The 72,089-nt window shown below is 35.6% G+C and overlaps 1 protein-coding gene across 1 annotated transcript; it reads right to left on the bottom strand.

The window, feature by feature from the left end:
- Nucleotides 1-14,900: 14,900 nt before the first annotated feature.
- Nucleotides 14,901-65,491, bottom strand: SP3 (Sp3 transcription factor). The gene is made up of 7 exons (XM_031960439.1): nucleotides 65,347-65,491; nucleotides 64,603-64,739; nucleotides 64,028-64,141; nucleotides 54,906-56,280; nucleotides 22,858-23,050; nucleotides 19,182-19,378; nucleotides 14,901-16,712 (listed from the first exon to the last, which is right to left on the bottom strand). The coding sequence occupies exons 1-7, from the start codon at nucleotides 65,351-65,353 to the stop codon at nucleotides 16,396-16,398; spliced, it is 2,340 nt and encodes a 779-aa protein (XP_031816299.1). The 5' UTR covers nucleotides 65,354-65,491; the 3' UTR covers nucleotides 14,901-16,395.
- Nucleotides 65,492-72,089: the final 6,598 nt, after the last annotated feature.

The raw sequence follows: 72,089 nt of genomic DNA, 5'->3' as shown, positions 1-72,089 counted from the left end.
CAAGAGCTGGGAGGACAACTTTAGCTTCTTCTTAAGTTGGGATTCTTCTGATTCAGTTTCCCAGTTCTGTTTCTTTGTTTCCTACCTGATTATTCCCAAGTCTGGCTCCGAGGTGTAACTGTTACTGCATGACTGGTTGTCAAACAGATATAAGGAAGCTTTATCCCGTCATGTATATGCTGAAGCCTGAAGGACCTGTTTTGACACTATCATAATCATGTCCCTGCTTTTTCCTCTTTTGTCAAGTTTTTATAATCAGAGCAAATGCTTAGTAGAAGCCATGAGCCCAATACAAATATCCCAGGGGACACAATGGTTTTCTACCTTAGACTTTAAAGATTCTTTCTTTTGCATACTATTGCATAAAAGTTCACAATTTCTTTTTGCCCTTGAAGGGGCAAATCCAGGGGAACATAACCCCCCATCAATTAACATGAGCAGTCATGTTCATAACATGGAGGCAGCTCAGGGCTTCCATGACAGCTCCCACATATTTGAACAGGCACTGGCTATCCAGTACATAGATGATATCTTCATCTGCAGCCCTACCCAGGGGGCTTCTCTAGCTACAGCCATTCCTCAAAGAAACAGCTGTGCACTTTCCTGGGCACGGCTGGATTTCATACCTAACTTTAGTTCTTGCCAAGCCCCTCTATGATTCTATTCAAGGCCCTGACACAATTTCCCTCGAATGAGGCCCTAATCAGGCCAAGGTTTTTAAGACCCTGAAGGCTAAACCAATCTTTTGCCCTGGCCCCAGTCCTGCCTAAAAGCTTTTATTCTGTACATTGATAGAAGGCAGAGCTAGGTCCTAGGGGTCTCGACTCAGTCTCTGGATTCCTACTCTAGACCTCTTACTTAATTTCTCTCTTTTTTTTAATTGAAGTTTTTTTATTTTCAAAACATATGCAAGGAAAATGTTTCATCACTGATTCTTGCAAAACCTTGTGTCCAATTTCCCCCCTTCCCCTCACCCCTTCTCCTAGATGGCAAGAAATCCAATATATGTTAAACATGGTAAAAACATATGTAAATCAGCCAAAGATTCTGATAAAAGCCTCATTTCCAAAATACATAGAGAATTGACTCTTAATTTATAAGAAATCAAGCCATTCTCCAAATGATAAATGGTCAAAGGATATGAACAGATAATTTTCAGATGAAGAAATTGAAACTATTTCTAATCATATGAAATCATATGAAATCATATGAAAAGATGCTCCAAGTCATTATTAATTAGAGAAATGCAAATTAAGACAACTTTGAGATACCACTACACACCTGTCAGATTGGCTAGAATGACAGGGAAAGATAATGCGGAATGTTGGAGGGGATGTGGGAAAACAGGGACACTAATACATTGTTGGTGGAATTGTGAACACATCCAACCATTCTGGAGAGTGATTTGGAACTATGCTCAAAAAGTTATCAAACTTTGATCCAGCAGTGTTACTACTGGGCTTATATCCCAAAGAGACACTAAAGAAGGGAAAGGGACCCCATATGTGCAAAAATGTTTGTGGCAGCCCTGTTTGTAGTGGCCAGAAACTGGAAACTGAGTGGATACCCATCAATTGGAGACTGGCTGAATAAATTGTGGTATATGAATGTTATGGAATATTATTGTTCCTTAAGAAATGACCAGTAGGATGATTTCAGAAAGGCCTGGAGAGACTTACACGAACTGATGCTGAGTGAAATGAGCAGGACCAGAAGATCATTATATACTTCAACAACAATACTATATGATGACCAGTTCTGATGGACCAGGCCATCCTCAGCAACGAGATCAACCAAATCATTTCCAGTGGAGCAGTAATGAACTGAACCAGCTACGCCCAGAGAAAGAACTCTGGGAGATGACTAAAAACCATTACATTGAATTCCCAATCCCTATATTTTTGCCCAGCTGCATTTTGGATTTCTTCACAGGCTAATTGTACAATATTTCAGAGTCCGATTCTTTTTGTACAGCAAAATAACTGTTTGGTCATGTATACTTATTGTGTATCTAATTTATATTTTAATATATTTAACATCTACTAGTCATCCTGCCATCTGGGGGAGGGGGTTGGGGGGAAGGAGGGGAAAAATTGGAACAAGAGGTTTGGCAATTGTTAATGCTGTAAAGTTACCCATACATATAATCCGTAAATAAAAGGCTATTAAAAAATAAATAATAAATTTTAAAAAAAACTATATAAATCCAATATGGGCATACGTATTTATACAATTATCCTGCTGCATAAGAAGAATTAGATCAAAAATGAAAAAAATGAGAAGGAAAATAAAATTCAATCAAATCACAACAAAAAGTAAAAATGCTATGTTGCGATCCACCCTCGGTTCCCACAATCCTCTCTCTCGGTACAGATTTTCATCTTCATCATAAGATCATTGAACTGGCCTCAATCCTCTCAATGTTGGAAAGAGCCTAATAATCACATAATCTTGTTGCTGTGTACAATGATCTCCTGGTTTTATTCATTTCACTCAGCATCAGTTTGTGTAAGTCTCTCCAGGCCTTTCTGAAATCATCCTGCTGGTCATTTCTTACAGAACAATAATATTCCATAACATTCATATACCACAATTTATTCAGCCATTCTCCAATTGATGGGCATCCACTCAGTGTCTAGTTTCTTGCCATTACAAAAAGACCTGCCACAAACATTTTTGCCCTTGCTTACTTCTCAAAGAAACTTGATGTCCTTGAGGTGATCCCTCTGCCTTAGAGCTAACTGCCATAGCCCTTCTAATTGGGGAAGCCTCTTAGCTCAACCATTGGAGGTTCTAACTCCCCACCAGGTTGAGAGCACTTTTGCGCTCAGACTTTTAGAATGGAGGAAAGGAATGAGAGTGAACATCTATACTGATTCCAACATATTTTGCATGCTTATGGGGCTATATGGAAAGAAAGGGGATTTTTGACAGCGAAACAATTATGGCAAGCTGTCCGTGGAACTAAAGAGTTTCTTTTGTGTTTTGTGAAGGACAGAAGGGCAAGGGAAACAGGCTTAGACATTTAGCTGCTCATGCTGCTGCCCGTTTGCCCCTGACCATGGCACCCAACTCCAACACTCTTTCAGAGCTCCCAGGAACAAGCCCTTGACAAAGAAAGGGGGTACACCCTTTCTCCTCCTGGGTGATTTCAAACACCTTCAGGCCAACTTCTAACCCCGGAGGCCGCCAGTGGAAACTTCTCTATAGCCTACACCAACCTCCTTACAGAAGAAAAAATGCTCTCCAATACCTTGTGAAACTTATTTTCACTGGTCACAAGTTAGGAGAACCAATTAAACAGGTCTGTCAGTCCTGCCCAGTTTGTGCCCAAGAAAATCCTGAAAGGGCTGTTAAACCCCCCATCCTGAAGCCCACCCAGAGGAGGGTTACACACCTGGGTACACTCTCATAGATCCAGAATAGCAAAATGAGCATCCCTCACTTTGCCACACAGCTTGGTGCCTTCCAGAAGGCCCATCCAGAAGGATGCAAACGAACATCTCCCTAAACTCACAGATACTTATGGTCAGAGTGTCACCCCTGCAAATCCAGGGGACATGGTATACTTAAAATTTTGGAAGGCTCAAGGTGCTGACCCTCTGGGTATAAAGTAGAAAAGACCATATAAGGTCATTCTGACTACTCCAACTTCAGTCAACCTCAAAGATTTCCCCAGCTGGACCCATATTTCTAGAATTAAAAGCGCTACTTCTGTTACTTCTTCTCCCTCAGCATTCCTGAATATTCCTATGAACCCAGAGAGGACCTGAAACTATTCTTCCACAAAACTCCTGGAAACACTGGAAACATACTGGATAGAAAAGACTGGAATTGCCTATGTCCTTCTCTCCCTCACTGTGACTTTCTTTCTTTCTTGTTATTTTCCACTTTTTCCAGGTGTACCTTTAACAATAGTCTGAGGATGAGAGCTTTGCTCCTAGTACTTTCTCTCGGTGGTACTCCGTGGGCCCCTGCCAGCGGGGAGATAACTCCTTAGTCAAGCTAGGGAACTCCATGGGCAATGGGGACATTCAGGATTGTTGGGTTGCCCTCAACATCCTCAAGGTAGCCACATGTGACTTGATGCATTATTTGCAAAAGCTCACACCCCCAGCCTGGATGCCACCCCATTTGTACTAGCCACCCCCAGGGAAATAACGCTAACTTGACTATCCCCGTTTTCTTGCTGAAAAAGATCTCTTACCCACATATCTCAACAGCTATATCACAGGTATAGAAATTGTCCCTGTGGCCTATAATGGCCATGTTTACATCCCAGATGCTAGGACAATGATTTGTGCCATTGATACTGTTTGGAGCAAGTGAGTGCAACCCCGCTCACACCTGCCGCAATTTCACCTTAGCAAGCTGTACTAGCTGTACAGGTGGGTCAGAACTCGCTGTATCTATAACTATGGACCATCCCTAGATGGGTAGGGTATCCACCCCAAACTTATTCTGGCAAACTCACTCATAATGCATCTACACAACCTTTCTTGAAGCTTCTTCATAACCTCCTGAGAACTAACCTTCCTATTGGTATAATGTAATTATAATTGTCCTTGGGGACAACTAACTAGGAAGCTGCTACAGAACTTGACCTCAGGTACCATCTGTGCACCGAAGGGATGTGCTTTTCTCTGTAAAATGGGTTCTCCATACTACTTGGAGGTCTCTAAGGGACCTGTTAAAAGGAATGCCTCTGACTGGAACCCTCCTCAACCTGTCATCCTCTCTACCCAGTGCTTAACGCCTTTTAAACGTTATGGTGCTTGCCCCCTAGACCAGCTGAGTGCTCCTTTCACTGTGTATAGCACTGCTCTGAACACTGGCCCCACCCCTTCAAGGAGACAAAAGCAGGGATTTGGAGGAACCATTCTTTAGTATTTAAGGAAAGGCACAGTGATGCTGGTTCCCTGGGTAGGACACTTGGAACATGAGAATATCCTCTCCAACCCTGCTACAATCAACCAGCTGGTCAATGAAACTGCACCCTCTCTGAGACATCCAAGAATCTCTGGACTCTGTTGCTAACATAGTTTTAGACAGCAAGCTGGCTTTGGATTATCTTCTTGCCTGCAGTGGTAGGGTCTGGCCCTTGCCAATACCTCCTACTGCATGTACATCAACAGCTCAGGGAAGGTTGAGCTTTGTGTGAGAGGATCCTAGAGAAAGCTGGCTGGTCACAAGACATTCATGAGTCTCATCTCACCTGCCAGCTCTTCTCTGGGTGGGGTTCCTAGCTATTCCTACTAACTTCACTTTTAATTAAATTTTTTTTGCCCCTACATTTTTAACCTACTTATAAGATTTGCTTCCCCCAGGCTCCAAGCTATGAACTTCCAACTATTCATTCAACCTGAATACCATCGGCTGTTTCTGATACTCAACATGCCTTAGATGCTGCTGTTGCCATCTGCAAGTCATGTGCCTCCCCTCCCCAGTTTGGACCCCACTAGGCAGGAACATCTCTGCACCCCTCATCAGCATGAAGCAGCTCCAGAAGATGAGATCTCTGTCTCTTTGTCCCAAATGAATTTGGGAGTTCAAACTGCGTGAGAGGGGAAATGAAGGAGTATACCTTCTAAGGAGACACCACTAGGGAGGTCCCCCTGACTTTGAGGGGCTTCTGTCCCAACAATCTGTCAGTGATTCTAAAGTTTTCTGGCTTTGTAATCTGTGAGCCTGAGGTCTCCCCCAACTCCAACCTTGGATGCTATTTTGCTAACAATCTGTCCATCAATGATTATAAAAGTCTTCTGGCCTGGGAATGTATTTCTTCCTCTAGACTTCAGGGAAGATATAGTAGAGAACCTGAGACTCTCTAACCTTAGGATGCTATTGTTCTGACAATGTCAATATCAATGATTCTAAAGTCTCCTGGCTTTAGGTTACTCCTAGATCTACTGGTGGGTGATAGATAATTAAATTCCTCAGACTTCTCAATTCAATCTCTAGCTCAGAAAATTAGCACAGCAATGACATGAAGAATTGGATAAATGTGTCTCCCTGCTCCAAGTTCTTTGAAATCCTTTTGAAATTTAGCCCACTTCAAAGGATGTTACAATCCCAATAAACTTTGCCCCTTGACTTGGATATGGGTTCAAGCCTGCAAATTCTTTTAAGACATCTCGTGACATCAGACTGTGATACTCAACTTTTGGAGATCCCTTCCCAACCTCAACAGGAAGACTTGGAGTGACAGTAAATAGCAATTGTTTGTTTGGGGGAGAAACCCTGAGGGTCTTCCCTTCCCAGACTGATTTTCTTTCTTTCTTTTCCTGCTTTACTTCTTCCCTCTCTTCCTCCCTCCTTGCTTTCTCTAGGCAAAACAGGCCATTCTTTGACTTGGTTTCTAAAAAAGACCAAATCCTCCCACTGCATCCAGGGTCATCTTCAGTAGTCCCAACCAATACCTTGCTACTGGACCCAGATGGCTCAGGAGGAGATTGGTGATTTTGCATAGCCCTGCCCCATTTAAGAATAATTCACTTGCAAGTCATGAAATTGAGGTTGGGAAGGGATCCCAAAATGTTGGGGGGTCACAGACCATTGTACAAGGGCATTTCAAAAAATTTGCAGAAAAATGTTTGTGACAGCCCTTTTTGTAGTGGCAAGAAACTGGAAACTGGATGCCCATCAATTAGAGAATGGTTGGGTAAATTATGGTATATGAACATTATGGAATATTATTGTTCTGTAAGAAATGACCAACAGGATGATTTCAGAGAGGCCTGGAGAAACTTATATGAACTGATGCTAAGTGAAATGAGCAGAACCAGGAAATCATTATACACGATGATCAATTCTGATGGACAGGCTCTCATCAATAATGAGATGATTCAGATCAGTTCCAATTGTTCAATGATGAAGAGAATCATCTACACCCAGAGAAAGGACTGTGGGAACTGAGTGTGGATCGCAGCATAGTATTTTCACTCTTTTTGCTGTTTGCTTTTATTTTGTTTTCTTCCTCATTTTTTTCTTTTTTGATCTGATTTTTCTTGTGCATGATATTTATGGAAATATGCATCAAAAAATTGCATATGTATAACATATATTGGATCATGTGCCCACTGGGGGAAAGGGTGGGGAGAAGGGAGGGGAAAAAAATTAGAACATAGGGTTTTATAGGAGTGAATGTCTAAAATTATCCATGTATACATTCTGAAAATAAAAAGCTTTAATTTTTAAAAAATTGCAGGCTTGAACCCATAACCAAGTCAAAGGGCAAAGTTTATTGGAATTGTAACATCATTTGAAGAGGGCTAAGTTCCAAAAGAATTTAGCAAAGAACCAAGAGAAAGGAGACTGACTCACCCAGTTTTTCATGCCATTGATATAATTTTATGACCTAGAGGTAGAACTGAGGAATGGTCTCAGGAATTTGGTTATCACTGATCAACAGATTTAGGACTATCCCAAGGCTAGAAGACTTTAGACATTGACAGAGGGCCTCAGAAGCCCTAATATTATTTTCCCTAAAATCTAAGGTAAAAAATATATTCCTAGGTCAGAGGACCTTCACAATCATTGACAGACAGATTGTTAATACAAAAGAACTCTAAGATGGAGGGACCTCGGGGATCACAGATTTTAAAGCCAGATTTTAGAATCATTGACACATTATTAGAACAGAAGCACTCTAAGGCCAGGAGGCCTTAGTGCGGTCTCCCCCAGAAGCTATATTCCATCAATGACATCTCCTTACTGATACTGTGGTCCCCTTTGAGAACGAAGAACAAACAGGTGGTTCAGTACATACAATACTGGACTTGAAGTCAGATCACCTGAGTTCAAATCCCACTTCGGACAATTTAATTTCTGCCTCAATTTCTACAACTGAAAAATGATAATTACCTTCTTGATGTTACTGGTGTGAAAAATGGATGGATATTTTGGGTTTCCAGTTATGAAAAATGGAGAAATAAAACTTAAATTAGAAAACTGAAACCCACAAAGACATCAAGGAATAATCAAGAATGGAGTTTATCTTCCCCTAAAAGAATGTAATCCTGTAACATCCAATTAATGAGGGGAGGGACTTGTGCTTCCAAGGATAAGAAATAAAATGCTGCCTTTGGAGTTTCAAAAGAGTTTCAAAGGTATGTCTATTCAGTTAGGCACCCATTCTTGCAAGAATGTGAAATAAATCTTTCCTACATTTATCAGTGAGTCAGTGAAGTTCTTGGTAAGATATTTTGCTTCTTACGCTGGTACTCTTGGAGAATAAAGGACAAATAAGTGCCAGGAATTGGAGAGGATCAAATGAGCTGTTTGTAAAGGGCTTAATACAGTGCTTGACAGATAGCAGGTGCTTAAATTTACTTCCTTCATGTAGATTGTCTCCTAATTGGCCTCTCTACTTATACTCTCTCTCCCTCTACAGAAATAATCTTTTTAAAAGTATAAATCTGATCCTATCCTTCTCTTAGTCAAGAAGCTTTCATGGCTCCCCTATACCTCTAAGATAAAATACATCAGCCTGGCCTTAAAGCCTTTCTTTTCTGTTTGACTGCAGCCTTTCATTCATACCCATATGTTGAGACTACCATCTCCCACAAAAACAATTCCCAATTCTAGATCTCCAGTCAGAAACCTTTTAAGCTCCTGAAAAGCATCTCCAACTACCTGTAGGAATTCTTTTGATAAAATACAAGTATCCTCAATCTAAAATCAATTCAATATAGAAGAGAATAAACATTTATATAGTGCCTTCTATGTGCCAGGCAATATACTAAAGTGCTTCACAATAATCTTGGGAAGTAGATACTATCATTATCCCCATTATACAGTTAAATGACCTGCCCAGGGTCACACAAAGTGTCTTGGATGCTTCCTCAGCCCCTTTCCCTAACTCCAAACCTTTCCTCTTGACTATACTGTCAGTGGCACCAGTGTTCAGTCTTCCATATCAAAACCTCTTTCTTGTCACCTTAATCTCTCAAATCTTTTCAACTACCAAACTATTGATACTATCTGTAATCTCTTATCATTCTACTTTAATTCCCATCATGTTACAGGTCCCCATCATCATAGCCCACAACTGCAAAGATTTCCTAATAATTTCCTCTTCCCTCCAAGCCATCCTTCCGGGTGACCCAAGATCAATCTCTACTCTGCTTACATCTGATTCTATAATTCTGCTGGAATTATTTCTTATTGCCTAGTAATAGTTGTAATAGTCAAACTCCCTAGGCCTGGTAATGCAGATGAAATACTGTGGAGTGGAAAAAGATATTTTTGGAGTCAGGACTAGATTCGGATCCCAGCTCTGCAACTAACTTATTTTTGTCCGACTTTTTCTGATAAATTTACTCAAATAAGTTATTTTATCATCACTCTCTTCATCATCCTTGTCATATGCTGACCTTCAGAACATGCTCCCATCTTTCTTAAAATAGTGGTGGATTTACCCCCCCCCCCCCAATATTCAGTTGGACAGCTTCACTCTCTTTATCCCTTCAATCTTCCACTATAATATACTCACCCTCGAGGATAGGCACATTTGAAACAGCAACATAGCCAAAGATCTTGAACTCAAATTCCCTTTTTATGATCCTACTTTTGTTCTGTAATCTATTACCTGACATCCTGAATCTGATCTTCAAGAAGCCATTTTTTTTGTTCCTTCTGTTCTCCCAGTCCCTTACTATTCTGTAACAAGTCAAATCACCTCAACCAAATTTTATCCTTGCATCTGCTAATCATCCTCCAGTCCCAGTCCAATGGAGCCAAAAGATGCTAGTGAAGTTCATAAACTGTAGGTGGGTCCCAAACCTATTTATGCTTTCTAAAATGCACCTGGACTCTCAATGCCAGAGCATTCAACTTTATATATGCATTTCACTGGAAACAGGAGGCATTTACCATGTACCAAAATTTACCATAAATTTTCTCCTTTCCAATCAATTTCTGCCCATTGTGTTCTACAGAAGACCCCCTTTTGCTTAAAGGACTAATGCCATCCAACAATTTTGTCTTCAAATATCTTTTCCTAGAGTTGCCCTTCCTTATTTCCAGTGGTAACCCTTTTTTCATCCTTTTCCATTCTGCCTCCTCAGTTTGCTTCTTCACTCATCCTTTTCACTAATCATCAAATTTCCATTCCCTTCTACAGGCTCCTTCCCTTCTTACAAGTATGTTCAGATCATTCCTTGCATATTAAAACACAAAAACCTCTCCACCTCAGACTATCAATCCTTTACCTGCCCTTCTGCACCAAACTTCTAACTTGTAGCTTCCATTTGTTGGAACTACTTCATTTTCCTTGGACTTCTCCACTTCATTTAGTCTAGCTAACATCCTTTCTTCCCTGTTACCAGAGTTCTTAAGAATCCTGCCTCAAAACCAAAACACTGGCTCCCAAGTCAAGTCTCACTTGGTCAGTTTGGGCCCCACTAACTCAGAATGAATGTAAATAGCAATTGTTTCTGTTCTGGCCAGAAACACTAAGAAAGGATCATCTTCCAGATTGGGATTTTTTTTTTTTTCTTGACTAGGTAAAAAAGCAATTCTTTGCCTCAATTTCTACCTAGCCTTAATTAGCTAATGGTTGTGGTCTCAGCCAAACTGAGACCTCCAATGACATCTTTTATGGTCCTGATCTTCATCTTGCCACAGAGCCCACACGGCTCTGGAGAAGAAAGTACACAGCCCCCTCTTCATTTAAATCCAACTCACTTCCATTTCCTTATGGCATCACCTCCCCAAGGTCATGGTCATCTCCAAAAAGGACCAACTCTTCCTTTGAAGATATCTAATAATTAAATTCTCTTTCAATATTACATAGAACATCACTGCAGCTAATATTGGTATGAAGAGTGTCTAAATCTATCTTCAACCACAAAGTTCATCTTTCCAAATACTGGATATCTTTATTGGTTATCTCAAACTCAGCATGTCAAAATCAAACTGCACTAGTTTTGCCTCAGTTTAAAGACCCAGCTCAAATTTATCACCAAGTTTTCTTTCCCTTGGATTTCCCCCACCACATTCGGGGAGGGAAGCCCCATGCACAGCACAAGCCTAGAATTCCACTGGTATGCACAGAGTTAGAAAACCTTTATCTACAACTTACTGGGTTGGGGAAAGGAGTAAAGGATTATGAGGTCATATTCATAAGGGACCACAGAGGCAATATTAGAGATATAACGTGATACCAGACCTTCATGACCAAGGCTGCCTCCCACTGTATTTTAGATTTCTTAGACACAAGAAGAGGATATTGGTCTTATTTTTTCTTGATATTACCAGAATCTAAAAATGCAATGTATATAATAGGTATTTAATAAACAAGCTTTTACTTTCCTGCTTAGTCAGGGACAGTAATGGGTGGGGAGAGGAATTATACAGAATTAAGTGTGTGTTAAGGATAGATTCTCATTTTCTCAATTATGAAAATTAGATTGTTGCTGATAATTAGGAGCATATAAGGAAATATGGCAAAAATCTTTATGAAATCATGCTGAGCAAAAAAGCACAATCAAAAGAGCACACGAGCTATGCCCATTTAGGAAAAATGAATGGAAAAGAAAAGAGCCCTAGTGAAGATTTGATTGAATGAAAAGTTGACATATTATGGGGATAAATTTCATTTATTTAAATGTAAACAGTTGCAAAATAAGATTGATTGTATTGATGTTCGATTTTATAATAAACCATTTTAAGAGACTTAGAACAACCAATTAAGTGTTTTTTTAACTGAAGCAAGGCCAGAATTTACTTAGCTTTTTAATCTAATATGGATTTGCCCTAAGTCTCTCTCCTTGGAACCATTAGTTCAAAACCACTCATTGAACAAGTATATTTTTTTTTAAATTCCGTATTTAAGATCAAAACACATATTGTATCAACACATGGTATTAACACAAATCAGATTCATGATACCTATTAACCAATAGCAAAAATGTTACGTTTACTTTTTATACAGGATAAATTGACATTTTAGTAAAATCAGTCCCAAAATGTTTCTATTTTATTTTAATTTTTTTCATTGACTGACAATAGGTACTATTTAGTCACTCATGATAAGCCCTAATTTTGCACACTAAAAATGAATCTTGCCAACTTCATGCAGCCAACAACTGAAAATCAAAACATCTTCTATAGATTATTCTTTCTAGATATATTTGCACAATAACATATACTATAGGTCAAATGCTGAAAATTATTTCTGTAGCAAAAAAGATCTCTAAGGCCTGGCCAGTGACCTATTTAATACACAACATAACAGAAATTTAGTTCAATAGTGTTTGAACTTTTGTCCTACATGGACATCATTTAGAGCGATTATTAGTTTTAAGACATCTGCAAAGCTTTCAACTCATGATTCCATTAGATTTGACAGGATATTTATGAAAGCAATGCCATCACACTTAAATCTTGAGCTGTGAGATTTGGATTATAGCTATATTGCCAGACTAGTGTAGGAAGACTGATAGATTACCAGAGCTGCAGGGGACTCTAGAGATCACCTAATTTTTTTTAACCATTTTACAGATGAAAAAAACTATTTTGATTTGGTAACAAATCCTGGATCTCTTAAGATCTCAATTGATTACTTAATCCTTAATACAATGACTGCACATTTTATAATGTTTGTGGACTTCACTTAAGGTCATAGGTACTTTTTTAAAAAATCTCAAATGTTAGAGTATTTCACAAGGACTAAGGCTACTTACCTTGTTTTATCCAATAGATGTATACCTAGAAACTTGCATTTTTAAATATTACAATACTTTTAAAAAGGGGGATTATTCAAATTCTTTTGTAAACAAATTTCATTGGAAGTGAATCCCTTTGATATCTCTTTTAGGTAAAAATAAAATATTAATCAATGTTCTTAGTGTTTCCTTAAACTGAGGCACACTTGTAATTCTTTACTATTTTCCTATGGTTAGAAAGGACAGCCACCTAAGTCAATTAAATTAATTCTGAAAAATCTTAAGTAAATGGAAAAAAAAAAAAAAAAGAAGACGACAATAAATTCAGCCATTTAACAAAAGAAAAAATTCAGAAACAAGTTAATTTCATCAAAAAAATTTTGGAAAAATATACATGGACAGCTCCAAACAAAATAAATTCTATACTAGAAACAACTGAACTACGGCTTGCTCTCAGAATAAGATTCAAGAACCCCATTTTGTTTTTCTTAAAGGAATAATTTGTGCAAATAAAGGTTGTATTTTTTTCTCCCCAATCAGACACATACCTATTAAAAGGCAAGAGTGATCTAGTAGATGCAGAACCAGCCTTGATGTCAGGAAGAACTGGTTTAAACCTGGCCTCTGACATTAACATCTACTACCAGAGGGATACTAGGCACATCACCACTTCTAGTGCCTCAAGGAACTCTCAAATCATTTGTTGCTGAACAGTTGCAAATAGCAGGTTTAGTTGCATTGGTAAGAGCTTCCTCTAGCATGATCCTTACACCAAAGAAATTAAGAGATCGAATGACTTCTGTCCATGTATTTCTTTTTCAAGTCTTTGTTGTTATGAGTATGGCCTATATTTAGTGATGGCCTAAATTCAAACCAGTGTGATTTAGTGGGGTAGATTTTTTAAAAAAGCAAAATAGAGCAAAACAAACCAAACCTTTTATCTGGTTAATAGTCAAGAGTTAGGGAACATGTAGCATCTGGTGTGTAGTTGAACAATTTCTAGTTTTTAAATACTTCTCTGATATCTCAGTCAGTAGAAGGGTCTATAGCTTTATCAGGTTTATCTACTTCAAAGAGCCTTCAAATTTCAAACACCTGATGTAGAAAGCATTAAAATTCCTAAACTACTTACCTTCCTTGAACTGCCTATGCTATGGTGACAATACAGATGCACAGGTAAAAAGAGACATGAAGACAACAAAGTTTCCATTTTACTTCGGAAATAATTCAAACAACATTAAAGTCACATTTAACTGATTTTTAAAAATTCTGCTCCAGTGACTATTCTTACAAGGTCAATAATTATTTGTGACCACAATATTTCTCTGAAATATACATTTCTAAGTAACTGTTGACTAGTGGTTAAGCCCTATAAACCCAGGTTCAAACAGCTTTTTGACTTTTTATGAATTCAAGCTTTATATACACGGTAATATTTTGTTCAGGGATGGGAGGGGTGGGTCCTCTCTTCAGGGAGTGACGTCCTATATGAAAAAGATTTATTTATATGTATGTACCTAATGTAAAACCAGGAGATTCTTCTATATTGCCTATATAAGGAAGAAATGTGATTTTCCATAAGAACTTAAAATCAGATTAAATTTAACTTTTTGCATTTCTCTCCTATCTTAACTCTCTCTCAACATTGCTGAAGTATATCTCTTTGAAACATATCCTTTTTATAGAAATAGTTGTCTTTTTATATAGTGCTTTAAGGTTCGCAAAATGCTTTACATACATCAGCTCATTGGACCCTCACAACAACCCTGTGAGGTAGGTGTTAAAGGCATTATTACCTTTTTATTGGACCTTCACACAAATTCATGATTGTCAGTGAACTCTCAAGGTGCTTGTGCTCCCTTAACCTAGTAAGTAACAGAGGTCACAGCAGTAAAGGTTACAAATTGGCATTGATCAACCTGGTGTAGGGCTGGTGGGTGGGCTGGAAGACTTCCCCCCACTTCTTTATCACATAAACAACTCAACTCAACTACGCATAATGAAAAAAACTACTGGTAAGCAAAAACAAATTGTCAAATGTCTAGACAATGCATCTACAAATTTCCCAAATAAATACACTTCCAGCAGAATAATTTCAGCATCTATTAGAGTCTCTATCTGGAATCTAAAATTAAATCAGTTCATTATAATCTATATTGAAAGAAAACCAAAGTCACAAATTTTTCACAAATCTTACCACTGCAGTACTTTAAAGGCATAGGAATACAGCAACTCAAAAGAAAAAAAATAGTGTTTTATTAACTACCACACTGTTATAATACACTTTAAACGTACAATAAGGTAGCCTTTAAATCTGAGGTGGTCTTAAGAATAACAAATGAACAGAATTTCAAATTTTTGTAAATAGGTGAACTGCTGCAGTTATTGGTGTACATTTTAGGAAAATGGTATAGCACTTACAGACCAGCAATGTAACTTTATTTTGTACATTTTTCTATAATTGAAAATATAAACAATAATTATAAAAAAGAAAATACAGCATAATAAAAAAACATATATGTTTTTCAGTTTAAGTGTATTGGATACATATAAATTTTAAGGGAAAAAGCAAAAAAAAAAAAAAAAAGAAAAAAGAAAAAGAAAAAGAAAAAGAAAAAGAAGAAAAAAGAAAATGATTGATATTTTAAGTGCAGACTGACTACCTAGCCAAAAAAACTTCTTTAAAAAAAAAAAACTCATATAACTTCTAGCTTTCTATGACTAATATCCATGTGGTTGGAGTATTGTCACTCTGGAAGTGATTTTCTGTTATGTTTGCATATGTTATACTTTACTGGTAACTTACATGATGGCTTTTAAGGCCCTGGCAGACAGATGGTTTTTGGAAACAAGATTTGATAATTAAAAAAAAAAAAAAAAAAAAAAAATCACTGCTAAGACGCAATACACCTTATTTTTGGTCCTCCAATGTTCAAGAAAAGGGATAATTCACAACATTGTTCTTACCACCCAAATGCCTCAATCTATACATTTTAAGCTTTTTTTAAACATTGGTTATATTGCCCAACTTCGTTATTGAAAGAATAATATTAACAAGACATCATTTTGGCAAATTAAATCTTAAACATGGCTTTTCAACAGGATTTAAAAGGTGACTATCCCTAGAGTTCCATGTTAAAATGTAGTTTTCAAAATCTTACAAGAGTAATGCTTAAAATATTGTACATAATTAACCTAATTAAAATAATTAGCTTCAAAATGACAAATTGATGAGCTAAGTAAAGCCTACACTAGGTAACATTTGCTTGGAAACTTGATTTGTCAGTTATGCATAATAAAAATTCCAGTCATCAAGAAAATTACAAAATTTCTTTTATCATAACATGATTTCTTTCATCCACCAACTTCTTTATCTTACAATAGATAAATACCAACATGTTCTCATTTTTACACTAAACCACACAGGATTGATGCATTTGGTTAGACTACCATTCCCATTGTTAAATTCATTTTTCTCTTTATATAACTTGGTAAAATTTCATCTCTTCTAGATTCCAAAAGTACCTACAAAACCCATGCAATTTTACCATTTTAATATACTATGGAATATCATACAAAGTAAGGCATTTCAGTGTCATGTATAACCAAGTTACTGTCAATCCAAAAATTTTTGCACATCAATAAAAAGATATCTAAGAACTTAGGAACAATATTCTTCTCACTACTGTATAAAAATAACCACAATGAATAAGTATTTGTGTAATATTTACTCCATTGTCTCATTTCCAGAAACTGTGACAAGCTGTAAAGGTATTTCAGTGTTGGTAAGAATATCTTGATTGCTGGTGGCAGAAGTATTAACAGTTCCTATCCCTGAAACAGAACCTTGTTGAATATTTGCAAGGATAAGTGTTGTTCCTCCTGCAGTAATCAAAGTATCATCTCGTGAAGCTTCTACTGATGCCAGCACTGTACTACTAGAGTGAATACCTTTTTTATTTTGATGTGTTTTAATGTGTTTGGCAAGGTGGTCACTTCTCATAAAGCGTTTTGAACATTCTGGACAAACAAACTTCTTTTCACCTGCCAGTTAAAAAAAAAGAAAAAGAAAAAGAAAGTTGTGGGGTTTTTTTGGGTTTTTTCCTCCAATCTGAATGCAAACTAAAATGACATAACTATTTTCAGGTAATTGTGCTTTCAAAGTTAAGACTAGGATAAACATCTCTCCTCCAAATAAACAAATAGATTATTACTAGCAACTTCTTAGAACAATAAATTCATTGCCCCAACAGAATGCTATCTCCTCCCTCAAGCAAATGTAAAAGTAAGTAATAATTCGCTTTAGGCTCAAGTTGTGACTCCTATTGCCAAATAACCTTTCATAACCTTGTCTCTTAAACCTCAGTGAAAACCTTAGAAAAGTTTTAAATAAGCAGTTTTTAAGGAAACCAACTTCAGAAATTAAAGATATGAAAAGTATTCGTAGAGAACTCTGAATAGAAGATCATAGGGTGTTAGCCAAGAAATTGTGATAAAAATTTGGTGGGAGCTAAGGGGAGGAAAAGGGAATAAGCATTTATATAACAACTACTATGTATCTGGCACTGGGCTAAGTTGTTTATCTCATTTGACCCTTAAAACAAAATTATTACATTATATTATATTATATTATTATTATTATTATACCCATTTTATAGTTAAAAGAAACTGAAACAAAGGTTTGTTCAAGCTCGCACAGCTAGAAAGTGTCTGATGCCGGATATAAATTCATGTCTTCCTAATTCCCGGTTACTTGTCACTTTTCTGCTAATCAGAAATGAAAAAGGGAAACCTAGGAAATGAAGTGACTAGCAACTTTAAGAAAAATAAAAACTTGTAAGTCACGGCTCTGGTAACTATGAAGAAAAATTTTGAACTAGAACCTTATAGGACTAGGAAGAAGTACAAGATCTACAGGAAAGCTGGGTAGCCTGAGAGGTATCCAGACCTTTTAACTTCTAGGACCCAAATACATAAGTCAAGGCAATAGTAATAAGACTATGAACCCTTAACTTGTTTACCAGCATGGGATTTGTATTTTCTTCACAAAGCATATTTTTGTACACAACCAGATTAAATTAGATTGTGTGTCATCTGGAAAATTCACCAGGTTGGTATAGTAGAAAAAAAGACAACACACTTAAGGAGACTTCAAAGAACCTACAGAGAATCTAGTCAAGGCACCAAATCCTGTTTCTTTTTCTTTGGAAACAAACACATGTCCCTTTGACTTGGCCTCTTTCTTTATTCTTTATCATCTTATATCCCAATTTTAATCCAATAGTCATTATTACAAAACTTCAAATTTCCCTCTCTCATTCATTCTACAAATTAATGCCAAATGCATCTTGCTTAAATATAGCATTTCGTTAGAACCTGCTAAAATAATAACAAAACTCAGCACTAACTCAGGTAGTTTTTGTTTGGGGGAAGGAGACAGCAAAAGTAGCAACAGTGAGAAAAAATCATCTGCTCCACAATTTAGATCAGAAGTCTCCCTAACCTTCAAGTTTGTCCACAGTTTGCACCGTTCTGATCCTACCATTTGCCCAAAGACTCAGTGTTTTATTGAGACCAGTCTCTTAGGGTCCCATAGGCTTCATTCCCACTTCTGGTTTTGGCTCATATCTCCATATCCATTCCTGAAGCACTCAACTAGATACTATTTTCTATTTTACCATTGTTTCGTGTATATTCATACCAGTCTAACTACTATAGAAACTTCAGAACAAGTACTGTTATATGCATTTTCATGTTCACTTTTAATAGATAAATCCTTAAATCTTAAACTAATGGCAACTAATTGCAAGCTATGAGGGTGGAAAGAGCATCCTTTTTTTTTTTTTTTGTATTCAAGCACTACATTCAGTAAGGGACTGGAAAAAAAAAAATTTTTGTTATACCTCAGTAGCAATAAGTCAAGAAACCCTACATCAGTTTATGCATAAACATAATGATAAAAAAAAAAAAAAAAAAAACTGCTGAAGATCAAGGCCAAACCACTATGTAATTTTTGTCTCTTTCCCTCCAACCATCAATAAAAACATGTTTTATCTACCACAATAAAAATGTGGAAGATAAACAAAAAAAGGGAACATTACTTATTCAATAAAAAGTGTAAAGAGTGTCTTAAATAAATGAAGAAAACTAATTTTGAGAGCTAACAGAAAGAATGATCATAATAGCAAAAGAATGGGACTAAATCTTCACTGATTTTAATAGATTCTACTCATAAACTTTATCTTAAAGAATGAATAAAACCAATAAAAATTCTTTGGATTTAATGTTCAATGATCAATTCAGTGCACATCTTTTCAACTGATGCCAATGAATATAAAAATTAATATTATCTTTAATATCACTAGCTTTTGGTTCCACCAAAAACAAAACAAAACAAAACAAAAAAAAAAAAAAAACCTGATTTTGAATGTTCATTACCTTTAAAAAGATCCTAATCTTAAAGATAAGTAGGTCTACACTCTACATTTTAATTCATTAAAAACAAATAGTAACCTGTATGTGTTCTTCTGTGCCGCTGTAATTCATCGCTTCGAGTAAATCTTTTCCCACAGAACGTCCAGTTACAAACAAAAGGACGTTCCCCAGAATGCCAACGAAGGTGAGCTCTTAAGTGTGACGTCTTCCCATAAACTTTACCACATCCTGGTATATGACAAATATGTTGTTTCTTTTTCCCAAGATTGGCACCTCTAAATAAAAACAAAAAAACAGAGATAAAAAAACACATGTACATGATAATTGGAAAAAAAATTTTTTAAACCAAAGCTTATTGATATTTTTCACAATTTATCATGTTCAATTTCATGCAAAACTCAGGACTGAAAGAAATTAGAAACTGGCATTTTCCATCAATTCCACATTTAAAAAATAATTTAATTTCATCATATAAAAAATATACAAACAAAAATTATACTCAATAATTAATTTAACTACTAAACAAAAAATCCAATATATCTTACACTGATTTGTTTTGTGAAGGTTTGGAATTTTTTTTAAAGATTATAAATATGACTTTCTCAACCTAAGTTTAATTTCAATATTTTTAAATATAGGTCCTTTATTTAGTTACATATAAGCTAGTAGTTGTTGATGAGTCACTGTAACTTTTGTTCGTTTGTTTTTGCTGAGGCAATTGGGATTAAGTGACTTTCCCAGGGTCACACAGGTAGGAAGTATTAAGTGTCTGAGATCAAGTTTGAACTCAGGTCCTCCCGACTTCAGGGCTGGTGGCTCTATCTACTGCACCACCTAGCTGTCCCTTCACTGTAACTTTTAACAATATTTTAGAAGCCATTTTCAGCTTACAAAGTTTTTGTTTAATTTTTACAGATCATAAGACTGCCTAATGAGTGAAAACATATATGGAGGTGGTGACTTAGTAATATAATTATTTACCTGGAAAACATAATTACTGAATATCATGCCCACATTCTGAAAATATTTAATTTTTATCAGAAGTACATTTGGGAAGGGGAAAATGTGAACTGCTCTAATTTGCTATTAAGTTTTTCCTAAATATGTCCATACAAACTGCTAGATTTGCCTTTCCAGAGTCAGTCAAAAGAAAAAAATAGTCCTCTAGACACTTCAAAAGTGTCTAATCATGTTCAAAATAGACACCTTTCTCCTTTCAAGCTAAACATTATATCCTGTTCCTTCAACCAATCCTTATATATGACATGTTTTTCAATCCTTTCACAATCCTAATTATCTTCTGGCAAATTTGTCTCCAAATTGTCTATATAACTTCTAAAACATGGTGCTCAGCACTGACATATATACTGTAGAAGTATCTGAACACAGAAGAGTACACAAAAACCATCATCTCTCATGTTGGACCAAAACCTCTCTTCTCTAAAGCCTAAAATAAGCATATTAACAGTTTTTGGTGACTGTTATATTGTTGACTGATCTTGCTTTTGTAATTCACTAAAATGTATGTTTTTCATACAAACTGTTGGCAAACTGTATTTATTTGTGGAGTTGGTTTTTTTTAATCCAAGCATACAATTTTATGTATATTCTTATAATTTTTTCTTTTATTAGATTTACCCCATCATTCTAACCTATGGAGATCTTCTTGGACTTCCACTCTGTCATCCTAAATTGTATTCAATTCACCCCAATAAATGACTTCAACAGAAAACCAAATTACTATTGTTCACACAACTCTTATCTCTAAGCTTGTAGAGATTTTGAAATACTAAGTTGTAAAATGTGCTTTTTTTGCCAAAAAAAAAAAAAAAAAAAAATTAAGTTAGAAGCACAAGGATAAGACTACTTACTGAATACAGGAACCGATATAGGCTTTCCAAGGAAAATTTTCCTGGGGAAAGCATATTCAGTTAGATAAGGAAAAAATAGAAAAGCATTCATAGGCAAGTAAGTAGCATGTACATAGGGCAAAAGGTAGCAGAAAGTATGTGGGATGAAAAAAATCTAGTTCCTAATGTACCACTTTTGTAATTAAAGAAAACTTCAATAGCAGGAAAATTTTATTGTACAAGGACACCTAGAGAACTAATGAGAATAAATGTGAAGGCAAGAAAAGTGCCATTCTTAACAATGTAAGAGACTACACATAAATCTTCCCATAATTTTAACATCCCTGACACTTTCTAGCCCCAATCTTACTCTCAGCTGATCTTTTTAAGTTCCTATGATGGGTCCTTATGTGTCTATTTTGCCCTCAAGTGATTTAACAGTACTGGACTAAGCAGTATGGCAATGAATAAAGAGGGCTATTAAGTATCACAAAGGAAAATAAGATTTCTTACAGTATTAAGTTTAAGGATACAAAAATACAAAAAGCAACCCTTTTAATATCAATTTTTCTTCAAAATATATGTATAAAAATATAGGACAATATTAGAGAGTGAGATGGATGAGATAAGATAGTGAGAATCAGAGAAGAAAAAGAGAATTTTATTAATACAAAACTCTTTTGCTTACTTTGAAAATTATAGATTAGTGTTCATATCACATAGATTTATGTCTATGTTAATTATTAAACAGAAGTAGTGAAATGTAGTGCTCCCAAACCGTTGCTGCTATCCAGTGTTCATAACTTCTAATTCAAACTTATAGAGTACCCTTTAAAGGCAAAGTAAAAGTCTGTACCAAGGAATATATTTTTATATTCTAAGTATATTTACACATATGTCTTGTTATTGCTGATGTAGACCACTTAATCAGCAGCAGCATTATAATACAAATTGTGAAACTTCATATTCAAATCAAATACTGTCAGATTTAGCCAAAGGGTCTAAGTCCTGCTGACATGCTACAATTTTGACAGTTTCAAATATCTGGCCTATTTTCTATGCTTTGTATTTCAATGGAATTTGACTAAGATATTTTTCTCTGTCTCTCTTATACTTTCAAAGACACAGAGACAGACACAGACACACACACACACACAGACACACACAAAGCAGTAAATTTTTTTTTTTTAAAAGAACAAATAACTGAAACTATAGAATTATAACAAAGTCCCTGGAAATGTCTTAGTCAGATAAAGAGATTTATATAGTAATATGTTAAGGATCACACCAGATACATTTATCTACAAATTCACTGATAGGACTATTCTCAATGTAGCCAAACATCTGATATCAATCAAGTTTATCTGAATAAACCAGGATAAAAAAAGCCTTTCATTATTGACTTAAAATAATTGTGTCAATTTCATTCTTTCAACCTACTACACAAAAGTTCTTTAAAGAAAATATAACTTCCTGAAATTGATTTTAAGTATAAAAATGTTCTGAATTTAGCTTTACTATTTTAAAGTCTTGAATAAAATAAATTTCTTTGCATATGAGCCATTTTTTGATATAGGACTTAACAACAGTATCCACTAACACATTGTCTTTGAATTGATTGTAGTCAAGATGTTAAAAAAAATAAAATAAAATAAGTTTTAGACATAATAAATGACAGTGAAGAAAAGGATATTAAATATTTAAAAGATAATTCAGCATGTTTTTTTTAATCAAGTATCTTAATAATTAGTCATTAATCATCTATATCTGTCTTTTTTAAACAAATAAAACATACATTAATATCTGAACTTTGCAAATATAAATGAGACATTTATAACAATTTCTCATTCCTTAAAAAACATTTTTAGTACATGTTAATATGGGTGAGTTTTACATCTGCATACCTCCCACCACCTTCTTTACAATTAGGACAGGTGCAGGCTACACGTCGAAGTCTTTTTACTTCTTGATATGGTTGGTCCCCTTCTTCATCTACCACCTGTACTCTCAAATGTGTTAAATCACTGGTATTCAATGTAGAATCGCCACTGAGTTGCCACTCTTCTGGATCAGGCTCTTCTTCCTTGATCCTTATATCTAAAAAAAGAACAGATAGGAATTAGAAATAGTTCACTGAACAGAAAATAGGCTATCATGTCAAATTTTATTTACATTAGGTAAGAACACTATGTATAATATAATAAAAAATAATTTTTAGAAAAAAGCCATTGGCCAAATAGTTAATTTGGGTCAAATCTGGGTCAAATTCCAATGAACTAATTTCTCTTCTAAAAACTTCCTATCTGAAAGCACTACCTAAAGAAGGAAAGTTTCAAATCTTAAAAGTCCTTATAAATATAAGTGTAAAAATCTATCAATTATGACATAAATATTAATAGCATTTTCACAGGGGAAGAAGTCACAAAATTTTAAGACATGATCCCTACACCTTTAAGGATCTTACAATTTAAGTGGGGTGAAAAAAAATGAGCAACTGAGTACCAAATTTTGGGACTTATTCTAAATAGTAGATGGGAAAATCACTGTAGTAGATAAAGAGAAGTGAAAAACAATGTTTAAAAAAAAAAAAAAAGGACTATAAAGTTGGGATTTTTAATCTGAGGGCTATGAATTTTTTAATATCTTAATATATTTTATACAATTAATTTCCTTTATAATCCTACTTATTTTATTGTAGTCTGATCCTAAAGAGAGATAAGAAAAAAAAAATCTTCCTGCTTCTTTGCAGATAAGGGATTATGTTCCCCTGCATATAATATTAGTTTTGCATAATAATATTTTCTTTTTTTTTAAGGGATAATTTGGGAGGGAGAAGAGAATGGAGGAAAGACTATAGTAGGAAAGGTAGATGATATACAAACAAAAATTATGTAAATTTATGGGATTTTTCAAAATAAACTTGTTTATGTATTTATTAAAATTTATTACTATAGAAAAAAATAACTATAGCACAGATGAATGCTCAATATATGAACTGATATTTGTCAAAAGAAACATAAGCTATTAAGCAACCAAATGGAAAAAAAAAAGTGCCCCAAATCACTAAAAATAAATGCAAATTAAAACTTCACCTCATATTCATCAAATTGGGAAGTGTTATTTAAATTTTAAAAAAAAAAAAATGTTGGTCGTGGAAAGTCAGACCCAGTAATAAATATACTGCTGATGAAAATTGTAAATTGACTTGTAAAGCAAATAAGTTGCTAAACTCTTCAAACTCTTAGACTAAGTGATCCCACTATCAGAATTCCTAGGAAAATGAAGAGAAGCAAAGGTCTCACATGTACATGCATATTCATTAAAGCACTTTTTGTAGTAGCAAAGACTGGAAACAAAATAGGAAATGAGTACCCATGCATTTGGAAATGGGAACAGATGACATGTGAATATAAACATTACTTTCCCTTAATAAATAATAAACTAAGATAAACCAATTTAGTAAAAAAAGTAAAACCATAAGAATATCATGCATAATTAATAATGCAAACAAGAACAATAATAGCTCAGATTTCATTTTATGATCAATCTTGACCCTAAAAGACAAAATGATGACTAAGCAGAGAAATGTTGCTTATCAGATTCACTAGATAGTGATAGGTTTTGCTTAACTACTTTTCTTAGTTACATGGAGAGGACAGATAGTCTCTATCAACTTAGTTAATACTAAGAAATGACAGATATAAAAAGCATTAATACAATGTACAAAGGAAAAGAAAGAACTACAGATCTAAATTAGCAAATGCTTTACTGGACAAGATATTAGAAGGTAACTAGAACTGACCTAATGTTGAGTTCAATTTCCAAAAGATTCTTAAGGTGAGCACTTGTTTCTCTGTCTCTCACCTTGCCAAGAAGAATCAGCATAGTTAAAACAAGTTTTTTAAACTTCAGGCTTTAAAAGATAAACTAATACTTTTCTGCTTCATGTTGCCCCAAGGGGGAAATGAAATGTGAAAAATTACCTTATGTAATGGTCAAATACGGAAGTAACTTGAGACAGATGTGGAGTAAAAGACTGTTTAAGTTTTACTTATTTTTACCTTACACAGTACACCCTTTATGTCTCATTATCCAAATTTAAAAAAAAAAAGCCTCTAGACACCTGCACATATGGTGCCATATTAAATTTAAACAAAAACATAATTTGCTACCATCAAAAAGAAAAAAATGAAAAATCCATCCCAAAAAAGACAATAAGATGTAGGAATATAAAGAAAATAATTTTGCCAAGTGATTTTTTTCAAGTATTCATTTTGCTGTTTTAAATAGTTTTTATTTTCCTTTTCTGATTATTTTGACATCACCATTTAGAGTAAATGATAAGGGATAAGGGAAAAGTAAGAAAAAAAGGAAGGCAAAGAAGTAATTAACTATGGATCAGGTAAAATGAAGCTGAATTATGACTTCAATTTTCTATTTATTTTGACAAAATGACAAAATTCATTACTATTCATTAAGAATCTCTCAAAATTTGGATATCCAACTAAAAACAGTCTACTTATTTTTACAACTAGAATTACACCTCTCCAATTCCCAGCCATTTCTTTTCCCTGTATATTTTCAAATTAGAAATTGATTATTGTTTCAAATCAATTATTTGGATCTTATAATAAATTTTCCTAGTAGAAACAAGTATTAAATAATTCTTTCGTTTCCCATCTAATCCACAAAAGTCAATGTGGCTGAAACATTCTGCAATGAAATACATGGTCAATAATACCATTGTTAAATCTAGTTAAATAAAATAGAAAACAAAAACTAAGGATTATATTAATGTGCTGATAATGTATTGAATAAAGCAAAGAATATTCTTTCTTTCCTCATTTCTATGTCTCTCAGAATCTTTTGTCTTCTTTCAAAAATTGGCCCAGGTACCACCTGGTCTGAAAAGTACTCTCTAATCATTCTGGTTATTAATAAGTGTTATCTTTGCTCAACTAACTTGTGCTTGCTTATTTTTATGTGTATGATGCATTATCCCTACCTCCCTTTGACCCTGTAATCCCCTAACCAACCAACCAACCAACTTACCTATCTGTACACATACATACCTCTATCCACTCCTCCCCTAATCCCCACCCACACACCCTCACATCTTATGAGCTCCTCAAAGGCAAGAACTGATTTGAATTTTGTCTGTGTTCCTACCACCTGGCATAATATACAACACCATAGTGAGCATTTAATGCTGAATACTTGGGCTCAAGAAAACACAGATTAATTAAATCTGTGAGTAAGGCATATAGAAACCTTTGTAGGTTTATTCATATTTCTGGATACTGGATATTATATCTAATTTCATCTCAGAATTTAAAACTTTTCCTTTTTCTTGATACAAGTTTATTACTTTTGGAGCCATGATTAAGGTCAAGAATTTACAAATGAAATGCTGAAAGGGAAAAAAATGTGAGATGAGAGGACAGAAAATGAAACCCTTCTGAAATGAAAGAGGGAAAGGAGGCAAAGAATTAAAGAGGGAGGCATACATGTAATATTTAACCTTCACAAACTTCCTATTATCAGTACTAGGAATATTAATTTTTCATGAGGAAAAAAAAAAAGGTTTGAAAAGGAAGGACACGTTCAACATATATTCCCAAGCTTCATGAAGAAAGGAGATGGGTAGGGAAAAGACATATAGCTACCAAAGTTCTTAACCTAAGACACCCTGACTGTTCAGAAGGGGCTCTATGTAATCATGTGTGCAGGCAAAAGAAGCTCACAAGTCAACAGAATATTCCCAAACTATGCCTGTACTGTTAAAAAGATTAGTATGCCACCAAAATAAATGTTCTATATATTCTTATTACTAACATATCAAGAAAGCTAATGTTATACTATAATTAACTGATTTATTAACTAAATCAAGCATTCATATTTAATTTAGATAATACTAGATAAATATGAATTAAGGTACTTTGGATAAAATGAGACATTCTCTGTTATCAATAGCATATCACTAGGATTTTGTTGTTCTTGTCAAAGTCTAATTTTCTCTGCTTTCATTTTTTTTTTTAGAATGCTGATGAATTTGCTTCATTTGAGTCAAAGTTTATTTTATTTATATTTTCCATTTAACAGGTTTATTTCAACCTGTCATGAAACAAACAGAATTAAACACAATATTGTTTAAACCTCTAAGGTTCTCAGTTTGTAAGTAAATGATTTTTGTTCTAATTAGGACTTTCTAATTAGCTCATACGGCCAAGCTTCTTATGAATATTTTTTAAATATCAACTTTATCCTTTCTAATTTAAGATGATAGCACTAAATTTACTATTAACATGGTTAATTTCTTAGTAGTTTGTCTTCAGTTGTCTGGAAAGGAATTAAAATCTTTACGAAAGATTTTATTTAAATTTCACTTCTTTACAAATTAATCTGCTACCACAGAAATCTATAATAAAATCAATTTAAAATAATTCTTCTTTCTTCCCCAATTCATCGGCATTTGTTTAGTTTCTGAACTCCACTTTTAAGTCTATATACCTCTATCTGCTGAGAAAGGGACATAAGGAGTGACTGTTTTTCAAGGTAACTTCTATTTTTTTCCCTCTTAACCTATAAAGAAGTACATAATTTACTATCAAGTCTACACCTTTTCCTCTAACCTATTTTGCTTCATTTGCTCTTAAGTTGTTCTGTCTTTTTAAACTGTCTATATGAAAACAAATTCTACACGACCAAATCATAAGAAATAATTCTAACAGTCATATGTTTCCCAAACTGCCAGTTGGTCAAGGCTTAAAAGTTATGTTCTACTTTGAGATTGGATATGAGATTATCTACCTACAGTTTCTAGTTCTCTTCCTAATGTCCACTATCATTAACCTAATTGAAGTCTTCTCTGTTTAACCTCCCACATAACTCATATATGTCGGTCCTCAGTTTCAATCCTCTAATTGGAAAATAAGCCAATTTTATAGGGGAAAATGATTGAGAACCACAGAACTTTGCCAGAAACATGGTTGTTCCATAAACTGGCATATTACCTCTCTTTTTGATGTGGGAATATGTCTTCAGAAGTCTGTACTCTTCACTCAAAGTTTTAAGGTACTAGATAAAAATAAACAGACTATCTCAACAATTTTTTTTAAGAATTAAATAGATTTCTCCCCCAAACTAAAACAACACAATAAACTGGGAGTTCCTTGACTGCTGTCAGGACACTGTTGACCAACAGTGGTTCCTTGCCAATCAGAGAACGAGGGTTATGGAGGAACTCTGGCAAAACAGAATTTTTTCACAATCAATGATCTCCTGACTACTACTCAAATCTATCCATACTATATGTCCTTTTCTCCCTATAGATTCTCCTCCCCCACCCCCAAGCCATGCCAAAATCTTATTATTTTTAATGCTCCCACATGAAGGCAAGGAAAAAAATACCTTGAAAGGCAAAACTTATATGGATGAAAGTTCTGGTTTAAAAATGTCTCACTACCTATCTCATTAAAATAAAAATGAAATAGCTAAACAGGTACAGGATGGATTTTTATGCACTATCTTATTTTCAAGTTTTGTACTTACGACTACATAGTATATTTGTTCATTTATCATCCTCATTTGTGAAACGTGGATAATGATACTATCGATACTATCTATTTCACAGGGTCTGTGTGGGGAAAAAAGCTTTGTAAAATTTAAATGTAAGTTGTAACACAGAGGAAGTGGTAAATATAGAAAATATCTATTCACACAGAATGTTAACTTGACATCCACTATACCTAGGTAAAATTGGGTAATTTGATTTATTTTATAAAGCAAATTAGAATCCTGTTCTTTTATTCAGTTTTGAACCAGAGTACAATTATGTTTCTCTACACATTTATGTACAAAAGCATGCACAGACACAATTCATTACTACTTAGTCATTTGATTTCCTCTGAAACTTACTGGTTAATTTTAGATATTGAACTCTGTAAAATGTATGTAATTGGCAGGAATATCAAAGACTCATCTAAGTCATTTCTTTTGTCTCCATGCAAGCTATAATTTATTAAACAGCTCAAAGAGCCTATTATTTTTCCTCTCATTGAAAATCTCCAAGGGGGAAAGAAAGGGGAAGTCCATTTTGTAGTAGATTCATAGTATAACAGAAACAAGAAAGATATCTTTGAAAGTTGAATTTATCATATATTTGAAAAGAAAAATTAAATACACACACACACACAATACTCAGAAATGTTTTTGTGTTCAAATTCAAGTGTACTAAAGTTCAGAATAAAAATGAAATGTAAGCTCCTAAGAGCAGAAATAGTCTTATTCTTTTATTTTTAAAGAAAAAGCTATTAAAAGCCTAGTTATGTATGGTATATTCTTAATAAATAAGTTTTCATTAAAAAACATATATATATATATATATATACATATATATATATATATATATATCCCCAAAGTTATCTAGTACAATCCCTACTTAATTCACAAATTCCCATCTTAAAGATTATGTCTTCCTTCCTTAAGTTCAATAAACATTCCTTTTAATATTATGTTCCAGAAATTTACCAAAAAAAAAAAAAAAAAAAAAATCAAGTTTGCTCTTCTATAGTCTAAATTAACCATTTTCTCCCATTTTTGTGAATATTGGGACAGCATTTGCCTATCTCCTGCTGTGCCATATTTCAACCCCTGTTTCTACACAAGTCCCTGTGATTAACATTTGTAAATTCTTTCAGCATGTTCTTTCAGAAAGCTTCATAATACACAAATCTAAACCAACATTTCATGAATTTAACTATATTCCTATTTGATCTATTCACATTGCAAAGAGTAACAGGCAAAAGACATCTCCATAATGTTGTAATTAAGATCCTTGCTTTTACCGGTTAGATAAATGACCCCATCATTTTAGATGAAATTCCTATACCCTTTCCATTTATCACGCTTAAATTTGAGGACCCCAAAGTCAATCTTCTAATTAGAATATATGTAAAGCTATTAAGCTATAAAACAAAATTTTCCATGGTATAAAAATATTTTTTAAATATTGGTTTGGTATTAAACCATGAGAAAATTAAAGAGTTTCAGAAAAACCTAAGAAAATTTTTATTAATTGATACAGAGTGAACTAAGCAAAGTTAAGGGGGTAAAAATTATATAACAATATTTTAAAGGAAAAAAAAAATTTTAAAACCCTTAATGTGACCAACCACAACTAAAAAGACCACTGCAGCAATCTATTCACAGCCTGGCAGAGAATGAATTCAAAGGACAAAAGTACATTTTTGAAAACTGTGTTCATTAGTTTTGCTTGATAATTTGTATTTCTTATAAGGACTGTCTTTTTTATTAGAGGAAGGAAATTTTAGGGACAGAAGAAATGAAACAAGAATTGACAGAGAGACTCAGACAGAGAGAGATGGAGACAGAGAGAGAAGGAACCACTGAAACATTTAAAATTCAAAGAGAAAACAACAGACAAGAACAGATTTGAAACTAACATGAAGGCATTATATACTTTTTTTTTTTTTTTTTTTTTTAGTAAAGAAAGCATAGAGATTCATGGTTTCACACAATCTTTTTCTGTTCTACTCTGCATATGAAAATGTTCTTATGTCTGTTAAAATCAGAATAACAATTTAAAAGAAAACAAACCATAGCATTTAAGAGCTATGTGTCATTTTAAGATTTAAAGTTGAAAGACACTTGAAATTACCAACTTTAACTTAAGATTACATGGACAGTAATTATTAGGGAATCCAGAAAATAATTAAAGTCATATCAACACTCATTTAAATAGCAACAACTTAAAAGGTTTTTTATTCTGCATCATTATCCCCAAATTGGCTAAGTAACAAGCAATATTTTACAGAATACAGTCTGGTGACTGATAACTCTCCAAGTACCAGTCAGGTAGCTTAAATAAATGTGAAGTTCATGACAAGGTCAACCACAAGATAATGAATTTTTTTGACCAAAGAATCTCAGAAAGAAAGAAAAAAGCCAATAATCTTATGTGGCCTCCTTCAACTTCTTCAATGTTTGAGTAGTAGAAATGAGGTCAGAAGACAATTTTTAAGACTATCAGCAAACATTCGTTCAACCACTGGTACCTTAATGTGAAAAATATTTCTTCCCAACAAAATGACTCTACTAGGAAAACTAAACTTCATCCAATCTTATATTCTCAATATGAATAAAACTATAAGAGATTAGAATTTATGACTAAATGAATAGATAACTCATAGAGATTCCATCCTGAGAAGCCATTAAAGGAGTTAATACAATTGGGTTTTCTATATATAATGTCCATTGGCAACAAGAAACTTGATGTCATTAGACTTAATTGTGTTACTTCACAGTATCCACAATACAAGATATCTACAAAACACTACAGTAATTGCAGCTTATATACTAAGTTGAAAAGAATAAAAAATAAATAAATAAATAAATAGAGAAATTCTATTAAAATTCTTGCAAAATCCTCCATAATTAAAAAAAACATAACTTGAATGATTGAGATGGGCTCAGGGAATAGCAACCCTATCAAAAACACTGATGAAGATCAAAAAGTCACTAGAGTTTGTAAAAGACCTTGTTGAAGGGTTTTGGGTTTTTTTTTGTTTTTTTTTTAAGGTTAACTAATAATCTGGAACTATGCCAAGAGCTATCAAACCATACATACCCTGTCACTACTGGATCTGTATCCCAAAGAGATCATAAAGAAGGAAAAAAGATTCACATGTGCAAAAAAAAATTTGTAGAAGTTCTTTTTGCAGTGGCAAAAAACTGAAAAATGAATGGATATCCATCAATTATAGAATTAATGAAATATTATTCTATAAGAAATGATGAACAGGCTGATTTCAAAAAAGCCTGTGAAGACTTACATGAACTGATGCTGAGAGCAAACAGAACCAGAAAAACACTGTCCACAGTAACAGCAAGATTCTGATGACCAACTATGATAAGACTTAGCTCTTCTCAGCAATTCAGTGATCCAAGGCAATTCCAATAAACTTTGGAATGGAAAATACCATCTGCCCCCAGAAAGAGAATTGTGGAACTGAATGTAGATTGAAGCATACTATTTTCCCTTCCCCCCCCCCCCTTTCTTGTGGTTTTCCCCTTTTGTTTTGATTTTTCTTTTCCAACATGTCTCATATGTAAATATTTTTAAAATTAATATTACATGTATAACCTAACATAAAGAAATAATAACTGATAAGAAAAACTAAAAATAATAAAAAATTAAACCTGACTTGGTTTTGATATCATGAAATGTTTGGTTATTGATATAACATTAGTTATAGCAAAAATGGTGATCACTATTATCTTTGGAAAAGTTGAATGGATTGAAAACTGCATTACAATGGAAAGTCACAAAATAACTTCATCAGCAAAAGTATACTTCCCAAGTATAGAAAAACAGCATTTGTAACACCAAGAAACATACTAATCTGAAAATAAATATTTTAGAGAGGAAAAATGTAAAGACTACAAACAGTATGCCCTTAACAAATAAAATAATGCAAAACAATGAAGGATAAGACAAAAAAATTTAGCATTTGCAAATATTATTTCATTTTACCCTCATTTATTTTGCAAATAAGGAAAAGTAGGCAGGCAGAGGCTAAGATAAGAGAATTGCCCAAGCTCACATAGCAAGGAAGCATCTAAGATTGAATTTGAACTCAGGTATTCTGCCTACCCCACTAGTTTTTTGGTTTTTTTTTTTTTTTAAATACATGTAAAGATAGTTTTCAACATTTATTTATAAGATTGAGTCCAAATTTTTTCTCCTTGCCTCCCTTATTTCTTTCCCCCCAAATAAGCTATTGACATGTTTTACATAACACAATCAGTTTAAACATATTTCCATATTTATCATGTTGTGAAAGAAAAATCAGAACAAAGGAGGAAAAAAAAAAAAAAAAACAAGAGAAAAAGCAAACCAAAAAAATAAAATAAAATAAAAATAGCATGCTTTGATCTGCATTCAATATCTCCACAGTTGCCCCTCTGGATAAGGATAACATTTTCTATCTTGGACTCAACTCAGCATTGCTGAGAAGAGCTTGAAATCAGGTATTCTTGAGGCCCAGTCAGCTCTCTAATCACAATGTTGCCCTTGATCATTTCTCAACAAGCCAGAACACCCCAAGAAAAATTTTAGATTAGAATTGGGAGGAAAAAACCAACTGCATAAAGGTACTGATCTTCTGACATTCTTATAGTGAGTGCTTACTTACTATATGCTAAGCAATGGAGATAGAAAAACAAAAATAGCCCTACTCTTAAGAAAGTTACTCTAATATACAACATATAAAGAGATCCACCTAGAGTAACTAGAAAATACAAAAAGTAGATATCATACATCAGTGACAATACCACTTAGGTGATGCAAAAGGCTGAGTACTGGGCCTAAAGTCAAGAAGACTTGAGTTAAAAATCTGTCTCAGACATGTACTAGCTATATGATCTTAAACAACTCTCTTAACCTGTTTGCTTCAGTTTCTTCATTGTAAAATGGGGATAAAACTTCATGTACTTTCCAAGGTTGTCATCAGAATCAATTAAAATATTTGCAAAACACTCAGCACAGTGTTCGGTACGTAGTGTTATCTATCATCATCACCACCACCAGAACTACTATTTCTTAATACTCATCATACTTTGTGAGAAAAAGGGAATGGCAATTAAGATGATGAAGTCTCAAAAAGTATTTGTGACACCCCCCTCCTCTCAAAAAAGGCCTTCACTTATTCCTAGGATTTTACTGAGAAAACATTGGCCACCTACCTAGAATTACCCTATACCATGCCTCAAAAAAAACCCTCTACCTCATTCCCCCTTCTTTCTCTTCTCCAGCCTCAGGGGAAAAAAATTCCTTGCCAAGGACCGTCCATTTAATTCTGCCCTTGAAGTCCATTTCCTTTTTTTGACTCCTTAGTTGAATATTGTTCTCCTTTCCTGCCTGCCATTCAACTTCATTCTTAGAGGCTAGACATCCTCAACAGCTAATAAAAATGTTTCTTTGGTTTCTACAGGAAGGTGTGATCTCCCACTTATGTGACCATTTCTAATTTCAGTCTCCTTTCTTGAATTACAAATAATGGGCTGCACTAATATTGGGTGTCAACCAAGATGATGTAGAATCCTCATCTCTCTAAATAAAACTCCCCCCCTTCCCCCGTAAGGTAATATAGATTAAGTGACTTGCCCAGGGTCACACAGCCAGGAAGTATTAAGTGTCTGAGGCCAGATTTGAACTAATGTCCTCCTGACTTTTGGGCTAGTGCTCTATCCATTGCACCACCTAGCTGCCCTGATAAAAAATTCTTAAATCCACACCTAGCACTTCTCTCAGGAACTCCATTTGGATTCTACTTTTATCAATTGCTTGCTCAGTACCACTACATAGATGGCCCCTTAACATCTCTACCAAATATAGTAAAAGAACTCATTTTCCTACTTAACCAGACTCCTCCTTTAAACTTCCTTATTTTTGTCAGAACAAGCCATAAGTGCATCTTCCCCTGCAAGAAAATACACAAAACCAGATGGATTCTAATAAAACATTCTAATGAATATTTGAAGAACAATTACTTCCAACATCACACAAACTATGCAAAAATAGCAAAAGAAGGAATCTTACTTGATGATTAGATATAATATTTACCAGGAAAGCAGGGCTTATTCAATATTAAGAAAGAATAAGATAAATTATAAAAGACCAAAATAATAACAAGAACAAAAATCATGATTCTATCAATATTTGCTGAAAAGGCTTATTTTTTTAAATGTCTGACATCACTCATATTTCCCCAGCATTCTTTCCCATCCACATTCCTGAAAGCCACACCATAAAACAAATAATACAAAACTATGAAATACTGCACAAATTTTTGTCTTTCCTGAAAAGAATCCATACAAACCTTTTCTGAATCATTCAATGGCAGTACATATACTGTTGAAAAAGTTTGACAAAATATCTATTTCTGCTTAAAAAAAACAAACCACCCAATCAATCAACCTAGAAAACACAAGAATTTGTGAAATGGAAAACACAATGTTTCTTTATAAAAGTAAGTAGTATAAAACAAGAACCAACAACTGATATGCCCCCTGTCACCACTATTAAACATCATTCTCTAAATGTTACCTATTATAAGACAAGAAAAAGAAAGTGAAATAGGCAAAGAAGAAACAAATTTTTTACTTTGTGCAAACTGAATAATGATGTATTTAGAGAACCCTAAAGAATCAACTAAAAATTTATCAAAACAATAACTTCAAAAAAATAGGCAAGTTGTTAAAAAAAAGTCCATATAAATCATAAGTATTTCTTTACATTATACTATATATTCTGTATAAAACTCAGCAAAAGCAGCAGAAAGAAATTTCAGTTAAAATGATTTATCATGTACACATAAGAGCCTACCCTACCTATATATATATATATATATATATATATATATTTTAATTTCCATAGGTACATTTTGACAACTAAACAGTGATGCTCTGAAGCTATATACACACACACACACACACACACGGGTTATATGAATACAACTATAAAACACTGTTTAAAGAACCAACAATAACTATTATTAGTGTAATAATAATAATGATAGAAGCTAACATTTATGTAGTACTTAAAGCAAATTTTAAAATATTATCTCATTTTATGTTCACAACAATCCTAAAAGGTCAGTGCTATTATTTTCCCAGGTACCACCAGCTACTTGGCACCGTGAGACTTCTTTGGATCATTTCATCTTGCCTTCCTTTCAGGAAAATATTCATGCTACAAGACTAAATCTGCCTGGTCCTCACATCCTCACAGTAGCCTCTGCTCCTCTGATTAAAGGACAAGGCTATGGACTCCAAGGGCTTCTATTTAGAGAAGGGGAGCAGAAGTTTTTCTCCCCATTTCCCACCCTCTACACTATTTTTGGATTTTTCTGCAACTTTCCAACATCCTCTCCCCACCTTAACATTGGGTACCTTCCCTCCCATGTCTTACAGCTTCCTTTTGTGTGGTGTCTTTCCCCATTGGATTGTAAAATCCTTAAGAACAAGGGCTGTTTTTTTATGTTTGTAATCCCAAAGTTTAGTGCCTTGTCCTACACACAGCCCGGGCGGCACTTAATGTTTACTGACTCACTTCTAAATTTCATGCAATTCAACTTCAACTTCCAAAACCACATGACAATTGAAATTAGTTCAAATGTTACCAATGATCTCCCAACTATTCAATCAAATGGCCCTTTCTCTTGTTCAAACATCATAATAAATCAACCATTTTTGACTTATTTTCCTGTATTTCTAGACACTATTCCCTAGTTATCTCATATATTTCCCTTTCTTTTCTCTCAAATAACCACCAGCAGAGTTCAGGCTTTTGATCACCTCTATCCTAGAGTCCTAATAGACTCCTCAGCCTCTAATTTTGCTCTTTCCCCATTATCTAAGACTCATATCCTGCCAAATCAATATTCCTAAAGCACAAGTTCCATGTCGCTGTCCTGCTCAAGCAGTTTCAGTCACTCCCTACTGCCTTTGGATAAAAATATCTTAAGTCTGACTCACCTCAGGTCCACAGAAGCCCCTAACTTCCTTTAAAGCATAGAGCAGGGTCCACCTCTTAAAGGATACCTTTCCAAGTGTTAGTGCTCTTCCTCACAAGACTTGAAATTACTTGACATATATTTTAGATAGGCATTGCCTTTTCCCTGCCCAGACTCTCTCCATCTGCAATGTAAATGCTTTCCTTAGGGGAAGCTGAAGGGGATGTGTAGATTTGGGGGCTTTTGGGGATTTTTTGGTCTTCACATCACCAAGGCTTGGCGCCATACTTGTCACAGAATAGGCCACAAAATAAATGTTTATTGGATTGGATCAAATGTTTACATCTGTTCCCTTCCCCCTGCTCATATAGGCACTATATAGTTCAAGGCCTCACCATTTTTTAACTAGATTATTACAGGGATCTCTTAATTTCTTCTAGTCTCTCCCCAATGTATCCAACATAGTTGCCAGTCTGTCAATAAGCATTTACTAAACATCTACTTTGTACCACACACTGTGGTAAGCACTGAGGATACAAAAAGAGAGGATCCCTGCTCTCAAGGAGCTAACAAAAAAATTTCCCTAGGACACAGGGCTTGACATTTCCCTATCCCTTTCCTCTCACATACAGACTATGATCTGGAACCACTATACCTTTCCAGGACTATTTCACAGTACTGTCCTTCTCTATTCTATATATAGAATTCTATATTCTAGTCAAACCTCTAACTGCTAATCCTCAAACTCAGTATTTTATCTGTCTCTATGCCTTCACTATTTAAACACACAATTCCTCCTCATTCCTGCCTCTCAGAATTTTGATGGTCGATCATTCAAGACTCAACTCAGTAATGAACTGAACCAGCTACGCCCAGCATAAAAACTCTGGGAAATGACTAAGAACGATTACATTGAATTCCCAATCCCTATATTTTTGCCTGCCTGCATTTTGGATTTCCTTCACAGGCTAATAGTACACTATTTTCAGAGTCCGATTCTTTTTGTACAGCAAAATAACTGTTTGGTCATGCATACTTATTGTGTATCTAATTTATACTCTAATATATTTAACATCTACTGGTCATCCTGCCACCTAGGGGAGGGGGTGGGGGGAAGGAAGGGAAAAATTGGAACAAACAGTTTGGCAATTGTCAATGTTGTAAAATTACCCATACATATAACTTGTAAATAAAAGCTATGGGGAAAAAAAAAAAAAAAAAAAGACTCAACTCTGGTCCTACCCTAGCAATCCTCTCGCCCCCAAATGACAACAAAATATTTACATTTCTACTGGCTAATGACAAATGCTGTATTAAAGAGTGTTGTTGTCATTTTTCAGTCCTGTGTAACTCTTTGTGACCCAGTGCAGGTTTTCTTAGCAAAGATAATGGAGTAGTTTGCCATTTCCCTCTCCAGCTCATTTTACAAATGAGGAAACTGAGGTAAACATGATGACATGACTTGCCCAGGGTCACATAAGTGTCTGTGGCCAGATTTGAACTCAGCAAAGTAAGTCTTCCTGACTCTTATGCTCAGCACTCTCTCTATTCATGGTGCCACCTACCTAACTGTCCTGTGTTAACAGTTAGAAACGCTTCAAAGATACTTAAAATTCATTTACATATACTCCTTTTTTAAAGATCATTTATATATAAATTCACCACTTTAATTAATTTCTTCATAAGTAACTTTAATATCTTCTACCACAGGCAGACAGGCTAACCTTTCCCAGAAACTCTACTGAATGACTTTCCAGTGTTTCCAGTTAGTTCATTAGAAAATCTAACATAAATAGCAACATAAGCAAAGGATAAATTTAAAATCAGAAAGAGGTGAAATAAGCTTAATTTCTGAAGAATATTTGTGATGACACATAATGGCTTTAAGATGGCTTGTAAAACACACATCCAACAATCAACATTTTCAGTTAACCTGACTTTTGTGCTACAAGAATGCACACTTTCCTCATACTCATACATGTGGATTAATAGCTGATGAGATACAAAATAACAAAGGAATACTAGGGAGCTGCTTTAGTGCAACTGATGTACAGAATACAAAGAGGGCATACATATTTATATAACAATCCTTTGGCAATGAATTTGCTCTCAAATGTCATGTAGTGGTTTGGAAACAAGTTGATAACAGGTTGAGAAAGTACAAGGATAAGCTATACTTAAAAGCAATCAATGTTTGATAAAACTGCTGTACAAACATTAAAATCATCATGTAGGGGCACCTAGGTGAGAAGACCTGAGTTCAAATGTGATCTCAGACACTTAACACTTCCTAGCTGTGTGACCCTGGGCAAGTCACTTAACCCCAATTGCCTCTTTAAAAAAAATCATGTACATCATAAGTTTTGAAACACTGCAAAAAAAATTTTTTGGCAAAATGGAAAACACATACATAAAGCATGTTGTCATAAAGGAAAAATATATTTGTTATTGGATAATTATTTACTACTTAAGGTACCATTAAATAATTCATGGCACAGACTTCTTAAGACTTGTTAAAATGGGAACCAGTAAGTATGTTGAAAGGATATGAAGGAATCACCGCGTAGACACATAAGAACCAATTTTGAAGAAATAGCAAAGAGAATAAAGTTGCAAAAGAATAATAAAAGTCACAAAGATGATACTTTTACAACAACAAAAACAAGTAAATGATAGCAATCATTAACTATATTACCTGTTTCTTAGATAAGAAATCTATAAATCTATATAGATAAGAAATCTCTAAAATCTTTATGAGAATGTTCTTCTTTGCATGAACTAAAATTATAAACTATAAGGGAGAACTGGGAGGTTTTTATGGTTTTCTAGAAGACCAAAACTTTATGGTAATTCAATTCATTTGAATGAGCTGAGATTTCAGTGTATCTGTCAATTTTACAAAACCATTTGATTCAAAAGTACAAAGACAGACATTGAGGAAGCTTAAACTTATATGTACATTACATTACAAAAAAGGTAACTTCTAGCAAGAAAGGCAATAGTCATATTTAAATTCAGTTGCCTTTCATCATTTCAAAAATGTAAGAAATACACAAAATAAATCAACAAAAAAAGGGGGGGCGGGGGGTAGGAAAGGAAAAAACCTCACAAAATCCTAACAAAAAGCAGAAAAAAACTCAGAAATAGGTAAATAAAAAATTTGTTCCAATTAAAAAGCTCCTCCATCCAATTGAGAACTGTAAAAGAAGACTATCAGAAATCTGTAAAGGCTGAGTAGAACAGTAATAAGCAAAAGCATTTGTTATTGATTAAAACATAGAACAATTGGGGCAGCTAGGTGGTGTAGTGGATAGAGTACCAGCCCTGAAGTCAGGAGAACACTTTAACACTTCCTAGCCATGTGACCTGGGCAATTCACTTAAGAGGCAGAGAGAGACAGAGAGAGAGAGACAGAGAGAGAGAGAGAGAGAGAGAGAGAGAGAGAGAGAGAGAGATTGATTACTGAAGCAGATTAGATACATAACACTCAAATGTTTAAGAATGCAGTATCCTAGGAAAACAGTAAAGTTAGTGGCTAGAAATTAGGTGCAGATCACCACCTGGCACCATATACCACAATAAATACCTGATGGATTCATAACTTTACTATAAAAGTTCACTTCGTAAACAAAATGGAGGACCAATGACAATTTCCCTATGTGAGAAGACAGGAGGAAAAGAGGGCATTAGCAACTGTATTCACCAAACTCTCAAAAAGAAAAAAGGAACAATGAAGAACTTTTTAAAATATGCAGAAGAGAACAGGTAAAAGGTCGAGGGAAACACAAATAACCCATCTTTTAAAGCTACATGCTGATGTGCAAAAAATGTTTGTGGCAGCAGGATGATTATTCTGATTTATGTGGCTCTTTTCTACATTGAAGTGATTCAAGCCAATTCTAATAAGACTTGTAATGGGAAGAGCCATCCTCATCCAAAAAGAGAATTGTAGATCACAACATAGTTTTTTCACCTTTTTGTTGTTTGCTTCATTTTTTACTTTTTTCCTGATTTTTTCCCTCATTTTTTTCTTTTTGAACTGATTTTTCTTGTGTAGCATGATAAATGTGGAAATATGTATAGAAGAGTTGTAAATATTTAATATATATTGGATTATTTGTGGGATAGGAGAGGAATAGGGGAAGGGAAGGAAAAAAGTTTGAAACATTTTGCAAGGGTGAATGTTGAAAACTATTTGTATATTTTGGAAAAAGCTATTATTTAAAAAAAAACTTAAAAGTGGGAAAAAAGTATGTGTTAAATTAATTACATACTTGAAAAATAAAGTTATTTATAACAGAATTTTTTTAATTTCAAGTACAGCCCCTCTTTTTCTATTTTATGTACACAAATGTTCATTTTATTTGGTGGTTTTTATTTCAAGTAAAATGTTTAAAAGGAACTGAATGAACAAAAATGTTTAAATTTTAATGAGAACTAATAGTATAAAAATGCAGCAAGTTTTTAAAATAGCAATAAATACCAGGACACTGAAAAAGAAAGGCAGAAATAAAGATAAAGATGCAAAGATGCAAAATCTGGGGAAAAAAATTTAAAACAGCAAAACTGGAAGAATATTCTACTAAGCAAAGTAACATACTTTGGAAACAGAACTTAATAAATTCTGAGACTTATTGGTGACCAAGAACAAGAATAATGAGTATGAATACCAGCCCTCAGAAAATCACTCTCCTCCCCTCCCCCCCCAAAAAAACCTGCTTAAAATATTAGAATTGGAGTGTAAAATACAGATGACAAGAATCACCAGAACACTTTCAGAAGAAACTTCAAGTTTAATGTACCCTAAAACAGATTAAGATGTTTCAGACCTTCATTGTCAAAATAAAATATCACATAAGATGCCAAGAAGAAACAAGTTACCTAAATGAAATAAATATTATCAGAAGAAAATATATCTATACTGTGATTAGCATCATCCAGGAACATAATATGGAGAAGAAAAAAAGGAAGAAAGTAATATAGTGCCTTTTCCTTAAAACCGAATAGCTAAAGGTAAAAATCATGGGAACTAAAAGATTACACTGGAGATGGGGTAGGGAGGAACGAGATGGGGTAGGGAGGAACAGAAGTAGTCATTCCTTAGGAGTAAATCAGTTCTATGTATTAAGCAAGTCTTAAAAAGATTTTTTTTCCAATAAATGTTAGAACCAAGTAGTCTGGACACAATGATAAAGGCTGACGAAGGGACTGAAAACTGATTATTTCAAGCAAAAGAAGTTAAAGAATTTGCTTGGATTTTATAAAGGATAAACAATTATAATCTTGAATGTAAATGGACTAAAATTGCTCCAAAAAAAATCAAAGTTTTAAAAAATGGATTTTAAAATGTAACATTTATTAACACTAAGGAAAAAATACTTAGGAAATACAAACAGTTAAAATGAGAAGGGAAATAAATTACGCTTCACTTTACTCCTTTTGGAGCAGAAACAGCACTCATGATCTTGGATAAAGTCCTCTCACAGACAGATACTATCAAGAAAGCTAAGCCATAAAATCCATAGATAACAAAACATTATCAATATTAAATACAATAGAGCATCCAAATATTTAAAAGAAAAAGCTAATCCAATTTTATTAAAAGCTATTCAATTATAAACAAAATGTAATATCATACTGTTTCTTTCAGATATTAACAAAATGAAACAGGAAATTGTCAAACTAAACAGAATGTTAGAAAAAAATTGAAACTCCTTTAAAAAATCAGTAAGTTTAAAATAAGCACAAAGTAAAAATTCTGAAAATCAAAATTGAAAGAAAATAACAACTAGATGGACCAACAGAACTGTTCTTTTAATAGATCAACGAACTAAATTATTAACTAAATTTATTTTTAAAAAGAAACTAAAATATCTTCACCAAAAATGAAAAGAGGGGAAAAAAAACTTAAAACACCAAATAGTACAATTAAGAAAATCATAAGGAACAACTATACTCAATTTTATAGAAATAAAATGAATATCAAGTAACAAGTATTTTAAGTTCCTACTACATGCTGGGTAGTGGAAAGTCAAACAAAGTGAGATCATCCCTGCACTCAAGAAGTTTATATTTTATTCATTTTACTAGTCATGAGGGAAAAGACTAGAGAATACATGTTCAAAGCTGAGTCAATATTGGATATACCCCCCACACACCCCAAAACCAAAATGATTTAATGGGAGGGAGGAAATTAGTGAATGGAGGAATCAGGAACATAATTTGAAGAAAATGATAATTGAATTGAGCCTTTATAGGAGACAAAAGAGAATGGACCATTCCTAAGAGTCAAGAGACAGTCTTTTCAAAGGTACAGAAGTAGGGGGTGAAATATATTGTATACACAACAGCAAGAATAGTTTGATTGAAGGGTATAGTTTTGTGCAAGTTGGAAATATAAGCTGGAGCTAGGTAGAAAAGGGCTTTAAAAGCCAAACAGAGTAGTTCATAGTTTATCCTAAAGCAGGTAAGTATCCCCTTAATCTTGAGACCAGAAGACACACACACACACTTTAGGCATTTATATGTAGGATAGATTGGAGAGAGAAAAGACTCAAGTAAGGAGAGATTTATTACATGTAGGATCTAGACTAGAATTAGTTATGGTACGAACAGAAAGGGACAGATACAAGAGATAGTGAGGAGATGGAACTGACAAGTCTTAAAATACATACAAAAATGTAAAATACCCTAACAAATTTAAGTAAAAAATAAACTAAACTGTCAAAGGATATGAACAATTTTCAGATGATGAAATTGAAACTATTACCACTCATATGAAAGTGTTCCAAATCACTATTAATCAGAGAAATGCAAGTTAAGACAACTCTGAGATACCACTACACACCTGTCAGATTGGCTAAGATGACAGGAAAAAATAATAATGATTGTTGGAGGGGATGCGGGAAAACTGGGACATTGATGCATTGTTGGTGGAGTTGTGAACGAATCCAACCATTCTGGAGAGCAATCTGGAATTACACCCAAAAAGTTATCAAACTGTGCATACCCTTTGACCCAGCAGTGCTACTACTGGGCTTATACCCCAAGGAGATACTAAAGAAGGGAAAGGGACCTGTATGTGCCAAAATGTTTCCAGCAGCCCTGTTTGTAGTGGCTACAAACTGGAAAATGAATGGATGCCCATCAATTGGAGAATGGTTGGGTAAATTGTGGTATATGAATGTTATGGAATATTATTGTTCTATAAGACATGACCAGCAGGATGATTACAGAGAGGCTTGGAGAGACTTACATGAACTGATGCTAAGTGAAATGAGCAGAACCAGGAGATCATTATATATTTCAACAACGATACTGTATGAAGATGTATTCTGATGGAAGTGGATTTCTTTGACAAAGAGACCTATTCAGTTTCAACTGATCAATGGTGGACAGAAGCAGCTACACCCAAAGAAAGAATACTGGGAAAAGAATGTAAACGTTTGCATTTTTGTTTTTCTTCCCGGGTTATTTTTACTTTCTGAATCCAATTCTCCCTGTGCAACAAGAGAAATGTTTGGTTCTGCACACATATATTGTATCTAGGATATACTGCGACATATTCAACATATATAGTACTGTGCTTGCCATCTGGGGAGGGGGTAGAGGGAGAGAGGGGAAAAATCAGAACAGAAGTGAGTGCAAGGAATAATGTTGTAAAAAAAAAAAAAAATTACCCTGGCATGGATTCTGTCCATAAAAAGTTATTATAATAATAAAAAAAATTATCAAAAAAGTAAATAAATAAATTGATGGATGAATAAAAGATGAAAAAATAAAAAAATAAACTAAACCACTCATTTTTAAAAAGGAAAAATGAAAGTACTAAGTACTACAAAGCACTAATTTTTTTCTCCCAAAAATCTAATCCAAAATAAGGTGTATGAATCACATCAAACATGCAAAAAATAAACTTTTCCAAAAAAACAGAAAAAAACTTGACTTAAAACACTTTGTTAATAACAAAACAGTAAAAATCACATCATTATATTTACAGCATTTTAAATGCATAAAAAAGTATGTATGATTAAAAAAAAAAGCACTAACTAGTATTATTTCTAGTGGAAAAACACTTAAAAGTTTTCTCATCAAAAGAGGTAAAGCAAAGAGACCCTCCCCCATCTCCATTACTATTTAAAAGGATATTAGAAATATAAAACAAGTATATAAAAACAAAGGAAAAGACTAATTTTCTAACAAGAGACAGAATGAAAAGGGTTTGCCATTATCAGAGCTCAATTGTAAAGCAGTATTTAGAAAATTCTGGTAACAAATAAAAAATAGAAAAGTAAATCAACCCACTAGATACGTACAAAGTACTAGAATCAAATGTTTTCAGCACTCTTGAAAATCCCAAACTTTTTGCTTTCATAAGAGTTTATCAATACTTTCCCAGTGCTACTAGGCTTCAAATCCTATAATAACCAAAGAGGATTGTAAAGATATTATATGTGTAGTTTGAGGCATTCTATCAAAGATCAGTTAAACACAATAAGTCATGAGGGAAAAGACATTACCAAAAAAATGTAAAAAAGCAATGGGAAAGTCCAGTAGCAAGAATGAGAGGCAATGACAGTCCAAGAACTACAATGGTAACCATATTCAAAAACAAATCTAAACAACATTAAATTTTTACTGAATATAAAGAGTAAACAATATAAATATAAATAATAAAGTCCCATTAAGTCACTTACAATGATCTCTCAGGAGTTAAAATGATGATCCAACTTTTTAGTGGAACTAAAAATTCCCTGAGCAAAACAGGACCAAACCATCAACATTAAGCATCTACTATATAAGTTATTGTTCAGTCACTGTGTCCAACTCTTTGTGACCCATTTGGGGTTTTCTTGGCAAAGAGACTGATAGTGGTTTGCAACTTCCTTCTCCAGCTCACTTTACATAAGAAGAAATAGAGGTAAGTAGGGTTAAATGACTTGCTCAGGGTCACACAACTAATAAGTGTCTGAGGTCACACATAAACTCAGATCTTCCCGATTCTACACTAGGTACTCTATCCACCACCTGACTGCCCACTATGAGCCAGGCACTGTGCTAAAAACTGGAGTGAATGAAAAGAAATCTGTAGTTTTCTTACCTGAATTTTATCTATTAATATATTTTTGTGAAAATTATTAATGATCACTTAAAATTTACTACCACTGAATGCATGCAAATGTTTTAGCTCATAAGGCAGAGAAACAAAGGATCTAAATAATAAAACCATACCTAATTAAAATTAATTAAATCTAAATAAAATTCCTCACAAAATGTTTAGATGAAGACACTATGGCTTTTGAGAAAAGCTACACAATTATTCAGAAAAAGGAAAAGCTAGAGTCTATCTGGCAAAGGCCAGAATGTTCTCCTTTTTACACACTAGTTTCCTCTGAGATTTATTGATTATTTGGGGTATAGAGTGGGTCCAGGGAAGTTTAGTATCTCTGGTGTGAAAGCTACAAGCTCTTTACAAGGCTGCTTCCAGCTTTGGTGTCCACCTGATCCACCTAACTCTCATCTGTGGCTCCAAGAAACTATTGCATGCAAAGTGGCCACACCCAGACGGGCTAGACCAGGTTGAAGTCTCAAACCCTGAGGTGAGTCAAGGAGTGTCTACCCTAAGGCATGTAAAGACTTTCCCTGGTAGAATGGGGGAATGAGAACAATTTGTTCCAACTTATTTAGACATCAAGGTCATCCACAGCATTTTGAGTCATCACCACTTAACTTGACTCTGTCCTGCCACAGGACAATGGAGGGCTCACTTAAATTCACTTTATGCACAAATCAAAAGACATCATCATGCTATTTTACCATTTCTACCTACCTCAATGACCTGTGGCAATAAAGAGTGCTGAATTAGCAGGTGTGGATACAGTGAGAGCTGTAGCCACAATGTTGCACACAGGTAGCCCAAGCCATAAGGTCATCTCACTAGAAGAAGCTGTAGGATTCAGCAGTCCCTTGAGTGTCTGAACAGTCTTTTAAGGATCATACTGCTCACCTCCCATAGAAAAAATGCCATAAAAATTGTCTACTTATCCAAACTTAGTCTGATTACCACAGCAGGCAAGGATCCCATTCTGTGGTAGAGACACTAAAAAATGTAAAGTTGATTCTGAAAAGTTGATTCCACTCACAATGGGTACAAGGAATGTACGCATAATCAACATAAAATCTAGCAGACCTCAAAGAGCAGCTCTTATTGCGAGAAAACTCGACAATATTGCATCCAAAGCAAGGCTGACAAACAAAGGCCACTTATTGAAGGAGAAGCTGGTTACACATTTTTCTCAAGTGGCCACAACGAAAAGGAGCAGCACCATGAAACTAGTATAGGTTTTGCAATCAAAACAAACCTAGTCACCAAGCTCACACACTTCCCAAAAGGAGTGAATGACAGCTTCATGGCAATGTGACTGTTCCTTGTGAGAAAACACCATGCCACCATCATCAGTGCCTATGCTCCCATCATGATGAACCCTGATGAGGTCAAAGATAAATATTATGAAGACCTGGAGATCTTTATCATCACTGGGTCAAAAGAGGACAAGTTTGTGATTTTGAGTTACTTTAATGCTAGATTCGGCATTAGACATGGCAAGGAGGAATATTGTTGGAAACAGCAGCAGCAATGGTCATTTATTACTGAAGATTTCTGCATCTCATGACCTCATCACCAATACTGTCTTCTGTTTACCTAAACACAATTAAACTTCATGGATACACCCCTGTTAAACATTAGCATTTAATAAACTATGACTTTAAGATGTAAGAGTGACCAAAACAATGTATGATGCAGAGTGATAGATTGATCACAGACTTACCTCTCCAAGCTGAATATTTTCAGTAGCAGTCCTAAGGCAAAAAGACTTCTGAGAACAGTTTGTCACCAACTTGGGAAGTAAATTGAGCCAACACACAGTTGGCAAAAGTGGAACAGAAAAGGAATGGGCACCTTTCATAGATTTGGTGTACAGCACTGCATTGGCTCGTCGGGGTCAGAACACCCACAAACAAACAAGAGCAATTTGATGAAAATGATGGGGAAATTCAGAAGCTGGTAAATAAAAAAACGAGAACTCCACAAAACATACCAGTAGAATAATTCATCCCCTCTAAGAAGGTAGCATTCAATTCCATCAAAAGCAATATACAATCAATAGTTAGATGCAGGTACCCTTTGATCCAGCAGTGCTACTATTGGGCTTATACCCCAAAAAGATACTAAAGAAGGGAAAGGGACCTGTATGTGCCAAAATGTTTGTGGCAGCCCTGTTTGTAGTGGCTACAAACTGGAAAATGAATGGATGCCCATCAATTGGAGAATGGTTGGGTAAATTGTGGTATATGAATGTTATGAAATATTATTGGTTCTGTAAAAAATGACCAGCAGGATGAATACAGAGAGGCTTGGAGAGACTTACATGAACTGACGCTGAGTGAAATGAGCAGAACCAAGAGATCATTATATACTTCAACAATGATACTGTATGAGAATGTATTCTGATGGAAGTGGATTTCTTTGGCAAAGAGAAGATCTAACCCAGTTTCAATTGATCAATGATGGTCAGAAGCAGCTACACCCAAAGAAAGAATACTGGGAAATGAATATAAACTGCATTTTTGTTTTTCTTCCCGAGTTTTTACCTTCTGAATCCAATTTCTGTGCAGCAAGAGAACTGTTCAGTTCTGCACACATATATTATATCTAGGATATACTGTGACATATTTAACATGTATAGGACTGCTTGCTATCTGGGGGAGGGGAAAAATCAGAACAGAAGTGAGTACAAGGGATAATGTAAAAAATTACCCTGGCATGGGTTCTGTCAATAAAAGTTATAATTATTAAAAATAAATAAATACTAAGGGGGAAAAAAAACTTAAGATTCAGGATTCTTGGTTCAGTAAGAAGGCAGATGAAAGTCAAATTTTACACTGATAGCAACAATCCAAAGTGTTTTTTATGATAAGCTAAAACTATTTATGGGCCAAAATCCTATAGTGCATCTCAACTACTCAGTGCTAAGAGTGCCACAATGATTAGTGATATAAAGACATGGTCCTGGAGAGGTGGGCTGAACACTTCCATAACTTTCTCAACAAACATTCATCAATAAATGCTGAAGCTATTAAGTTTACCTCAAGTTGATATCAATCACTGCCTAAGTGAAGTTCCAACTGAAGAAGAGACTTTGAATTGCTATTAGGTTACTTTCCTGTGACAAAGCACCAGATGCTGATTCTATCTATCCCAGCTGAGATTCACAAGGTTCTCCTACAAAAGGTGACTGAAATTTTCCAGGTTATATGACAAGAGGAAGTTATGCCCCAGGAATTTAAAAATGCCTCCATTGTCTATCTTGATAAAAATAAAGGGAATAGATTATCCTGTGACAATCACAAGGGGGTCTCTCTCATTTTTTACTGGCAAGATTCTTGCCAGAGTCTTCCTTAACAGGCTGACCCAACACCTAGAAAAAGGTAATCTATCTTGAGAGACTGCATGGCTTCAGAAGGGAATGAGGAGTAGTCAATATAGTATTTATTGCCCAACAACTCCAGGAGAAATTCCATGAGCAGTACAGTGGTCTGCACACAATATTTGTAGATGTGATCAAGGACTTTGATACTTTGATATTATGAGGGCTTGTGGAAAAATGTCAAAATTCAGTTGCCCAGAAAAGTTTATCAGTATAATATATCAATTTCATGATGGCATCTTGCCCAGATTCAGGACATTGGGCAATTCCCTCGAGCCTTCGCAGTCACCAATGGAGTGAAACAAGGCTGTGTGCTTGCTCCCATGCCTTTTAGCATGACTTTTTAAGCCATGTTGTCAAACAGCTTCAATGAGGACAAACATGGAATCAAAGTCAGCTATAGCACTGATGGCAAATTCATCAATTTAAAAAGGCTACAAGCCAAAACAGAGTGGAGGGAATGTTGGTGCATGATTTTTTGTTTGCAAATGATTATACATTCAATGCAGCCTCTGAAGCTGATATGCAACAAAATATGGATCAATTCTCTGCTGGATGTGCTTTTGTTTTGTTTTGTTTTTGCTGAGGCAATGGGGGTTAAGTGACTTGCCCAGGGTCACACAGCCAGGAAGTGTTAAGTGTCTGAGACTGGATTTGAACTCAGGTCCTCCTGACTTCAGGGCTGGTGCTCTATCTACTATGACAACTAGCTGCTCCCTGCATGTGCTAATTTTGGCCTAACAACACCAAGAAAACACAGGTTCTTCACCGGGCAGCACCACACTATCTATATGTGGAACCAGTTACAGTAAATGGTGAAGTTTTGAATGCTGTGGATAAGTTCTTCTCCAAGGGCAGTATACTTTCCAAGGATGTCCACAATGATAATGAGATTGACATGTGCATTGCCAAAACTAGCTCAATGTTTGATAGACTCCAAAAGAAAGTGTGGGAGAGGATAAGCAATAGATTGGCCTATCAAACTGAAGTAGCACAGAGCCAGTATGCTGACCTAATTGTTGTATGTCTGTGAAACTTGGACAGTTTACCAACACCATGAAAGGAAACTGAATAGCTTCCATTAAATTGTCTTAGGAAGAAGCTAAAGATCACCTGGAAGAATATGATACCAGTCCTTTCTTGAACTAAGCTGCCAAGCAGAGAGCACAATTCAATTGGGCTGACCACACTGTTCAAATACCAAATGTATGCTTACCAAAAAAATTATTTTATGGAGGACTCACATTGGGCAAGGGCTCATAAGCAATACAAGGTCAGAAAAAGCAATACAAGAATACTCTCAAGGTTTCTCTTAAGAACTTTAGAACTGTAAGACATGGGAGACACTATGGCATAGAACTACCCAACATGGCATACCCTCAGAGAAGTTGCTTTGTTCTATTAAGAAAGCAAAATTGATTTAGCCCAAAAGAAATGTGAAATATACAAAATTAGAGAAGCTACCCCAAATGTTCATAGGGGCTATTTGCATCTAATCTATGGCAGAGCATTCCAAGCTAGTATTGATCTAATCAGCCACAGTTGGGGACACACTGTAACTCAACTCTAACACAGTGATAACATTTTGGTCGTCTTTAAGTGCAAAGGACAACAAACCAAGCATTGATCATTTAAAACTGATTGATCATAAAGTCATTTGCATTTTCCCATTTCTTCCTCAATACTACAAGGGATTCTATTTATGGGTGCCAAACTCCCTCTTTTTCTATCAAAGGCATGATTATTTTGTTTTTCTTTTTTGCTTTGTTCCCTTTTGATTTCATCAAATCTTGAAAATCATTAATTTCCACAATCATCTTAGTTCTATTGTCTGGATGTCTTCCCTTAAATAAATAAAAAACTGAATGAATAAGCAAGTAAATAAAGATGAGTGAATGCTGTCACTTTAAAATATAAATTAAACATCTTAAAAGACACTCCCTTTGATTATGGTGGAAAATATCAAAGTTTAAAAGGCTAGGAGGAATAGAAATGTCAGGAAAAAAACTAGAAGATGATTAGCAGACCTACCATCATCAAGTCTTCAATGTTAGTTTAAAATAAGTAGGTTCAAAGATCTATTGTTTTAACTTTTAGTTCTATATGGGCAAAGAATTAAAGAAGCTAAATTTTTTTAAAATACAATTCTTGAAAAAAAGAATCTTAAAACATCTCCCCCAAGCTAGTCTTAAAGAATGACACACTATTTAGATAAAACAAATCTCAACAGTAATGATAACTGTTAAATTCCAAGTCAAAGAAACCTCAAAGTAACAACAGAATGAGTACCTGCTTATTATGGATTTGAAAATAAGGTTGGAAAAAGAATTTTTACATTAATCAAATACTTAGAAAACACTAAAATGCAAACCAATAATGTACATATTGCTTTTTAGTAGCTCATGCTCAGTAGCTTATTGAGTCCTATTATTATGGAAGGTGGGGGAACAAATGGATTTTGCACCTTTTTGGTGTGAATGCCTATTCTCATGAAAGTATAGATGCACATGCATACTAAGGAATACAACATACTTTCATGTTCCAACTTTTTTTAAAGCAACCACGCAAAATTAAGGTACCCCTCTACCATTTTACCTAACAATCTCAAGATTAAAAGGTCCCACACATTGCCTATATCTCTAAAAATTCTATATATTGTCTAGTCTTTGTTCCTTTCAGAAGAAGTGTTGCATGATGAGTTGATTCTGGCACTAGAAAGACTAGCATTCAAATTCCTATTCTGAAACCAGATAGTTGCATGACTCTAAGGTATGTATGACCAAGATTCTAAAAATTTTCCCACTTGCATTGGTATTATAGGATCACAGAGATTTAGATCTGTTCAAATAAGAGGCCCATAAATTTTCACCCTTCATTTGACAGATAAAAAATTTGAAATAAAGAGATTAAGTAAATTGCCCAAAATTACTCTGTTCTGTGTCAGAAGCAGGATTAAGTGTCAAACTCAGGCCATCCTAAATCCAAGTACAGTATTTTATCCATTATCTAACTTAGCTTGAGTTTCATCATTCGGGAGAGCTCCTTTTATCAGTGACAACTTAGGTCCAGTCCATATTCTTTTTTATCTGTATTTTGCAACTTTAGCTTTCACTTCATCCTTTCAACTTTCCTTTGAAAGAGAAACAAACTCCACTGCATACTCTTTTAATAGCATTTATTGTTATTTTTCTTCAAACTATTGAAGTACCACTATAAAATAATTTCACCTCTTACTCAGTTCATATGGTGCTTCTACTCTGAAAGTAATTCCAACATATTATCTGACTTAACTGAAGGCTTTTGGTTCTTTTGATCAATTTAATTATGGAACCAATATAAATTTATAAAATCAAAAATAAATTCTCCTGAGATGATCACAACTATTTAGCTTCCCATGACAGGCTGAAAGAACTGTTTATATGATAGGCTTAAAGAACTATATGGAGTTATCTGTGATTTCTTTAAAAACTCTCTTTTAACCAGGTACAACTGATATGAAGATGCTCTGTTTAGAATAATGAATCCTACTCCAAGTTCTTTTGCCACCACAAGGTGCCTGATTGTCAAAGGAGTTTTTTCCCCAAAAACAAAATTAATTTAAAATGTAAAGAGTTATGCAGCACTTTAATGGCAGCAGCACCACCTTTAAGTCAAATTAATATCATCCTAATTCCAAATGACTAAAAACCATCACAAACCAGTATAATATTACAACTATTATGAAGGCTTAAATATAAAAATAGTAGAAGTAATCAAGGCTTATGTAAACATATAACTTCACTAGTAACGCTTTAATGCTCAAAACCACTTGGCAAAAAGTTTGTCCAGATGACAAAATAACACTGCTAATGTCTAACGTAGTTTTAAGACTTATTAAAAAAAAGAATTTCATTTCTTATATTACAACAAAGATTGAGCAACAGATGTGTCAAGAGATTTATCCAAATATGACACCCACAAGGTAAATTTGTAGAAAATGATAGATCATAAAATATTAGAATTGGGACAGCCCCTTCATTCTGCAGCTGAGAAAATTAAAGCTCAGATTAGTACTAAGTCATAGAACTTAGAACTTAATACTGACAACTCTCACCTTATGTCAATTTGACTTTATAGTAAGAATTCTGAAAGAAATCTGCATTCAAATACTTGCTAACTATACTGTACAATATCGAGTTTCCTTTCTACTCCTGCCATTCTGCTCAATGTTCTAAGGCTCCCACCTTCCCCACCGAAGGAAAAAAAAAAAAAAAACCCTAAAAAAATAAAATAAAATCTAAAACTTCCAAGTGAAACCAAAAGAAGAGTAGAGGAAATCTGGCTTGAGACCTCCATTAGGGACGAGGAAGGAGTCCTGTGCCCTACTCCACTACTTGATCTTGGGTTTGAATGTTTGTCTTCTTTCTGGCTCAGATACTGCATGTCTGTCCTCAGCCCCGCTAAATGCTGCTAGCCCTTTTCCATCTGTGTCCATGTCCAGCCTTCTCCCTTTACAGGTACATGCTTCCCTTCCTGTCCCCTTTCATTTCTCCCTTCCCCACTTTCATGGGTTAAGTTCTCTAAGAGTTTTGCAAAACACTCCATTAATATAAAGCAAGAACTATCTATAACCCATCAGAAGGGGCCTTCTGACCCACCCAATCCAATATACTGCCCAAAACATGAATCTTATCTACATGATCCCTGGGAAAAGATCAATCTCTGCTTGAACACTTCCAGGAATGGAGAACTTGAAACCTAACAATAGAGTTCATTTTATCTTCAGATAGTTCTAATGATTATTCATATATTTGCCTCCCACACAATCTTAGATTTTGACTTAAGAACCCCCTCTCCCCAATAAATCAAATCTCAACAAAGCAGATACTATCTTTTGCTTCTTTCTGGATCCTGAGTGCCTGTTACAGTGCCTAGTACACAGTAGGCACTTCATGTTTATAGAATTATTAAACTGAATGTCCATCTTGAATCTCTTCAAGTTTGAAATATTCCATTTCTTCAGCAATTTCTCACATTTTGCATTTATATAACACCCCAACTGCTTCAGACACACTTCAAATTATCAAAATCACTTTTCTTAAAACGGGATCCAGAAACAAATATAATCCTGAAAAGCATAGAATGTGACAAGCATAGAATACAATGGTATATTAAATCCTTCCCGTTCAGGGCACTGTACTTTGATTAATACAAGATTTCATTAACTTTTTGATCAGTGTTGTATTTATCACCAACTTATACCAAACTTGTGGCTATTAAGAAAAATCCTCTTTTTCCTGCATAGCCTATTCTCTAGCCATGTGCCCCCCAAAATAATACTTCCACAATTGTTTTTTTAGCTAAGTGCATGACATTTATCCCTATTAATTTTACCTTGCCAATTTAGAAGAAAGAGGCGCATATGGGAAGTGAACAGCTTGCTATGTAGTGACTGGGATAGGGTCAGAACCCAGGTGTCTCTTGACAATCATTCCTGTGTTCTTTCCCAATATCACACAGGTTCCACAGTTATCTCTATGAAAAACAGAGTAATTCATAAAAATACCTAACCCAATTCCAAGGTATCCAACAGAAGTAAAAAGGAAAACAGTGAATTTTTGTTAGTCCAGATTAAAGTACGGAGATAGATATAAAGCTGAAAACTGCAAATGCCACTAGTTAACAGTATTTGAAAATTGCCCCAGGTAGAAAATTTTTTTAAAAGTTTAAAAAGCAGAAAGCAATCTGGAAATTTATCAATTTTACCAATGTGCAAAAAATTAAATACATCATTTTTTAAAAAATTTTGATAGTATTAAAAATAACTTTTTAGATAAATTACAAATCATGTGCCTCATGTAAGGTATAACATAGAACATACAAGTCTATAATACAAGTACTATAGTTACATTTTAAAATTATTTTGTCCAAGTGTTAAATTATACATACCTGCAGGGCTATCAGCATTCTCTCCTGAGTGTAGCTGGATGCCAGTAGAATCTATAGAATTTACTGTAACTGTCTGTAGATTTGGCAACTGACCAGTGCTTAGACTAACCGGAGTTGAAGTCAAGGCTCCACCTGCTGCAACTTGACCAAGGGTGAGAGTCTGAACAGGTGTCAAAGTAATTTGTTGGGCAGAAGTATTCTGTATTTGTAAGTTTTGTAAGTTTTGTAAGTTCTGGACCCCCTGCACTTGAAATGTCTGCCAGGTTATCTGTCCAGAAGGGGTCACTGTCTGTGCCTGAATTAAAAAGGTTCCAGGATTCAGCTGCAACTGAAGATTTTGCAAGGCTTGCTGGGATATACTCTGGCCACCCGCTTGCACACCATGGATTGTCTGGGGTGTGAGACCTTGCACAATCTGGGCTTGACTAGTTGGCTGCTGAGACTCTTGGAGTTGTAGATGTTGTACAATAGGCTGTGCTGTAGAGACCTGAATATTCTGAGTTTGTGTCTCATCAGAGACAGATGACTGGATATAGTTTCCCTGAAGATCAGAAGAGTGTACCTGACTACTAGAAGTGGTCAAGCTATTGGTGTTCTGTGGTAATATACCTGAACTATCTATAGTAACAGGCAACTGTGATGAAGAGGATGTTGGCACAAATAAATCTGTATCAGTATTAGTTTCACTAATTTCAGGAGAAACTCGATCTCCAGTCCTTTCTGAATTATCTGAACTATCCATAGCTTGTCCGGTGTTTATCAAATGTCCATCAGCATTAATGCCTGCAGTCATTGTCTGAGAACTGCTGGAAAGTCCCAAAGAATCTAGATCAACACTATTGATCGGTACAAAGGTAATATTTCCTGGCAAACCAAGAGGCACATTAGCAACTACTTGGGCTTGTCCAGGAAAAGATGAACCACCAATTGTAACTCCCTGAACCTGGACTTGTCCACTCTGTGATAAAATATTCTGAATATTAGAAGATGGTGTTCCAGAAGCAAGTAATGTTTGATTAGAGCCAGGAATGATCTGAATTTGACCACTTTCTTGATTTATATTCCCATTATCTGACGAGCCCGTGAAACCAATTTGGACCTGTTGACCATCTGTTGTCTGAATCTGAGGTATGACTTGATACTGAACGTTGGACACTGTACCATTAGATGAATCTGATCCTGATGCAACTGAAAATATTTGCTGGTTCTGCAAACTTTGAAGGGGAAGGACATATTGCCCACTTGAAGTTACTGTGGCAGTACCTGAAATTTGTACTATATTACCAGCTTCATCCTTTATATTGGTGGATGTTGCAGGCAAAACCTCCCATCTGTTTGGAGTTTCTCCTAGTTGTACAGAAGTCAAGTCACCTGTCTGGATGCAGAAAAAAAAAAAAAGTTATATGACATATATAATCCAACAATCTATACATATCTTATAAAACAATTGTAGTAATCTACACTTGAGATTAAAAATTATGCTATTATCATAATAGAATTTATAGCCAATTGTAGTAATGTATGAACTATATTAATTGCTACTGCTAGAGGTATTAAGAAAGCCAAAGTCATGAATTTAATGCTCATAAATAGTACATGAAAAAAAAAAGTATCACAAATTGATCTCCCACTACCAGTCTGTTATCACATGCCACTGATCAAGAGGGGCTATAAAGATAATTCAACACAAACCTATCATCACTACTGAAAAAAATAATTCACAGTCCAAATCTCACTAATAATATTAGTAATGTTGCCTTTCCTCTGCTGATTATTCCCTATTTATTTTGAATATAGCTTGTTTGAACATAGTTTATATGTTGTCTCTCCTCAGATTGAGCTCTTAAAGGATAGGGGCTGCCATTTATCTTTCTTTGTATGACTAAACTTAATAGTTTCTAGAACACAGTAGAGATTTAATAAATGGTCATTGACTGACTTTTTCTTTGAAAATGTACATACATTAAAAATACTACTGCAAATTTATCTTCAATTGCTTAAATTATAAAAATAAGATCTGTACACTAATGCTATGAATTTCAAATTTGAAGATAAAAGGTCATTTTACACTACCACACTACTGGAGTGGCAATCTTCAAACTAATTGGTCAGATCTGAGGTACAATACAATACAATGAAAAAGTCTATAAATTGTGGGAGGAGAACATAAAATACAACTAGAATATTAAGGCTGGGAAATTTTTAAAGAAAAACTAAAAAGGTATTCTTGCTACAAAACACACATACACAACACACACAACACACACACTCTATTTCATCCACCACTCTGCAATACATAGTATAAAATTTCATATTGAATTAGGGAATGCTATTAATGGCATCAAAATTCTATCCCAGGTCCTCAGATCATATTGTGATTCAACTAGTTCTATAAGAATATTAGTACTATGCTATTCTGGAGCAAATTCCCACAACTCCTCTATCAGTAATCCATAAAAATGCCCTTTTCTAATGGGTTTTCAAATAAAGGAGTATAAGTGACCTATAGTTACTCCATTTAATTAACGACAAAGGTTACTGCATACTAGTCACAATTCTCCCCCAAAGGGTTCCAAAGAAGCCAAGGGAATATGGGGAACATGGATGAAAAGCAGGTTAGAGCAGATTATCAACTATGCATGATAAAAACTAATGATCTGCAACAGCATTACAAAAATCTTAGCTATTGCCCTGTCTTTCTTCCTAAAGAATGTCAAAATTTAGAAAGGAATGGCCTAAAACACCACAAAAGAAGATTTGCCCTGAAAACTGGATAGTCAAGTCCTTGAGAAAGAATACTGCTTTAAAGAACACATACACTAGATTGATAGCTAAACCACTCCCAAATACACAATTGTGTCCTCATTTCCCATATCTAATAGTCAGAAAGCCATGTATCTTACAGTATCCCATAAAATTAAAATAAGGGAATTCAATTTACATCTCTTCAGTTTTCCTAACACAAACTACCCACCTGATGACTTTTAGCAGAAAAGTCATAGAAATCATGTTTAAGAACATTTCTTAAAAATCTGATTATCTTTATTGTTCAAATAAGAAGGCCCAAAATTTTATATTTCACCATATTTTTCAATAATCTTTTAAATTCAAATAAAAATTTATTTAACACTCTAAACACTATGCTAAATAATGGAAAAGTATCAAGTACCGATTAAGACATGGCATCCTTCCTTACATGGTTCTCATACTCTACTGAGGATTATGACACATGAATGTTAAATTAACTATATAATACAAAAGCCTTTCAAATATTTAAATAAGATGCAAACAAAAAATATAAAACTTTAGACAACAATTAAAATAAGTGTCAGGGACAACACATTATATCTGATATCTGAATGGCAAATCTTACTTTCCCCTTTTCCAAATGCTACAGTAGCAATCCAGGTTTACATTTCAATATCTGTTTTAAATCAACTAAAAGATTATCTAAATCTCCTTATGGAATATTAACTTTCAACCAAAAAGTTTACCTTAGCTTACTATTAAAAGAAATTTATTTAAGAATTTATTACAGGAGTCAATATTTCTATTAAAAGCAAGGCAATTTTAAATAGTGATCATGAAATCTTCCCTTTTCTTTTTTTCCATGGGGGAAAATACTGGACATCCTTTTTGAACGTTTGTTTTTTGTTTTGTTTTTTTACATATTTACCCACTTCCTATAAACATGGATAACTAAACCAAACTTATTCCAAACCAACCTATACAACCTACAACCTTCTAATAAAAAAAAAAAATTTTTTCTTGAAAACAAAATCATCACATGGGGGAAAGAATACAATTTTTCCAAGTAAGACTATCATAAACAAAATCATACAAAGAATGCTAAAAATAAACTGACTTTGGGGAGTTATAACTACTATGATGATTAAAATTATAAAAATAACAACCTTAATTCAGACTTTGGGACCCTGTAGACCACCTACTCCAAACCATGTCTACAGTATAATCAACCAGTAATCATCCAGTTAATTTCCAATGAGATAATCCACTACCCATTACCTCCTCTAAGGAAGTTTATTTCACTTTTGGACAGCTTGAAATCGTTATTAAGGTTTTTTTTTACATACAAGCTTAAATTTGCTCCTTATTTCTACCCACAATTACTAGTTCTACCTTTTAGAACTAAGAAGAAGAAAACTTCCCTTCTCCATGGTAGTCTTTCAAGTACTTGAAGATGCCTATTTTTGTCCACTTTTATACCCTATCTGTCCCATTCTCAATCATCTCTTCTATCATACCCAGTTCCTTAGAGAAAAGCACTCATGAGGGACTCGTCTTCCTGGATACTGTGTACAAGACACCGTGCTAGCATCGTAAATGAAATAGTACCAGCCCTCAAGTTTACCTTCTATTGGAGAGAATACTGATAGACAGACAGACAGATAGACAGCATATAGTATATAAATATATATATATATATATATATACACACATATATGCACACACACACACACACATATACAGCATATAGTACATAAATACAAACCACATACAAAATACTTTAAACAAGAAATTCTTTCCTAAAATGTGGCACAATTCTCCAGATATGGTCTGATCAAGAAAGACCACACTCTCATCTTCATTCTGTATTTCCTGAAGCTTTCTCAGCTTCCATTCTATATTATTTACTCATACTGCACTTAACCCTTCACTAAAAGACTCATTTTTTGAAGAGGAAATACTATCTAACCACACCCTCTCAATCTAGTAAAGTTGATTTTTCTGAAGCCAATGTAGAATTTTGCATTTACCCCTATTAAATTTAGCTGTTTTAGACTTAGCCTAAAGGAGAAGTATTGTAAATCAAATTAGAATAGAAAAAGAGTTGTGAAAATGATAACCTATTAGTTTCCTCTCAGGATACTTCACATGGAATCCTCTTGGCATTTCAAAGGAACTATATAGTTTTGTAATCCAAAACAATTTAAAAAGGAATCTTATTAAAAACATAACTTTAAAAGTTAGCAATATACACTGGTACCTTACCATGTACAGATCATTTAACCTCTACCTACCTCAAGTCCTAGAAATTCACTTAAGTCACAGCTTAAGTAAGAACTCAAGTGGATATTGAAGACAATTGAGTTACAAAAAATCCTTGTGTGTGTAATGCTTTATAAACTAACATAAATACCATAAGAAACAAGCAAAATAAAAAGATATAGGTTTGAGAATTCACAGGCAAAAGAAGAGAGAGTAGTTTTTCAGTTTGCCTTTAAAAGGAAGCATTTTGTGCTCCACAAGGATAAAATATACTTGCTGGTCAACCAAAACAATTTTAAAGCTTCAAAGGGTAAAGTTGTCACATTTCCTGGACTATCTTTTCTGTTAATAAATGATTTTAAGAAATTTTAAATAAAATCTGTATTGGAAGATGCCATTTCTCAAAATTAGCACTTCTGAAACCCCATTAATTCATAACACCCTAAATGAGGAAGCCATCCTTCCATAATATATACTCAGCTAGCCAACCACCCATTGCTTAGGATAGTCCAGAGGTGGCACCAACGTTAGGTTTGTTGCTATGGCAATTCATTGCAGCTGCATTCTCCAGAGCAACCAAGCATTAAAATATGGGATGGGAGATGGATTTTCTCTCTGCAGACAAGAGAACTCATAAGACTACTGTAAGTAATTAAGTATTCACAATACTCCTGGAATATATCTATAGTATCTACTAGGGAATCACTGTTTTAACTTCTCTGCCTATTCAAACTGCTTTAGAAGTTGCTAAGGACAGGGGAAAAAGGAGTTGAACTGGAAATGAAAACCTATGTTGGGTCAGCAGGATGTGAAGGAGAGAGATGTTTTTCATATATTCCAATCAACTACAAATCTTAGAAATCCTTTAAACAATTCTTTGGCTTCTTTCAAGATGAATGCTACTTTGTACATGAAGCCTTCCCAATTACTCCAGAAAGATTATCTTCCTTACTCTATATATCTTGTATGTGATATTAACTTAAATGTTGTCTCTATCAGAATGTAAACTCCTCTGGGTCAGTGACTATTTTGATGTTTTTGCTTCTTTGCAGCTAAACCCTTAGCACAGTACCTGGCACACAATAATAAGCGCTTAGTAAATGTTTGTTGAATTACTAGATTTCGAGTAACTGATTATTACTAATTAGAGTATGCAAATGTTTAGTTTAATATAATTTATAATGATTAGATAATAAAATCACCCTCTTTTTAACAGAATAATGCTTGAGTTCTCTTATAAAAACCAATCTAAAAACGTACCATTAGCTTTTACTCAAAGAACCACTCATTAAGAAATTCTGTGCTTAACAATGAAAATTTAAATTAGAAACCTTTACTTACATGTCACACAATCTTTCATATTTACCTGTCCATAATAATGTATGTAATATGGAGTACAGTTAATCTTAAAACTAATAACCTCAAATTTCTTGTGCAGTTTATGTGAATTGACACTGCTGGTGAATTAAGTTACTTTTTTCAACTTCCTGATTTACATCTTTAATAAAGGTGAATAATAATAAATGAAGTGCCAAAGTAAAGACAAAATTGCACCAGGTTCTTGCTCTAAGTGTCTTTGAGACTTGTCTATGACCTAGATCACATTTATAAGGTGCAATATTTTGACTGAGACCATATGAACTCTCATCTCAGCTCTGCCAACTTACCACCTATATGACCTTGAGCAAGTACTTCACCTCCTGCCTAGATCTAGGTCTCACATAGAAAATGAAGGAATTGATTAGAGGATTTCCAAGGTCGTCTTCTAGCTCTGCATCTATGATTCTACCAATATTTTTTCTGAACAGAATTTCTGAGTAATTAAACCTTTTGGAGAAGATCCAAGAGACCCAGGTTATGCTGAACTTGACAAAGCTGCAGAATCAAAGCTCTACTTTAGCCATCTGGCTTTTCAAATGCCTTTTTCCCCCTTCAAAATGTTAAATATTTAACCTAACAAAATTAAATTATGCACATGGGTTTCTAAAGTATATTAGCTATTATAATATATTATATTATATTATATTATATTAGATACCTATCTTTCATATTGACAAAATTTTAAAGTACTTAGGCAATAAACATTTATTAAATAAAAAGTACATTTGATCATGGGACCAAAGTATCTTACTTTTATGAAAAAAAAAGTCTGAAATTCATTTAAGTAGAAAAGTATTTTTCCTAAGGCTGATATTCAAATGTCTTAAATTTTACTCAAAATAAAAACTTTTTATGCACATGTGCCAAACAAAAATTACTTTTCTTTCTTTTTTACATTCACCTGGCAGGAAATTTGCTAACAGTAAATATCAAGGAGCCCAGAGGAGGAGCTGAAAGACTTGAAGCAGAGAGGTATCAGTTTTTTCCCTGCCACAAAATCCTTCTACTTGTACGACTGACATACATGTATGTTTACCCATCTATGAAATAATATTAAGCTTGCTAAGTTCCAACTAAAAAAAGATTTGTTCTACTTTAAACAGACAAAAATTAAGTAAATAAAAGAGAAATCAACTTCACAATTTTACTTTTACAATAGTCTTCTTTAGTTGTTGGACCCATTTTTGCGTCATTTGGAGGATGGTAAAACAGAACAAAGTTATTGATGCTTAGAAATCATCTATCAAGAGAGACTATCAATATTTAACTTACCACACAACAGCTGTCTTTCAAATCATTTTAAAGGAGAATTTATCTATTATTCTTGTCACAAAAAAATGTCTAATTTCACTTTTAGTGCATTAAAATGAATTGTGTTTTTTTTTAAAGCACAGTGGATTCCTTTGTTTCACTTTAGCAAAGTATTTCAAATCTCTCTAGGGTATAATTTAGCACATCTATAATATAAAAACTATTTAACAATCAGAAATCTTAAATTGAACTTGATAATCTACAGAGATCCCTTACATACAAACATAAAAGAACATAGCAAGTATTTATTGACAAATTGGATAATCAAAATATCTTAAAAATACGAATAGGCTTGTTGCCACAATCACTATAACCAAAGAATGCTGGTTGATACCAGAACTGTAATGAGTAGTATACACTGAAGTTACTAAAGTAGCAACATTCATTGATCCTAAGGCTTTTATGTAATTCAAATACTATTTGCCTCAAGTTCAAAACTCAAGTGTTCTAAAAGTTGTTTCCAGGTAATTTGCAATGGACCTTCATTCTAAACTTAACCAGTTTTCAGTCTGCCCCCACCTCCCACCCTAATGAGTCCCAAAATACTATGAAAACATCACAATAGTCCAATCAAATCTGTCAAACTGGCAGTCCTAATTATCCCAAACAATGATCAATGCAGCGCCAGTTTTGGACATGTGATTTGTTTTGGCAGACAAAATATAGACATAGATTAACATGTACAGAAGTAAAAAATCTCAAATATAATACTTGGTTTTTATTGTTGCTGTTCACATTAAATCTCTAAAGACAAATAAACCCTCTTAGTATGCTGCTGTTTAAATTTCATCATTCCTTCACACGTGAAGTTCCATTTATGTTGCAGGCATGCAAATGGTAGACTCGAACAATGTGCTTGATCACCAAATAGCAAGCTGCATTTCTTCTACAAAGCAAAACAAGTCTAAACGTTCACAAAGAGGAAGCCTTAACTTTGTCTACGGTTTATAAATCAAGACTGTGAAATCGACCAGCCCTCCAGAGGAAAAGCCCTAAACGCGAGAAAGCCAGGGAACAACAAAGACTCGGCTCTGGGAGGGCTACTTTGGCCGACAAATGCATCAGCGCACAGCGCGGGGCGATGGAGTTCGCAGCACTGCGAGGAACCGCTCCAACATCCATTTTGGAGTGAGTCCTCTTCCCCACCCGCCTTTCCAGGCTTCATTTTGTGGAGCATTCCCAGCGAGGTGCTGCAGTGACAATGGAGGGGGAAGCCTAGGCTGGTTCCTGAGTTAAGCAGAGAGAGGGAGGAAAAGGAAACAAACGGTCTCCCTGCCTTCCCAGCTCCCTAGTTCAGGACGAAAACGCGGGGCCGGCGGGCAGGCCGGGGCGGGGGGCGGGGGGGTCCCCGGGCCGGCCGGGGCGGGGAGGGGGAGGCGGGCTGGGGAGGGGGAGGGGCAGGGCCGAGCGCGCCGACTTACCGCCCCGGCGGGGTGATTCCCGGCGGCGGCCGGCTCCTCCTCGTCGTCGGGCAATGGCGGCCCTATCTTGCTGCAGGTAGCGGCCAGTAGAGCGAGCGGTGACGGCTGAGTGTCCTACCCCCAATGGGCGGGTTCAGAAAGGAGAAAGGAGGGGAGGGGGTGGCGGTTACAGCCGAGCGCGGCTCACACAGGAAGTGCGACTCCTTCCCTCCAGCGGCCGCCCGCCCTCTCGCTCTCGCTCTCGCTCTCGGCGCGCACACACCAGCTGGAGCTGCGGCCGGGCCTCACGCTTCGCCCCCGGAACCCCGGGGTACCTGCGGAGGGGGGGGAGAGCGAGGGAAGGCGCGGGAGGGGGGGCGGAGGGAAGGCGCGGGAGGGGCCTGGGCGCGTCGGCGCCTCGGGCGGGCCAGCTCCTCGGGGGCGGGGGCGGGGGCACAGGAGGGAGAAAGGGAGGGAGGGAGGGAGGGAGGAGGAGAAGAAAGGAGGGAGGGAGAAAGGAGGGGAGGGGGAGGCGAGGGAGGAGAAAAGAGTGCGAGGGGGAGTTTGGGTATGGGCCGGAGGAGCTCCTTCCTTACCTGGGCCGCCGCCGCCGCCGCCGCTGCCGCCGCCGCGCCATTTCCGTGCTGCAGATACTCGCCGTGGCCGCCGCCGCCGCCGCCACTGTCCACGTCTAAGGCAGCCATTTCCTCTTGTTTCACAGGCTTTTCGGGAGCTGTAGGCGCCGCGGGGGGGGGGAGGGGAAGGGGGGGGAAGGAAGGGGGAGGGGCCGGGCGGTGAGAGCTAGAAATTACTATAGTAAGCCCAGACTGAAAATCTTTCCCCTCCCCCCCTTCTCCCCCTCCCCGTGCTAGTGGCTCGCTCCCTCCTTCCTTCTCTCCCTCCTCCCCTTCCCCCCGCCCGCCTCGGCTGCCTGTAACCCTCCTCCTCCTCCTCCTCTTTTCCTCCTCCTCCTCCTCCTCCCCGCGCTGCCCCTGCCCCCTCTCCTCTCCTCTCCTCCCCTTTCCCTCCTCGCCGCTCTCACTCGCGCTCTCTCCTCTCGCACGGTCGGTCACCCACACGCACACCGGAGGTTTGCGCTCCCAGCGGGACTCGGGGCCCAGGCTTGGGACGGCGCTTCGGGGGTTGGGGGGACACGGGATTCTTAGGAGCAGACGGTGGCCGGGGAAAGGAGAAAGCAGAGAGGGAGGCTGTGCCTTCCCCCCTGCCCCGCACACACTCACACTTCCCAGCTTCACACACACACTCGGAGGCGGCGGCGGCGGCGGCCCCGGGGTGGTTGGGACTGGCAGCGGGGAGTGCGCTCACTCTGCTTTACGTACCGGTCATAGTGTGTTTAGGGCACCTCAGGCGGGACTCCCCGCCGCCTTACACATGGTGAGGAGCGGAGGCGGCGGCGGCGGGAGAGGATGCGGGAAGCGGCGGCGGACACGGCCGGAGCGGTCCGGGGGATTTTTTTTCCTATTTTGATTGACTGTGCGGGAAACACAAAAGGTGGAGCCTCTAGCCCGAAAGGGGGGAAGAGGGTGACAGCCCGCCCGGAAATCCCGCCCCTCTTCTCCCCGTTCATTCGCCACTACACTCCCCGCCGGTCACTCTCATTGGCTGGGGAGCCCGTCACTCGTTCGCCCGGGCGCTTCGCTTCCTGTTTGCCCCCCGGGTGGAAGGGGAGAGACAATGAGCGACCGCGGCGGCGTCGGTTTCCGAGCGCGGCTTCTGCTCGCCCGTTACCCCGCTGTGCCCGCCTCGCTTGCCGGCTGCTGTTCCCCAGTCCGAGGTCCAGGCCTCTCCCGCCTCGCTGACGCTCGGAGCCAGCCGTGCAGGCCCCGCCAGGCGCCAGCGTTAGGGAGGAGGGCTGAGCTGAAGAGGAAATCCGTCCCCTGTGGCTTCGGCTCCCGCTCGGCGATTCCTCCATCCTGGCGGCGGCTGTATCTCCCCTGGGCCTCGCACAGCCCAAGACCCCGCAGCTCCTCTGCCAAGGGGCAGTGGCTGAGCCCCGGGGCGGCTGCTGCCGCCGTCGTCTCCGCCGCTGCTGCTGCTGAGCAAACCAGACCCGCCCCACGAGCCCGGGGGGAGGGCGCTGGTATTGGGGGAGACACCCCCTCCGAGGCTGGAGGAGGATTTCCTCGCTCTCCTCGCCCTCGCTCGCTTTTGCTCTCCTTTTCTGTGCAAGCCACCGGGTTTCCCATCCTTTCTGGCTTTGCCGCCTCTCATCGAAGGCGATGGAAACAAAAAGAATTTGCAGTGTGCACACATAAAATGTGAAGTTTCTTCTGCTCAACCAAGACATGAAAAACACTTAATTTATACATAACTATATATTCACAAGTATGTATTTGCACACATAAGTCTCCACCTGTCTGCCCCTACATACTGTATGTCATAAGTGAAGTAGATTCTGGAGTCGAAGCATTTTTTATTTTTCATGAAGTTGCATTTTCCCCAAGCTACTTAATCCCCCTTGGTGCTGAGCCGAATGCTTTTTAAAAAATAAGCATTTCCAACAGAACGTTTTTAAGGTAACAAAGTAATAAAGGATCTTCTTTTTTGGAGCGTTTTCATTTATTTCATTTGGGCCAGTTTTAGATTAATTGAGTTCTTTGGCTCTTATTCAGTCACCCCAGAGGGGAAAAACTTACCTGACCTGTTTGCCAATTGGAAGAAACATCTGCCTACAACTTACAGATTTGGTTGCCAAAAAAGCAGTTCAGAGGAAGAGGTGAAAATGCTATCCATAATGCTCCCATCTATCGATATATAGATATATCGTTTAAAGCAAGCTATCTTGCTTCAACTATCAAATTCTAATAGGAAACTTTCCTGGATTGTAAAGCCCCTGAACCACTAGCGCTGGACTCGGTAATCTCTAACGTGAAACGGCTCTCATTTTGCATCTCATTGCTGAAGCACCTGTCTAGTAAGGATTGTCTTTTTAATTTAGGCTTTTGGTTGCATTAAACCTGGAACTGGCAGGAATCTGGTTTACATGTCTAAAAACCATGAACACAGAAATGATGACTTGAAATGTGCCTTCCTGGGTGGAATTCATCATTACAAATGGTTATTTCCTTTGGCTTATTTTCATATGGTGGAAGCTAAAGATATTCTTTGAACACAAATGGTGCTGTAATGTACAATATATACATAAAGACTTTATTCCTTCAATTATTTGATATCCTTCCCAGAAATTATTTTGTATTAACTTTATATAAGCTATTCCTTTCTCTTCCCACCAAATAGAATATAAACTTAAAAGACAGACTTTGGTTTTGTTTGTTTGTTTTTTGTAGAATTTTCTTGGCATGTGATAGACAATTTATGCTTGTTGAACTGAATTCAACATTTCCATGCAATTTCTCTAATGCAACTCAAACAGCTGACCTCATTGTTCTGCTTATAGTATGGGTCCAAGATGTTTTTATTGATGGACTAAGTCGATGGATATAACTAAAATAGTCTAGTACCTGGTGTCAGGAAAACCAGACTTAAAATACTGCCTCAAACATTGCCTGCAGCAAGTTACTTGATGCCTCCCAGCCTCAGTTTCCTCATCTGTAAAAATGAGGATATTGGACTTGAATATCCCCATATTCTCTTCCCCCTCTTGATTTGTGATCCTTTACTTAAATATCATCTGACTTTATACCATTCTTTGAAAATAAAATATATCTTCATCTTTCTTGGAAATCAAGATAATTGATCTAAGGAGAAGAAATGGCCTTTTCTTAAGTCTAGACAAATCTTAACAAGGAGTTTAAACAAAACTGTTTTGATTTCTTAGTGTCAATTTGTCAATAACAATTGCTACAATACATAAGAAATTGAGTTGCAGTTAACATTAAGGGATGCTCTGTGCTAGCTACTGTTAAGAGTTGCAGAGATAAGACCCATGGTTACTCTTTTTTAGTCCTCTGGACCTGGCAGTGTTAATATAATCATCTTTTCCCCCAATAGAAAGTCACTAGATGATGGTGTCAAACTATCCAAGATAACCCATTTCTCTTTATGTTAATAACTAGAGCCTTGGTTGTCTTTTTAGACTCTTGCTTACTTCTTCTACCCCCATGGCCTCAATTATCACTTCAATTCACATGACTCCTAAATCCATATCTCTACCCACCAAATCTCTTCAGAACTTCAGTTACATATTTCCATCTGTTGCTTGCATAGCTCTGCCTGAGAGACCTGCTAATACTTTGGACTTGTCTAAAACAAATTATCTCCCTCACAATCGCTTCCTCCCCCTGATTATTTCTCCTGATAACATCATGATCTCAGTCACCCAAGCTTTAACTCCACCTTTATCCTAAATATCTAATTGTCAGGAATATTGATTCTATTTCCACTACATGTTTTACGTGTAAAAAATGCTCTCAAGTCTCACTACAACCAGTACCATTCAAGTCTTCATCCTTTTTTGCATGGACTACACTCTAACTCTGGTAGCATTACTTATATAGTCTGTACTACATAATTTAACAATGATTTGCTGGGTTTATTACTACTTGGTTTCATGTATATTCTGCTTTTTTTCTTCCCACTATATTGTAAAATCACTTAAAAGCAGAGATCATCATGTCACATACTACTTTGTTTCTCACAGTACCCAACTATAATGTGCAATATGCATTTTTTTTTCAATTTCAATATTCACTAAAGTACGGGTTTTGGATAAGATATAAATCTTGAATTTATTAAATTTCAGACTTTAAAAGTGGTAAACCTATTAATAAGAAAAAATGTAGCCCAATTACCACTAATGAAAAGAAGTTAAAATATGGTGAGGTGCATCAAATAATTACCCTTTACTAGTATTAAGCTTGCTAGGTAACAGGAAGTATTCAATTTTGTGGATGAAAAATATTAAACATCCCATTTCTTTCATCTTATAGTGATTATATCCTAAAACCCGTGCATATGACTTTAATTAGTTCCATTAAAAATATCAGATAAAGGCCTCATTTGTAAAACAAAAAAGTCAAATTTATAAGAATATGTCATTCCCCAACTGATAAATGCTCAAAGGATATGAACAGACAATTTGTATATAAAGAAATTAAAGCCATCTATAGTCATGTGAAAAAATGCTCTAAATCACTATTGATTATAGAGAAATACAAATTAAGAATTCTGAGGTACCACCTCACACTGGCTAAAATGACAGAAAAAGATGATAAATATTGGAGAGGATGTGGGAAAAGTAGGACATTAATGCTTTGTTGGTGTTGTGAAGTGACCCAGCTATTCTGGAAGGCAATTTGGAACTATACCCAATGGATTATAAAACTGTATACTCTTTAATCCAGCTGTGGAACTACTGGAATCTATATTCCAAAGAGATCATAAAAGAGAGGAAAAAGGCTCAGATGTGCAAAAAATTATGGTGGCAAAGAATTGGAAACCGAGTGGATGCCCATCAATTAGGGAATGGCTAAATAAGTTGTGGCATATAAATTTAAAGGAATATTATTGTTCTGTAAGAAATAATATTCAGGCTTATTTCAAGAAAGATTTAAAGAGCTGATGCTGAGTGAAGTGAGCAGAACCAGAACATTATACACAGTAACAGCAAGATTACGTGATGATAGACTTAACTCTTTTCAGCAATACACTGATCCAAGACAATCCCACTAGACTCGGGATGGAAAATGCCGTTGCATGCAGAGAGAGAACTATGGAAATTGAATGTAGATCAAAACATACTATTTTCACTTATTTTTGGTTTGCTTTTTCTTGTTTTTTTCTTTTTGTTCTGATTTTTCTTTCACAACATCACTAATATAGAAATGTTTTAAAATATATATATCAGAGTGGGCAGCTAGGTGGCATAATGGATGGACCACCAGCCCTGAAGGCAGGAGGACCTGAGTTCAAATCTGGCCTCAGATGCTTAATACTTTCTATCTGTGTGACCCTGAGCAAGTCACTTAACACCAATTGCCTTAGAAAAGAAAAAACAGTCCCATTTTAAAATTCATAATTAACTAGTTTCTCATGTGTCTAAATCTCCAATAGCTAAAGTTGTATCTGTTGCTCACATATGTGAAAGCTCATATCCTTGACTTTGTATTAATTATAAAGTAATTTCTCAGAAATATTTTATAATTTTTACTATAAATTCAGTGTCTGAATAATTTACATTTTCCCTTTTTAATGTTTCTATTTATGCACTTCATATCTTTCCCTTTCCAACCTTTATTGAAGATATTTCCATTTCATGTTATTTTGGTTACTATACTATATTGGTTACTAACCAATCTTGTCACTTTTTATTTCCTTTACATTGAATTGTATAAGCCACTTACCTGCTCATGTTCTATACTACCCAAGTTATTTCATTACTTCTTTGTATTGACTGTCCCTCCCTCCAGTTTTGTATTACAAACTTACTGCATGTTCATCATTGATATATAAAATGAATAAAATTGTTCCTTGTATCGATCCCTAGAGTTTTCTAATCCATCCATCCCAAACTGTTCCACTCCTTGATATCAAAGTCAATTTTTAATCTACTTTAGCAGTTCATCCCTGCATCTTACTAACTTGTAAATTAATTCTTTCCATGGCATTCTGTTTATGGTGCTTTATCCCTAAGTCCAAGTAAATTATCCATGTCTTCCCTCAGTGGTTCTTTGTGACTAGATCAAAAAGTTATTTCTTTCTAGAGAGGTATTATCAATTGTAAAACATGTGGTCTCTTTTTAGCTAAATCACAACTTTCATCCCATGGCCAATTCTTGACAATGCTACCTTCGCTTTGTCTTTTGTGGGACTTAAGCTGAATAATTGTGAATCATTTCTTCAGTAGATAAGTGAGACAAAATAATCTACCAAGTTTTTTATTGAAATAGATTCTTCTCTCTCACACATTCTAGAAAAATACTATGATTGTAATAATAACAAATCCTGTTTGGCAAAGAAAACTCAGAAAACCTTAAGATCTAATTGGACCATTATGAGTTACGAATTTTGCATGATTATTTGTTTATTGAGGCTAATGTTAAAGAGATGAATAATAACCTGGGAAATTCTGAAAAATATAACTTTTGAGAAAAAGAGGACATTTTATCCTGAATGTTTTCATATTGACTATGTCCAAGTTTACTAGATAAATGTTTAAGTCCTTACCTCATATAGCCCAGGGCTTCTTAATCTTTTTCCAAGTGTATTGGGGTCTCAATACTTTAAGAATCTCAATACTTAAAGAATCTTTAAATGAGAAAATATTTGAATGACAACTAAAATCAATTTAAGTGTAAAAGAGAGACCAAGAGAAAGAATTTTTTTTAAATTCAGCATTGGGGTTAGTATAATGTCCTGCTTAACAGTATTTAATAAGGGTAGTAATTGCAATTAAGAAGTGGAGGTATATGAAGAAAGGCTTAGTAAAGGCAAAGCTGATAAAGCCACAATAAAAATTGGAAAGAAATGTCAGTCCTTCAAATACAGCACTCGTGAAAAGCATAAGGAGATAATCAGGAAAGGGATATCATAAGGTTTATTTGTACATTCCTACATGGGAAGGTGATACTTGTAATTCATATGAATTTTCTCATTATTAGGTCAGGAGTATAGACAGACAGAGGACACAGGTGTGAGTTGAATATGAGGGGATAATATCTTTTAAAAAAATTAAAGGGTCAGAGAGAAATGTACTGGTAAAGGAAGAAAGAGGTGGAGTGGCATAAATTATCTGCCATAAAAGAGCTTTTACTGTGGAGGGGAAGAGAGGGAGGGAGGGGGGAGTGAGTAACCTTAACTCTCATCAGAATTGACTCAGAGGAAGTAACACACACTATCCTTACTCTGCAGGAAAGGAAGAGGGCGAGAGTGTTAGAAGAAAGGGTATATTGGGGGAGTTGGGGGTCAAAAGCAAAACTTTTGAGGAGGGTTAGGGTGAAAGGAGAGCGCAGAACAAACGGAAAATACGGTTAACAAAAGCGATTGGGAAAAGAATTTTGAAGTAAGTTTCTCTTATGAAGGCCTCATTTCTCAAATGTATAGGAAACTAAGTCAAATTTATTTTTAAAGGGCTATAAAGTCATGCATATTCTTTGACCTAGCA

This window comes from Sarcophilus harrisii, chromosome 3, assembly GCF_902635505.1.
Source record: "Sarcophilus harrisii chromosome 3, mSarHar1.11, whole genome shotgun sequence".
Classification (NCBI taxonomy): domain Eukaryota; kingdom Metazoa; phylum Chordata; class Mammalia; order Dasyuromorphia; family Dasyuridae; genus Sarcophilus; species Sarcophilus harrisii.
Note: the sequence above shows the minus strand (reverse complement) of the source record. Positions and strands in the feature narration are given on the sequence as shown.

Bases quoted from the DNA above. Each gene is read 5' to 3' on its own strand.
- SP3 (XM_031960439.1), bottom strand. The intron at 64,142-64,602 runs GTAAGGAAGGAG...CATTGGGGGTAG, and splicing joins CGGCGGCGGCGGCGGCCCAG to GACACTCAGCCGTCACCGCT. The intron at 56,281-64,027 runs GTAAGTCGGCGC...TTCTGCATCCAG, and splicing joins GGAATCACCCCGCCGGGGCG to ACAGGTGACTTGACTTCTGT.